Source organism: Arachis ipaensis, chromosome B7 (assembly GCF_059453495.1).
Source record: "Arachis ipaensis isolate K30076 ecotype BB chromosome B7, ASM5945349v1, whole genome shotgun sequence".
NCBI lineage: Eukaryota > Viridiplantae > Streptophyta > Magnoliopsida > Fabales > Fabaceae > Arachis > Arachis ipaensis.
The window spans coordinates 84228709-84300797 of NC_142442.1; the positions used below are offsets into that span (position 1 = coordinate 84228709).

General features: G+C 38.2%; 2 non-coding genes across 2 annotated transcripts; one reads left to right on the forward strand and one right to left on the reverse strand.

The window, feature by feature from the left end:
- Positions 1-27792: 27792 nt before the first annotated feature.
- On the forward strand, positions 27793-27900 carry LOC148553199 (small nucleolar RNA R71). Its single transcript, XR_015892734.1, has one exon. It is a non-coding gene; the product is annotated as a small nucleolar RNA R71 (small nucleolar RNA).
- A 14085-nt stretch (positions 27901-41985) lies between these two features.
- On the reverse strand, positions 41986-42093 carry LOC148553200 (small nucleolar RNA R71). The gene has a single exon (XR_015892543.1). It is a non-coding gene; the product is annotated as a small nucleolar RNA R71 (small nucleolar RNA).
- Positions 42094-72089: the final 29996 nt, after the last annotated feature.

A 72089-nucleotide genomic window follows, 5' to 3' on the forward strand; every position in this document is an offset into this window, starting at 1 on the left:
CATTCCCTATTGATTTTTACATTTTGGAGATGCCCCCTAATGACTCAGGAAGACCATCATCCCTCCTGCTTGGAAGGCCATTTCTGAAGACTTCAAAGTTCAAACTAGATGCCTTCTCAGGGACCTACTCTTTTGAGATAAATGACAGAACAATGAGCTTCAATCTGAATGAAGCTATGAAGTACCCACCGGAGGATCACTCTATCTTCTAGTGTGATATTATTGATGCAAGCGTGGCTGAAGTTCATCAAGAAAAAGTAGAAGAGATGCACATGGAGCAAGGTGCAAGTGTGGGATGCCCTCAGAACCTACTGAAGATGTCGTGCCACCACAAATAGCTCCAAATGATCAAGTGCCTAGCCAGGAGCAGAAAACAGAACTAAAGCCCCTTTCACCCCACCTCAAGTATGCTTACCTTGAGGATAATCAGAAGCTCCCAGTCATCATCGCATGGGAACTCACTTCCCAACAGGAGGAGCAGCTGCTTAATGTGCTAAGAAGACACATGAAAGCAATTGGGTGGAGTTTGGCGGATATAGTGGGCATCAGCCCTCAAGTTTGTGAGCACCGCATATTTCTAGAAGAGGGAACAAGGCCTGTCCGTCAACCTCAAAGGAGGCTGAACCCCACCATCCTGGAGGTTGTCAAGAAGGAAGTGACCAGACTGCTTGAAGCTGACATCATCTATCCAATCTCGGACAGTGAATGGGTCAGCCCAGTACAGGTGGTACCAAAGAAGTCCGGTGTCACCACAGTGAAGAATGAGAATGGGGAACTCATTACAACTAGAGTGCAGAACTCTTGGAGGGTATGCATTGATTATAGGTGCCTCAACCAAGCTACTCATAAGGATCACTATCCACTTACTTTCATTGATCAAATGCTTGATCGCTTGTCAGGTAAATCACACTACTGTTTTCTAGATGGTTACACTGGATATTTTCAAATTCATATAGCTCCTGAGGATCAGGAGAAGACTACTTTTACATGTCCTTTTGGAACGTATGCATATAAGAGAATGCTTTTTGGCTTATGTAATGCACCGGCTACGTTCCAAAGATGCATGATGAGCATTTTCTCAGATCTTCTTGAAGAATGTATGGAAGTTTTTATGGATGATTTTAGTGTGTATGGTGATTCCTTCACCCTTTGCTTGGATAGTTTAGCTAGAGTATTAGACAGATGTGTCAGCTCAAACCTTGTGTTAAATTTTGAAAAATGTCATTTTATGGTTAAACAAGGTATTGTTCTAGGAGATGTTGTTTCTAATACTGGTATCTCTGTAGATCCAGCAAAGGTAAATGTCATTTCTACTTTACCTTACCCCTCCTCCGTGAGGGAAGTCTGTTCGTTCCTTGGCCATGCAGATTTTTACCGGAGGTTTATCAAGGACTTCAGAAAGGTAGCTTTGCTTTTATGCAGACTACTGCCGAAGGATGTTGAGTTCGGGCTGAGTGAGGACTGTAATGAAGCAATTGATAAGCTGAAGATAGCCTTGACTCAAGCTCCGATTGTGAGAGGACCAGACTGGAGCCAGCCTTTTGAGATTATGTGTGATGCCTCCAACCATGCAGTAGGAGCAGCGCTGGCTCAGTGATGAGCAAAAAATTGATGGTATAGAATTTCACTAATAAAATCTCGTTGCAAGTAGAGTTTCTAAACCAACAATAATCCTTTCATAAAAAAATTTTGTTTGTCACAAGTATAAACCCCTAATAATCCTAATAACCGAAGTATTTAAACCTCGGGTCATCTCTCAAAGGAATTGCAGGGTAGTATTTTTGTTATTGGTTATGGACATGTATATTTTGGGGTTTTGGATTAAGAGACATGAAAAGTAAAGTGCAAAGGAAATCAAATAACAAAAATGTCTTGGCAAGGTTTGGTGGTCAAGGTTTGGGGTTTTGGATTAAGAGACATTAATGGGATTGATCCTTGCCAATTCTCAAGTTATGGTTAGTGATAAGTATAGAGATCCTTGACCACCAAACCTTGCCAAGACCTTTTTGTTATTTGATTTCCTTTGCACTTTACTTTTCATGTCTCTTAATCCAAAACCCCAAAATATACATGTCCATAACCAATAACAAGAACACTACCCTGTAATTCCTTTGAGAGACGACCCGAGGTTTAAATACTTCGGTTATTAGGATTATTAGGGGTTTGTACTTGTGACAAACAAAATTTTTGTATGAAAGGATTATTTTTGGTTTAGAAACTATACTTGCAACGAGATTTCATTAGTGAAATTCTACACCATCAATTTTTCGATCATCAGCATGCAAAGAAGAGCAAGGTAGACGGGTTGAAACTACTGAAGAGCTTTCTGCAAAAAGTTGTGCAGATGACTTGTTTGTTGCCCCATTTTACAAGCTTGTCCTTTCTCCCTTCTTGGTGGCCAACCTAAATGGAAAGAAAAGGAAAGAAAAATTAAGCCTATGACAAAGATATCAAAGGAAATAGAACATAGGCGGGGGCTAATGCCAAATAAGCGTATGGTTCTCTACTACATGGTAGCTACAACATGTAGATGAGAAAGCAATATAGGCAAAGGCATATCATTAAACTTGATGCAAGAGTAAAGTCAAAGCATGAAGAGCATATTGAGCATCAAGATCAAATAAGAATTGACACAAACAAGATTAGTGATAAGTATGAAAGCATTTGGTCCCATCCTAACTCATTGATGATGAAGCATAAAAACAAAGGATAATGCGTTAGGAAGGACTAAAGCACTAATCTCGTGTGTAGAACAAACATTACAATTAATGCAACAAGTCACGAAGCACTCAAAACAATGCAAGAAATTCTCAACAATTGAGTATAAGAATTCAACACCATTATTACAATAAAGAAAAATTAGAAAAGAAAATAGGAACACACTATAAAAACAAAATTAAAATGCAAAGAACAAAAGTATGCAAATGCAATAGACAAAAGAAAATGGAAGAGGAGAAAAAAAACTCTTTTTTTTTACCGACGCGGACGCGTCATGCACGCCCATGCGTCGATGCGCAGAATGACAGAGTGACACGTACACGCTAGGTGCAGGGCACAATGTCAGCCCAGAATTTGCCTAACTCTCTGGAAAATGTACTAGAGATGCAGGTGGCACAATCGATGCGCGCGAAGGATCCTTTTGTAATTGCTTATGCTTCTAAGACATTAGACACTGCTCAGTCTAATTACACTACCACTTAAAAAGAGCTTCTGGCTATTACTTTTGCTCTGGATAAATTCCGAGCCTACTTACTTGGTACTAAGGTGGTAGTGTACTCAGACCACGCAGCTCTAAAATATTTATTAGCTAAAAAAGAGTCCAAACCAAGGTTGATACGTTGGATACTGTTGCTGCAAGAATTTGATTTAGAAATTAAAGATAGGAGTGGTTCCCAGAATTTAGTGGTGGACCACTTGAGTCGCCTTGATCATATCAAGGATGACTCCACTCCTATCAATGATGCTTTTCCATTTGATAGCTTGCATGCAATATCTAAAGTAGTCCTATGGTATGCACCTATAGCTAATTATTTGGTTAGTCATACCTCCCCTCCTAATTTCACTAAGCACCAGAAAGACAAGCTTAAGAGCGAGTCCAAATATTACATATGGGATGACTCATATTTATGGAGATGTGGTGCTGACCAAATAATTAGAAGGTGTGTGCCCCAATCAGAATTTCGGTCAATCTTAGAGGCCTGCTACTCTTCAGAGAGTGGTGGACATTTTGGTCCTCAAAGAACAGCTAGAAAAATTTTAGACTGTGGATTCTGGTGGCCCACACTATTTAAGGATGCCACTGTTTTTTGTGAATCTTGCCCTCCCTGCCAGAGGTTTGGGAATATATCCAAGAGGGATGTGATGCCCCCAACAACTTATGTTGTTCTGTGAAATTTTTGATGTTTGGGGAATTGACTTCATGGGTCCATTTCCAAACTCTAATGGCTTCTTATATGTACTGTTAGCTGTTGATTATGTTTCCAAATGGGTGGAAGCCATTCCCACCCGTACTGATGATGCTAACACTGTTGTTTCCTTTGTTCAAAATAATATTATCTGTCGCTTTGGATCACGACGAGCACTCGTGAGTGATCAAGGCACTCACTTCTGCAACAGGAGATTAACAGGTCTACTGAAGAAGCATGGGATTGTTCACAAGGTGGCTACAACTTACCACCCCTAGACCAATGGACAAGCCGAGGTGTCTAACAGAGAGATAAAGCGTATGTTGGAGAAGGTAGTCAAGCCTCATCGAAAGGACTTGAGTTCTAGCCTTACAGATGTGCTCTGGGCTTACCAGACAGCGTACAAGACACCAATCGGAATGAGCCCCTTCCGCCTAGTTTATAGGAAGGCTTGACACCTCCCAGTGGAGATGGAGCACAAAACTTTCTGGGCGGTACGGGAATGCAACCTAGGTTTGGCAAGAGTAGGAGCTGAAAGGAAGCTGTAACTACAAGAACTGGAGTGCCTTCACCTAGAAGCTTATGAGAACTCTAGGCTATACAAAGAAAAGGTGAGAGCTGTTCATGACAAGAATATCAAGCGGCGAGAGTTCCACCCTGGTGACTTGGTTTTACTCTACAACTCAAGGTTGCGTCTCATGCAAGGCAAGTTGAGATCTAGATGGGAAGGCCCCTACAGAGTGGAAAAGGCTGAACCGTACGTCGTTTTCCACTTGAGCCACCCTTCTAACCCCAATGTCCTCAAGGTCAATGGTCACTACTTGAAGCTCTACCACGGTAAGAAGATGAAGGACAACAAGGAGCTGGAGATCTTCCTCTTGGAAGATCCGCCAATAGTAACGGACTGAGCTTATGGACCATCTAACTTAAGGACGTAAAAGCAAAGTGCTTGGTGGGAGACAACCCACCATGGTATGATCGTTCCTCTTCATTCCGAATTCTATTTTATTTTGTTTTTCCTAGTACTCATTCATAATTTCTGTATATTCATCTGCATTCTGCAAAAAAAAAAAGGGGTTCGACGCGCAAGCGTCACTGACGCGTACGCATCATGCGTGAATTCGTAACACCAAGGAAGTAAACAGAGGGTTGGGTAGGAGTAGCACTGGAAGTGTGCTTTGCGTGCAAGCAAGCCCACGTGTACGCGTACCTTACGCGTGCGCATCACTTGCGCTTTCAGCAGACTACGCGTTAGCGTCCCTGACGCGTACGCGTGACCTAGTAAATTGGCATCAATAGCATGTTGAACAGAGAGTTGTGCGTGAGCAAGACGGCCTTCGCGCGATTCGCTTAACTCAGGCCACGCGTGCGCGTGCCAGATGCTTACGCGTCACTTGGATTTTACGCGACCCACGCGTACGCGTACCGTACGCGTACTCGTCGCATGCGACGCACAATTAAAACAGTCCACCGCCAGATTTCAATTACCCTTGCCCCAATCCTAACTCTCTCTCCTTCCTAATTTCCTTCTTCTTCCTTCTTCCTTCTTTCTTCTTCTTTCTTCTTCTTCTTCTTCTCCTCTTACTTCTTTCCCACTCACATCCTCCATTACCTCTCTCTTTTCATCTTCTTCTCAAGGTTCCTTCTTCCTATCTTCTTTCTTTCCTTCTTACTATTTATCTATTTTTTTTTGCATTCTCTTAATTGGTGTTAGATATTTAACTGGTTGATTGTTTTCTTCTATATTTGCTTGTGGATATATTAGGGAGTGATTTGACAATTAATATTAAATTTTGGGTTGCATGCATGTTTAGCTTTCATACTTTCCCTAACATATTTTACATGCATACCAAGTGTTTGTGAAAAGCCCGTATGGCATTGTGAATTCTTAATTATTCTATTCTTCTACTCTACTGCCTGTTTTTTTCTCACAAAACCCTTGTAATATTTTATTAATTAAATATAATTGTCAATACAAACGTGATTGTTAGTTTGTTACATTTGATAATCAAATTGAGCTATTAATGCTTGATCTATGCTACTCATGCCTTTGCCGGCATGCTGATAAACATCTTGCATCTAATTGCCTTAATATATTATGCTATATTTCCATTGATGTCCTAATTACATGGAGTCGCGACCATGTGTTTACGATATTCTTCTTTACCTTGGCATTGATTATCAATTGTATTTTCCTCCTCCCAGTTCTAGCTATTTGATTTCATGTCCCTTTATTTTCTCCCTTTTTAGGATGGCCACCAGGAAGGGTGCAGAGAAAGCCTCTAACAAGCCACCGGCGAGGATAGGAATGAAAAGAGCACCAACTGCAGAACCATCCTCAACATCAGTCAAGCCATCCATAAAGCGGGTCAAGAGGATCATCAAGGTCAATGAAACCGAGAAAGCCTTTCCAGCAACGGACACTGTGCGGTTCACTAACTGCTACTGTGAGCAGATGTTCCCCATCCTGGCTGAGCGGAACTACAACAATGAGCACCTGCTCATCCTCCCTACCCATATTGTTGATTTTGTAGTGCCCCACATTAAGCGCAGACAATGGAATTCTTACGGAGGCAGCCACGGCAGGTCAACCTCTCATGGGTAGTTGAATTCTACTCCAATTTTCACATGCCAGCCCTGCAGTCTGTCTATGTCCGTCAGAAGCAAGTCCCTATATCTAAAGGGGCCATTCAGCAAGCTTTAGATCTCCCCCTGCTCCAGAAGGATTGGACGTATACCAAGAAGCCTCTTTCAAGCGCCAGACATACCAGTTTGACTGGGACAACATCCTCAGAATTATACCACAACCTGGCAGCTAATGGATCTATGGATACCATCGATCCCGACCTAAGGGCATATTAGCTTCAGCACTTACCTTGGAGGCTCGCGTGTGGGCACAAATAATGTCTCACTCTGTCTTTTGGAGCACTCACGAGTCCTCTTTCACTGCGGACATGGTTGTTCTCTTCTGGTGTATCCTTACAGACCAGCCTCTCTACTTACCGAGACACCTCCGGCGAGCCATGGGACACGTATATATTGCAGGCAACCTACCCTTTCCCGCCTTGGTTTCAGATCTAGTCTTGGCAGCCAGAGTCTCCTACAGACCTAGGGACACCAAGGCCATGATTTCGCGGAATGATCAGTATGTCCCCAACGGAAAGTACGTCAGCCCCCAGCAGCCACTACCAGCCGAACTGCAGACCCAGCCGGAGATATTCCTTCTCCTTTCACATCACAAGCACCCTCAACAAATCAGCTGCTCCTTCAGATACTTCAGAGGTTGGACCGGCTAGACCAGCAGGCAAAGTGACTGGAGCGCCGTAACAAGCGCAGATTTACATACCTCAAGGAGCTGATTGTTGGCAACCACCCAATTGAAGAAGAACCAGACACTCCGAACTCCACTTCACCTACCAGCACCGGGAGCCATGACGACCCCGACTGTGGAGATGCTATTACCAGCCCCCTTTTATTCCTGACTGATGGCACCGAGGACGGTGCCAAGCTTTAAGTGTGGAGAGGTCAGTCAGTACCTGACTTCCGGAGATAATTGCTTTTTCTTAACACCAATAGATTATTTTTATTTTGTTAGATATGATAGATTGTATAGTAATAAGTGTTTGCATGTATGTTCTACTTGGTTGAAAAATAATAAGTTTCTTTTCAAGACCTTATTTTTGGAAATTTCACTAATTCAAATTAAAATTCCATGTTAAACTTGTTTGAAGATTGTAATTTGGAACATGGTTTAGAGCTAGAACACACAACCTAATGAGATTTTGAGCCTAATTGTATGGTTACATGATTTAACCATTATTTTTATTCTTGTGTGTTTTCTCTCCTCTATGATTGCAATCTATGGTTTGTTCTATTCTATATGTCCATTGCTTAATGTATTCATGCATATGTATGATTGAGGCCATCATTTGTTATTAGCTCACTATCCCAAATGGCCTACCATTCTAATTACCTTCGTTCGCCACTTTGAGCCTTCTCTATTCCCTTTTGTTCATTATGTTACCACATCACTAGCCTTAAGCAAAAAACAATGAACTACCCCAATTGAATCTTTGGCCAGCTTAAGATAAAGATTGTGTGTCAAATTAAGTGAGGGAAACTATGGGAACTATGGTTAATAAGAATGTGTGTTGCTTAATTGATAAATATTAAGAATTTGAATGCTACTCATGTGAAATTATGAAAACCAAATGCATTGATGTTATAATGCTTTAAAAAAAAAATCCAAATTTAGGGGAATGAAAGCACCCCAATGTTAAGTTCGATAAAAAGATCAATGCATATGAGATAAAATAGAAGAACATTTAAATACATGAGTAGGTGAAAAACACAAAAGTGAGAATGTGGGTAGTTAGGCATGATTTTAGAAGCATAGGGAATGTGTGTGCGTTAGGTGAGAACTTAGGTTAATCAAGGATTCAATTCTTAGCTCACTTGGCCATACATGTATCCTCACCCTTACCTAAGCCCCATTACAACCTTGAAAAAGGCCTCATGATGTTTGCATGTGTGCACTAAATATTTGTTTATTAGTTAGATGAAGAACAAATTTTAGAACGCATGAATAGAGGAGACTAGAGTGGATTACCCTATACACTTGAGTGATTAGAGTGCATATACACTTCCAGTGAGGGTTCAATGCTTGACTCTATGTTCCCAGCTCTCATGAGCTATCTTCTCACAAGTTTACTTATCTTTCATTGTGTGATTTGAGTTAGTGGAATCTGAATTTTATTTGTCTTGGAGAACTTGTTCATTTCCTTAAACCAAGTAGGTATAGACATTTCATCATATAGTTGTATTCATATGTATAGGTTGCATTGCATTGCATGAATCCTATTGTCCCTATTCATTCTTTTTGGTTTCCTTGAGCTTAGCATGAGGACATGCTAATGTGTAAATGTGGGGAGGTTGATAAACCACTATTTTATGGTTTATCCTGTGTCGAATTGAGTGGTTTTTATCAGATTCTTCCTACACTTATTCATGTGAATTGCATGTTTTACAATTGCCTTCCTAATTCTATACTGTGATTAAAAACTTGCTTCCTAAGCCCCTAAATTATTAATTTTTAATTCCCCCTCTATTCTATTCGATGCCGTGATCTGGGCGTTAAGTGTTTTCAGGCTATATAGGGCAGGAATGGCTTAGAGGATAGAAAGAAAGCTTGCATAAATGGAAGGAGAACAAGAGTTAAAGGAGATAACCAGTGAGGAGCGACGCGTGCGCGTACCTGACGCGTGCGCGTGGTTTGGAGATTTGCATAGCAACGCGTGCACGTACCTGATGCGTACGCCTGACACGCGAAGAAGACCATCGACGCATACACGTGACTGACGTGTACGCGTGACATGCGCCACGTGCAGAAAACGAAAAAATGCTGGGGGCAATTTTGGGCCGAGTTTTGACTCAGTTTTCGGTCCAGAAACACAGACTAGAGCCAGAGGACAGCGGGGACTCTATAGACATTCACACATTCTTAGTTTTAGTTTTGAATCTGGGAGAAAGACTACTACCTCCTTCAGGGTTCTTCATAGTCACATAGTTCTAGTACTACATTTTGGATTGGATAATTGCGAAGAGTTATTACCTCTGTTGAAGATCTTTCACTAGTATAGTTTGTTTTCCTTTTTCCTTACTCTTTCATATCCTTAATCTATGTTCAGAGTTACAATTGGATTGCTTTTATGAATTATTAATGCAAAGAATACCTTTCCAATTAAATTTATTATTTGTTTAATTATTTCCAATTTAATTTTAATTACCATGTCTCCTTCCTATTCCTTTATTATGTTTACGAGAATGGCATTGATGTTAACCGAGTAGATCCCAACTTGACTTGGGGTTTGATTAATAGGAGACCCTTGAGTTGAGAAACTCAAGAGTTAATCTATAATTGGAAGTTGTTGGATGGCTCTCTAGTCACTAACGCTAATCCTTCCCAAGGGAGAGGATTAGGACTTGTGAATAGAAGTTGGTTCACGTACTTGACTTTCCTTTATTCGTTAAAGGTTAGCTAAGTAATAACAGCAACCTTTTACCATTACTCTTGAGAAATTCCAACAAGGATAGAACTTCCCCCGGTCAAGACCTTTTTATTCTAATTAAATAAATTTCTCATTCATTTTCCTTGCTTCAATTTTATTCTCCAACTCTAAAACCTCTCAGAAACCCCTTAATCAATAAATAGCACTCTCTTAGCAACTCATTGGGAGACGACCTAGGATTTCTATTCCCAGTATTTTATTCTTAAATTGTGACGCAGAATCTTGTTGGTTGAGAACTATACTCGCAACGTCAGTTCATTGTAATTTCTTAATCAACAATTTTCCGCACGTCACTGGCGTTTTAACGTCAGGCCCTGTAATCCATTCGGGGCATTAAACGCCAGCTCCATTGTTACTCTCCAAGGTGTTATTTCTCCTCCAGAGTCCTCCTGTCCCTATTCTATACACTTTGCATGACCAAAAATATCATAAAACCAATGAAAACTATGAATAAATTAAATAAAGAAATCAAATATAAAGAAAACAAACTAAAGGATACTTAGTGTTGTGTTGCCTCCAAGCAAGTGCTTCTTTAATGTCATTAGCTTGACACTTGATTGTCAAATTTTCTTCTTCTTCTTCCAGTTAGTTGAAAGAAATGACTCCAAGGGAAGAGAGGAGAAAATTAGTGCCCCTGGATTGGAATTCCTCCTAACAAGCTTTCTTTTATTGTTAGTAGCTTGATTCACCTTGCTTATTAGGGTACGGGTTGGATTGTTTTTTGTTCACCTTTTCTTTTTCATGGATTTTGTCTCTTTTTTCTTAGTCACAATCTCCTTTTCAGTGCTTTTCTTGATTGCCTTCATCTCTCTGATTTCAGGACTTGGATGTTATATGATGGGTGGAGTGTACCCTTCATCAAAACTTTTTGAATTAGTGGTTCAAAAAACTCACCGTCTATGCCACTTTATGCTTCATTGGAGTGTAAATTTCTATAATTGTTTTCCTCCTTTAAAACCTCTTTCTTCATCGGGGTTTCACTTGGTACAGGGGCCCCTTTTTCTTACTCTTGAACTTCTAACTCTTCTTTTTTTTCGGGGTTTGAGTGTTGTGCAGTGTTTGGAAAGACCCCTTCATCAAGAACTTCTTGGATTGATGGTTCAATTAAATCAGCCCCCATGTAGCTCCCTGACTCGCTGGAGGATAGACTCCTTTGAATGATTCCCTCACATTCTTTTGTAGGAATTTGCATTGCTTCTCTTAGGAGGGAGTTTGCTTGTTCCTTTGCCCTATGCTTCGTGATCAACTCCACATGTCTCTATTTTTGACACTCATTCTCATATCATGTATGTAACTTTGAGTAGCATTCCTTAATTCTTTCATGGTAAGCTCTAAAGATGATAGTTCTTGATATGAATAAGGAGATGATGATTCTTGATATGAGTAAGGAGATAGTGGCTCTTGATATGGGTACAAGGAGGATGGTTCTTGGTATGAATAAGGAGCTGGTGGCTCTTGATAGATAGGATCTGGAAATTGAAATCATTTTTCTCTTAACCTTGCCAACCAAAATCTGGATCGTTCCTCCATCAACAATAATATGAATCACTACTTGGGTGTAAGTAGTAACCCATGTGAGCTCTCTATATTATTTTTCTTAGCAAAAAACACCAAACAGAATTAAACGCACCATGTGGTAAACAGGAAAGCAAAGAAGAGAGAACAAAAAGAATTTTATTTTTATTATGATCATTATTTTTTTGAAAAGAAAAAAATATAGAAAAATAAAATAAAAATAATTTGAAAATAAATGAAAAGAGGTAAACTAATAATTTTGAGAATTAAACAAAGAAAAATACTAGTATTTCGAAAAATATTTTAAAAAAAATTACTATGGGGACACTAAACTTAATTTCAAAAATTAAGAAAATTTTTTTAGCTAAATTAAAACTCAAATTTGTCAAAATTAAAAGGTAAAACAAAAATAAAATGGAATCAAAAACTAAAAACGCCTAATCTAAGCAATCAAACAATGGTTAGTTGTCAATCACTGTCAGTCCTCGGCAACGACACCAAAAACTTTGTGTGGATTTTCGGAATATCCACAACTGAACCGGCAAGCGCACTGGGTCGTCCAAGTAATACCTTAGGTGAGCGAGCAACAATGGTCAAATGACTGGCTTAGTCAGGCAAGCAAAAAAGATTGTTTGATGGTTTTCAAAAGCATTAAACAATAAATCAAGAGTAAAGAAAGCAAATAATGAGTTTGGTGTAAAAATCAATGAGAGAAATAGTTAAGGTATCAGAGATGTTTACTTTTCCGGATTAAGGTTTCTTACCAACTATCTTATTCATGCAAGATTCATTTTATGACAAACTATAATTGACTAAACCCTAATCTTTTAGTGATTTAGTCTCTTCTAACCTTCATTAATCGCCAATCTCCTGGTCATCACTTAATTTCGATTAGAGGGTTAATTTCAAATCTAGTTTATGGCCACAAAAACCCTAATTACCTAAGGCTAAACAGATTATATGTTACGTATCTAGATTAGTTCAAGTAATTAGGAACTTAGGAGGAATTTACTTTCAAGCTGTGTTCAGGTGAGAGACCTCTCCCGAGGGTCACATAAATGCATCTAGAATAAGGGTCATACTCTCGTTCCACCCAGATTCATGAAATTAAAAACAAAAGTAATCCTTGAAACTGAATCATTACATTAATTAAAATAGAAAAGTAATAGTCTTAATCCATAGAAATAAACAAAGCTCCTAACCTTAACAAGGAGGTTTAGTGACTCATGACTTACAAAGAAAACAAGGGTTCTGAAAATGCGGAAGAGAGAAGATCTCCCTCCAGGAGAACTGATCCTAAGGGTTGAATCTTTTCTCTTTTATAACTAACCTAATTTGATTTGAAACTAAAATAAAATATTAAATTCTAAATCTAAAATATTTTGTTTGTAAATAAAAATAAGTAAAATAAGATAAAAGATAATAAAAGCTAAATTCCGCCAAAGATGCTCTTTTGGGTGAGGTTGGCCCGCACTTCTAGCGTTAAGCGCCAAAACTGGCAGTGGCTTGGGCACTGGTTCTGTCTTCCTGTGTGCTAAACGGTAGGATCGACACTTAGCACCCTTCCTGGCAGTGATTCCAGACGGAAAATATAAACTATTATATATCGTTGGAATGTTCTAGAAGTTAGCTTTTCAATGCCATTAGAACCGCCTCAATTGGATCTCTGTAGCTCATGTTATGCTCGTTGGAGTGCAAGGAGGTTAAGGTTGACAACATCCACTTTCTTCCTCTTTTTTGTTTTGCATAAAACTCTGCCAAATTAGCCCAAATTTCACCTAAAATAATAAAAACATCAAAACAACTCAAAATAGCATCCAAAGAGGATTTTAACACTAAAATATAATTAAACTTACTAAATTTTAATGAAATTTAACTAGAAAATAGGCAGAAAAAGAGTATGAGATGCTCACGCATCACATGACAGAATCATAGTAGAAGAAAAAGAAAGATTGATAATGTAAATATACCCATGCATTAACATAACAATGACACATCTGTATATATATATCCATTTCCTTGATAAATATTAAGACACATAACCCACCTTTTTAATTAATCATCACAATCTTCTTTACTCTCTTGGTACCGAACCTTTGAGAAAAAGAAAAGAATGGGAGCCAAGAGAGAGAAAGACCGTAACCCCATGAGCCTCCAATCTTCGGTGTTTGATTTCTTGAGATCCGTAACTCCAAACAAAAATCTAATCCAGTAACAGTGTTCGTATCTTTTTCTTCTAGGTGTTAGTGTCACTTTTGTTTGGTGGAAGTTGACGGTGATGTAGTTTCCCTTTCTCTTGAGTTTGGCCAATTGGAGTTCTAGGAAGCATAGATGATTTCTGGCATTTTTCTCTTTAGTAGCTCAGTTAGAAAGCTTTTTCGGAGTTTTCGTTGTTTTGATTTCATATTGAGTTTAACTGAGTTTTATGTTGAATTTGGTTGAATTATTGTTATTTTTGAGATTATGGTTTGGCCTTGGTGGATTCAGCCCAAAACTAAACTGTTTTGAGTGAATTTTGGGTCTGGTTTATGTGAAAATACTGAAAAATATTGATAAGGTCTGATGGCCGAGAGATTAAATTAAAAGTTATGAAAAGTCGATAACCATAAAGCTAAAAAATGGACTTAAAAATGAAGCAAAAACTTGAAGAATTTCGGGAATGGGGTTCGGTTTGTTGGTAAAAGTATAATCATGGAAATAAAATTTATTTTTGAGGTTGGAACAGTAGTTTAATAAAAACCGAAGTTAGATTTGTAACTATATAAGTTTTGGGATATTTTGAATAAAAAGTAAGTTTAGGGGAAAAATGATTATTTTATAAAAGATACAAGGATACTTTGGTGATTATAATATATGTAAAGATATTTTAGTAATTTGTAAAAATGTGTTGGGGTAAAATATAAATATTTCAAAAGCTCTGAGTTAAAGAATAATTTATAAAAGCTTAAATTAATATGTTTAAGTAATAAGATCATTTGAAGTTTAAATTAATAAGTTTTGAATAATAAAATAATAATACTATTGCTTCTTTATTATTAATACTAGCTTACTTGTATCAATATAATATATTAGTATTTTATTTAAAAGATATTATTTTATTTATCATATACTAAAAGGGTAAGAAGAGAACTATCCTAAAAGCTTTAGAAAGACAAATCTAAATTAAGAATCTTTGATTCTCTTTCCATAAGACACTTAAGGAAAGGCGAGGGAATAATACAAAGATAATTTATATTGTGGAAAGATAAGAAAGAGAAGAAAGAAAGAACGAAAAGAAAATGAGATAAGCAGAGATATGGTGGTGAGTCTATCGAGATTTGCTTTATAGAGATACATCGGTCAATACAAGGGATGATCACACCTGTAAGACAGAGGTTGCTTACAGAGGTTATTAATACATACATTGGCTAGAGAAGGCCTCACCTGTAAGACCGAGGTTGCTTACAGAGGTTATGTTTGCATACATCGGCTTAAGAGAGTCGCACCTGTAAGACAAAAGTTGCTTACAGAGGTTAAGGCACTGGAAGTCAAACTCAGACAAAGGTTGCTGAGTTAAGTCGGAATATAATTCAATAAATAATAGAGTAATCTTAAAAGTTTTAGAAAACACCAACTTTATTAAAGAATCTTATGATTCTTTTTCATAAGATATTTAGTAAAGGATGAGAGAATAGTACGAAGATAATTTGATTTATTTATGTTGATAATCAAAAGACTGGAGAAAAGATAAATCGGCACGTGTGATTATGGGTAGGTCACGAGAGGGTGATGATAGTATGGTTATGATGTCGACGGATAAATGTTAATAAGCCGTGGGCTTTGTATGTGAATAATTGTGTGGGGACGCCCGTAAATATGGAATAGCTTCCAGGAGAAGGGGTCACATGCTTTAGCTGGAGAATCAGTGCCTGCAAGTACTTGCAGAGGTCATGTTCGACATACTTCAGCTGGAGAATCAGCTCCTGCAAGAAGTAGAAACTTGCAGAGGTTATGTCGCTGGAATGCTTTATCCGACTTGCGAGTTGGATTACGTCGGGTGCGGGTTGAAACCGACAAATAAGCTTATTACATGCTCCAGGGATAGACATACATCATACTTGTTTGCGCATTTTTTTTGTGAGTGTGTTTTCTGTGACTGTGAGTGTACTAAATGACTGTTTGAATTCTGTGTTTTTTTAATTGTTGAATTGGATGGTACCTTGTTGACCGTTATTGCTGACCAAGTATATATAAAATGAACTTAACTTTTAACCCCGACCCTACTAAGAACTCCCCAGTTCTTACCCCCTATTTCCACCGTTTTCAGCTACAGGTGCAAAGGTTTAGTGCGGAGCTACAGAAGCATAGAAGATTATGTTTATGAGTTGAGTTGAGTTGTTAGATTTTATTTTTTCCTTGTTATTTATTGTTTTGGATTTTAGAGGGGTAGGACTTGTAGTTGAAGATCTTTGATTAAGTTTATGCATATAATGCTATGTGGATATATATATATATATATATATATATATGTGTGTGTGATTAAGTAATTAAAAGTAAAAACTATTTCGTTTTTTAATTAAAGTTTTGGTTCCTATTCGCGAGTGTTCAATATTAAATAAATATAGTATAAAATAAAAAAGTTTAGAGGTAAGTAACGCCTGAACTTTTAATACGATCATGAGGTGCTAAAAGTTAGGGTGTTACAACGGAGGGTTAACAATGTCTCAATTATACAAACCAAATAGACTTTTAATTCATTATTCTCAATGTCATTATGATTCATCAATTCATTTCTCATTAAATCTCAAATTCATCATTATTCTCATTATCACTATTATCACCTAATTCATTATAATCTCAATATTTACTTATCTCAACTTTAATAATAATTCTCAACAAACTCATCAACAATTCTGCCAAAACCCTACTCCACCCTTCTATCACTCACTGGGTGAGGCTTGGGCTATTAGGGCTTTAAATACGACACCTTAGACTCAAGGCCAAAGCTGTATACTAACTCAAAATAAAATATAATCTTTCATGGTAAAAAACAATCTAACTCAAACACGTCATAACCTATTCAATTTTATTAAATCATTTCTCTAATTAGTCACTTTATAGATTGATAAGCCAAAATTCTTTAAGACCTCAATTTCAGTATAATACTCCCAAAGTCCGTAACCATTATCACAATAATTCTTATAAACCAAAACTCAACAACATCCTTCTCCAAGTATCTCGTTTTACTTCAAGTCCATAACTAACTCTATTAATAGTGTTTCCTCTCATACTTCCTAAATTCGAACTCGTGGTTTGATAAAGTAATTTTCCTTTTAAAACTTCAACTAATTAAATAAATCACTTTTCGTCGTTATTTAAAATCAAGTAAGTTAAATCATAAACCATTTTCATAAATTGAAATCAGAAAACTCATTTCTCGTTTAAACCAATTTTCAAAACTCTTTAAATTTATATAAAAATTTTGGCAGAACCTCTCCTAAAAACCAGAGATTTCCACCCTTCACGGGTTCCCTCTATTCAATCTCAACCCAACAAAATTAGCATTTCAAAATAAAATTTACAAATCCGTCATTTAGAAACAATCAGTACCAATTTCAATAAAAGGTTCAGAGACGTCATATTCAATAAGAAAATCAGCTACAACTTCAATCACAGTAAAAGAAATAATTTAAATCATAAGAATTCATTCATTTGCATTAATTCACTAAACTCATCAGGTATTCAAGCCGAAAATAGTTTTAATTTTTAAAACAATGCCCTACCTCGATATCGCAATTAAAAGAAACTGGAGTCAGAATTGCAGCAGGATAGTTGGCTGGACCACTACTACTCATGCAACCATTTTAATCAAGATAACAGTAGCAACGTTAGCTCTCATAGCAGTGACGATGGTTGAAGAAAAATAGAACATTCTAATTAAATGGAATCGAAAGCAAAAATGGCTCTGGAAATTCAAAACAGAGTAAAGGCTATAGTCAAATTAAAATAGGAACAAGCATATTGATAAGATATTGGCAGAATAAAGCATGCAAGTAGAGAAGAAATAAGGGAAGAAGGCTAACCCAGAGCAATGGATATTGAACCTAATTGGAACGGGAATAGGGCAGCAGCGATTCCCAATAATCCTCTGCGGTGGTTCTGGCAGCATCAACACCCCATTAATTGCTCCAATCCATAGTAACTCCAACAAACACCATATAGCCCAGAATATTAGAGATAGAAATAGGGTTATTACAGAGTAAATAGGTTTTAGAGATGGTGATTATGGTAGCTAGGCACGACTAACTCACCATGAATGACGGTGGCGACAAGGAATTTTGGCAACAACGGCGGTAGTAGAACCGACTTCTCCCCTCTCGCGCGCCTCGCTCTCCTTTATTGGTCTGTCTCTCTCTTTGCAAACTCTCTTTGCTAGCCTATCTTTGGCGATGACAAGGCTCCAGGGGAAATGGAGGTGAGCAGCGACGACCCACTACGGTGACTTTGATGAGGCTTGTGGCTTCACACGGTAGCGACGTGCATGGAACTGACAGCGAGACAGCGTCATCATCCTCCCTTCTCAACATCGTGGTTCCCTTCACGTCTCCCTCTCTCGTCTCAGTTCTGATTCACGACGGCCTTTCCCTCTCTCTCTCCTCTAGATTTAGGCTCGACGGCAACTGCGGCACAAGCGACAGCGGTGCGCGACGGTGGCAGCGAACTCAACAGCACCGGCCGGCTCCTTCCTCTCTTCTCTTTCCTTCTTTTCTGTTCCCCCCTCACTTCTCTTTTCTTTTTTCTTTTTTTTTCTTTCTTTGGTTTTCAGGTGCTGTTGAGTTTGGGAAAAGAGGTAAGGTGAGTAGCGGTGAGGCAGTGGCTAGGTTAGGTTAGGGTTAGTGGGTTCTAACCATCGAGATTTAGGGTTAATAGATTAAGGTAATTTTAATAAAATTAGGGTATATTGTGTTGATTTGAAATCTAATTGAATCCCTTAGAATTATTTTAAAAATATTATTTAATTATCAATTTTCTAATTGGCTTTTAATCAACTATTCTAAATTAAAATTAGAGATAATATAATTTATTTTCTTTGTTTATAAAATTAAGGCATTAAATCCTAAAATCTCAATTATTTAAACTAAATCATATAAAATTCTTATTCTTTTACAGCTGCTAAGTTTTATAATTTAAATATAGAAAATTATTCAATAATTATAAGATTAAGTAAAATTTTTAATTTAATTATCAAAACCTGATTTAATTAATTTTAATAAAATAATTTCTAAAAATAAAATATTTAATAAATAAATAAATTAAAATTAACTCATAATAAGATTTTTCCTAAAATTTTGGGTCTTACAGTTAGCAATAGAATACTATCACAGAGCCATTCTTGAAAATATTGGAAACATTATGGGGAAGACCTTAAAAGTAGACAACAATATTGTAGAAGTCTCAGGAGGAAAGTTTGCTAGGATCTGTATGGAGATGGAGTTGACAAAGCTGTTGGTTGCTCAATATTAGATATATAGGAACAGTCATCAAGTGGAATATGAGGGGATTCACCAAGTTTGTTTTCAATGTGGGATGATAGGACATGACAAGTCTAGCTATCTAGAAAAACAAAATATAGAAACTATACAGAAAGAAATTCAACAAACACCCTAGGAGGTTGAAGATATGGGTAAAACAAAAAAATATTTCAAAAGACAAAGGCAAAAGTGTCATGGGGGAGAGCATAGAGAACTTCGGCCCTTGGATGTTGGTCCAGAGGATTCCACGTGGAAAGAAAAAAGGGGGAGAAGTTACAAGTAGTAGAGGTATTACAAAAGGAAAGGAAAAAATTGCAGAAGTGGAGAGACAAACCTCTCGCTTTGCAGTGTTGGCTAATACAAAGATAGTATAGAGTGAGGATGATGCTCAGGATGATACATATTCTTGTAAAAGTCTGTTATAGCAATCTTGATTTTGGCTTGGTTCCTTACCAACTAGTGCGGAATTTGAATGTACACAAACTAACCAGCAAGTACACCAAGTCGTACAAAGTAATACTTCAGATGAGTGAAGGTCAACTCCACGAGGATTGATGGACTAAGCAACAATAATTGAGTGATTTATTTGGTTAGACAAGCAGAAAAGAGTGTTTTAGTGTTGTAATGCATAAAACAGTAATTCAGAAAAATAAAAGCAAACAGTAAATTGATGTGAAGAATATATAAGAAAACCGTTAAGGTTTTAGAGTTGTTTATCTTCTGGATTTCTATTTCTTACTAACTATTTTAATCATGCATGATTCAATTCATGGCAAACTATAAGTTACTAAACCCTAATTCCTTAGTAATTTAGTCTCCTTTAATATAGTTAATCGCTAATTCCTTAGTCACTTAATTTCAATTAGAGGGTGAGGTTCAGTTCTAGTTTATTAGCCACAAAAATCCTAATTATCTAAATATAAGAGGATTATATGTCACGTATCCCGTTAAGTCCAGATAAATTAGTGATTTAGGAGAAATTATTTTCAAGTTGTTGTTCAAGTAAATTGCTTTTCCAAGGTTTACAAGAACTCAATTAGAATAAGGTTTATGCTTCCAATCTACCCGAATCCTTTAGATGAAGAATGAAAACAAATTCTTAAGATTGAAATCAATACATTAATTAAAATAGAAAAGTAACAATATTAAAACATAGAATAAATAGAGCTCCTAGCCTTAACAGTGGAGGTAACCTCATTGCTCAAAGAGAAAACTAGGATTTAGAAAAATGGTAAACTGTAGAATGAGGTGCGTAAAAGAAAAGATTCAACCCTTCAAACAAGCAGAAAATAGTGTTTTTGAGAGTTCAATGGAATTAAACAATAGATTCAGAGAATTAAAGACAAACACTAGAATTGATATAAAGAATATGGGAGAAAACAGTTAAGGTTTTGGATTTTGTTTATCTTCCGGATTTTTATTTCTTACCAACTATTTTAATCATGCAAGATTCAACTCATGGAAAATTATATTTGACTAAACTCGAATTCCTTAGTAATTTAGTCTCTTCTAACCTAGTTAACCACCAATTCCTTGGTCACTTAATGTCAATTAGAGGTTTAAGTCCAATCCTAGTTTATTAGCCACAAAAATCCTAATTACCCAAAGCTAACATGATTATATGTCACGTATCCCAATTAGTTCATATAATTAGCAACTTAGGAGGAATTTACTTTCAAGCTATGTTCAGGTGAGAGACATCTTCCAAGGGTCACAAGAACACATCTAGAATAAGGGTCATACTTCCGTTCCACCCTGATTCATAAAATTAAGTACGAAAGTAATCCTTAAAACCGAATCAATACATTAATTAAAATAGAAAAGCAATAATTTCAATCCATTGAAATAAACAGAGCTCCTAACCTTAACAGTGGAGGTTTAGTTGCTCATGGCTTAGAGAGAAAACTAAGATTCAAAAAAACTGTAAAGTGCCTCCTAGAGAGAAGAGATCCCGAAGGGCTAAATCTTTTCCCCTTTATATCTAATCCTAATTGATATAAAATATATTTTCTAAAACTAAATAATATCTTTTCCTATTTGAAAATAAAATAGCATTTTAATCAAAATAAATAATAAATCTTCGAAGGCTAATATTTGATGGATGCAGGGACCACTGTTGTGCTTTGTACTAGCGCCTAAAGTGTATAAATGAAAGTGTGTATGATTGATTCCCCCACTCTGCAGCCTTTAATCTGTGTTTTCGGGCTTGAAACTAGGACCAAAGCAGCCTAGAAATTGCCCCCAGCATTTTCTGTAGATTGCAGCACGTGACGCTCGTCACGCGTACGCGTTAGCCACGCATACGCATAGCTTGAACATATTCCTGGTCACGCGTGCGCATCGTATATCTGCTGCACCAGTCACGCATACGCGTCGTCCACGCGTGTGCGCCGCCGCCAGCTTCTCAAAACTTTATTTTCTTGTGTTCCTTCCACTTTTGTATGCTTCTTTTCCATCCTTTAAGCCATTCCTGCCCTAGAAAACCTGAAATCACTTAACACACATATCACGACATTGAATGAAAATAAGAGAGGATTAAAATTAGCAAATTTAAGGTCAAAGAAACGTGTTTTCAATCATAGCACAAAATTAGGAAGGAAAATGTAAAACATGCGAATTATATGCATAAGTGTGAGAATAATGGATAAAATCCACTCAATTTAGTACAAAATAAACCGTAAAATAGCGGTTTATCAATCTCCCCACACTTAAACATTAGCATGTCCTCATGCTAAGCTCAAGAGAAGCTATAAAGGAGGTGAAGAGGAATTGTAGAATGTATGAAATGCGACCTATCTATATGAATGCAACTAAAGGTGAAATGCTTCTACCTACTTGGTTAAAAGTAAATAAATCTTTTAAGAACGAATATGAACTGGATTCCACTAATTCAAATCATAAAATAAAGTATAAATAGATTTTCAAGAAGAAAGCTCATGAAAGCTGGGAACAAAGAATTGAGCATCGAACCCTCACCGGAAGTGTATACACTCTAATCACTCAAGTGTTTAAGGTTCGATTCTCTCAATTCTCTACTAAGCATGCTTTCTAAGGCTTGCTCTTCTTCTACCAATCAACAAAAATTTAATGCACAAATACACATATCAAGAGGTTTTTTTAAAGGTTGTAATGGGGTTAGGGTTGGTGCACAAAATTGTGATCTCTGGTAATGGCTCCAAAAACTTGGTGCTCTAATCTCAATTCATAATTTGTCACTACCTCGATACAACTGACCAGCAAGTGCACTGGGTCGTCCAAGTAATACCTTACGTGAGTAAGGGTCGAATCCCACGGAGATTGTTGGTATGAAGCAAGCTATGGTCATCTTGTAAATCTCAGTTAGGCAGATATAAAATAGTTATGAAGTTTTCGAAAATAAATAATAAACTAAGAATAGAAACACTTATGTAATTCATTGGTGAGAATTTCAGATAAGCGTGTAGAGATGCTTTCGTTCCTCTGAATCTCTGCTTTCCTGCTGTCTTCATCCAATCAGTCTTACTCCTTTCCATGGCTGGCTTTATGCAAGGGCATCACCATTGTCAGTGGCTACATCCCCTCCTCTTGTGAAAATGGTCCAAATACTCTGTCACAGCACGGCTAATCATCTGAGGTTCCCGATCATGCTGGAATAGGATTCACCCTCCTTTTGCGTCTGTCACTACGCCCAGCAATCGCGAGTTTGAAGCTCATCACAGTCATTCAATCCCAGAATCCTACTCGGAATACCACGGACAAGGTTTAGACTTTCCGGACTCTCATGAATGCCGTCATCAATCTAGCTTATACCACGAAGATTCTGATTAAGAGATCTAAGAGATACTCATTCAATCTAATGTAGAACGGAAGTGGTTGTCAGGCACGCGTTCATAGGGAATGATGATGATTGTCATGTTCATCACATTCAGGTTGGACTGTGAATGAATATTTTAGAAGCGAAATAAGATGAATTGAATAGAAAACAGTAGTACTTTGCATTAATCTTTGAGGAACAGCAGAGCTCCACACCTTAATCTATGGAGTGCAGAAACTCTACCGTTGAAAATACATAAGTAATGAAGGTCCAGGCATGGCCGAATGGCCAGCCCCCAAAACGAGATCACAGGATCAAAAATACAATCTAGGATGATCCAAAGATGTCTAATACAATAGTAAAAGGTCCTATTTATAATAAACTAGCTACTAGGGTTTACAGAAGTAAGTAATTGATGCATAAATCCACTTCCGGGGCCCACTTGGTGTGTGCTTGGACTGAGCTTGAAGTCTACACGTGGAGATGTCATTCTTCGAGTTGAACGCCAGCTTTTGTGCCAGTTTGGGCGTTGAACTCCACTTTGCAACTTGTTTCTGGCGCTGGACGCCAGAATTGGGCAGAGAGCTGGCATTGAACGCCAGTTTGCGTCATCTAAACTTGAGCAAAGTATAAACTATTATATATTGCTGGAAAGCCCTGGATGTCTACTTTCCAACGCAATTAGAAGCGCGCCATTTTGAGTTCTGTAGCTCCAGGAAATCTATTTTGAATGCAGGGAGGTCAGAATCCAACAGCATCAGCAGTCCTTCTTCAACCTCTGAATCTGAATTTTGCTCAAGTCCCTCAATTTCAGCCAGAAAATACCTGAAATCACAGAAAAACATACAAACTCATAGTAAAGTCCAGAAATGTGAATTTAACATAAAAACTAATGAAAACATCCCTAAAAGTAACCAGATTCTACTAAAAACATACTAAAAACAATGCCAAAAAGCGTATAAATTATCCGCTCATCACAACACCAAACTTAAATTGTTGCTTGTACCCAAGCAACTGAAAATCAAATAGGATAAAAAGAAGAGAATATACTATAAATTCCAAACTATCAATGAAACATAGCTCCAATTAAATGAGCGGGACTTATAGCTTTTTGCCTCTTGAATAGTTTTGGCATCCCACTTTATCCATTGAAGTTCAGAATGATTGGCATCTATAGGAACTCAGAGTTCAGATAGTGTTACTGATTCTCCTAGTTCAGTATGATGATTCTTGAACACAACTATTTTATGAGTCTTGGCGGTGGCCCTAAGCACTTTGTTTTCCAGTATTACCACCGGATACATAAATGCCACAGACACATAATTGGGTGAACCTTTTTAGATTGTGACTCAGCTTTGCTAAAGTCCCCAATTAGAGGTGTCCAGGGTTCTTAAGCACACTCTTTTTTTGCTTTGGACCTTGACTTTAACCGCTCAGTCTCAAGTTTTCACTTGACACCTACACGCCACAAGCATATGGTTAGGGACAGCTTGGTTTAGCCGCTTAGGCCAGGATTTCATTCCTTTAGGCCCTCCTATCCACTGATGCTCAAAGCCTTGGGATCCTTTTTATTTGCCCTTGCCTTTTGGTTTTAAGGGTTACTGGCTTTTTGCTCTTGCCTCTTGGTTTTAAGAGCTTTTGGCTTTTTTTGCTTGCTTTTTCTTTTTCTTTCTATTTTTTTTGCCTATTTTTTTTTCTGCAAGATTTGTTCTTTGCTACTTTTTCTTGCTTCAAGAATCATTTTTATGATTTTTCAGATTATCAAATAACATGTCTCCTTATCATCATTCTTTCAAGAGCCAACATATTTAACATTCTTAAACAACAACTTCAAAAGACATATGCACTATTCAAGCATTCATTCAGAAAACATGAAGCATTGTCACCACATCAATATAATTAAACTAAGTTCAAGGATAAATTCGAAACTCATGTACTTCTTGTTCTTTTGAATTAAAACAGTTTTTATTTAAGAGAGGTGATGGATTCATAGGACATTCATAACTTTAAGACATAGTTACTAACTACTAATGATCATGTAATGAAGACACAAACACAGATAAGCACTTAACATAGAAAAAACGAAAAACAGAGAAAGTAAGAACAAGGAATGAGTCCACCTTAGTGATGGTGGCGTTTCCTTCTTGAGGAACCATTGATGTCCTTGAGCTCTTCTATGTCTCTTCCTTGTCTTTGTTGCTCCTCCCTCATTGCTTTTTGATCTTCTCTTATTTCATGAAGGATGATGGAGTGCTCTTGATGTTCCACCCTTAATTGTCCCATGTTGGAACTTAATTCTCCTAGGGAGGTGTTGATTTACTCCCAATAGTTTTGTGGAGGAAAGTGCATCCCTTGAGGTATCTCAGGGGTTTCTTGGTGATGAGCTTCTTCATGTGCCTGTTGAGATCCATGAATGTGCTCTCTTGTTTGCTCCATCCTTTTTTTAGTGATGGGCTTGTGAGATGAATCTTTTCATCTCCCATGGCTCAGAGGTGGAAGCAATTATCTTCCCTTTCCTCTTTTTTGAGGTTTCCCTGGCCTTAGGTGCCATTAATGGTTAATGGAAAAACAAAAAGCTTATGCTTTTACCACACCAAACTTAGAATATTGCTCGCCCTTGAGCAAGAAAAGAGAGAATAGAAGAAGAAGAAGATATGGATGAGATAGAGGGATGTGTGTATAGATGTGAATGGTGAATGGAAAACAGAAGGGATGACCATGAATGGAGAGAAAGAGGGTGAGGTGGGTGGGGATCCTGTGAGATTCACAGATCCTGAGATGATCCTGTGGTGTCCACAGATCTTGAGGTGTCAAGGATTTACATCCCTGCACCAAATTAGGCATGCAAAATGCCCTTGCACACAACTCTAGGCGTTCAGCGCCAGATTGGTGCTTGTTCTGGGCGTTGAACGCCCATTTGTGGCCCATTTCTGGCGTTGAACGCCAGAACCATGCTTGTTCTGGGCGTTCAGCACCAGCTTTTCTCCAGGGTGCATTTCTGGCGTTCAAACGCCCAGATGCTGCCCATTTCTGGCGTTCAGCGCCAGAACCATGCTCTGTTCTGGCGTTGAACGCCCAAAACATGCTTCTTACTGGCGTTTAAACGCCAGTAAGGTCTTCCTCCAGGGTGTGATTTTTCTTCTGCTATTTTTGATTCCGTTTTCAATTTTTATATTTATTTTGTGACTCCACATGATCATGAACCTATAAAGACATATAACTAATAAAAATATAATTAAATAAAAATTGGGTTGCCTCCCAACAAGCGCTTCTTTAATGTCAATAGCTTGACAGTGGGCTCTCATGGAGCCTCACAGATGTGCAGAGCTTTGTTGAGACTCTCCAACACCAAACTTAGAGTTTGGATATGGGAGTTCAACACCAAACTTAGAGTTTGGTTGTGGCCTCCCAACACCAAACTTAGAGTTTGACTGTGGGGGCTTTGGTTGACTCTGCTTTGAGAGAAGCTTTTTCTGCTTCCTCTCCATGGATGCAGAGAGAGATCATTGAGTTGTAAACACACGGTTGTCCTCATTTATTTGAAGGATCAATTCTCCTCTGTCCACATCAATCACAGCCCTTGCTGTTGCCAGGAAAGGTCTTCCTAGGATGATGGATTCATCCTCATCCTTCCCAGTATCTAGGACTATGAAATCTGTAGGGATATAAAGGCCTTCAACCTTTACTAACACGTCCTCTACTTGTCCATAAGCCTGTTTTCTTGAATTATCTACCATCTCTAATAAGATTTTAGCAGCTTGCACCCCATAGATTCCCAGTTTCTCTATTACAGAGAGGGGCATGAGGTTTATCCCTGAACCAAGGTCACACAGAGCCTTAAAGATCATGGTGCCTATGGTACAAGGTATTATGAACTTTCCAGGATCCTGTTTCTTCTGAGGCAATGTCAGTTGATCCAGATCACTTAGTTCATTGGTGAACAAGGGAGGTTCATCTTCCCAAGTCTCAATACCAAATAATTTGGCATTTAGCTTCATGATTGCACCAAGGAACTTGGCAGCTTACTCTTCAATAACATCCTCATTCTCTTCAGAAGAGGAATACTCATCAGAGCTCATGAATGGCATAAGGAGGTTCAATGAAATCTCTATGGTCTCTAGATGAGCCTCAGAGTCCTTTGGTTCCTCAGAGGGAAGCTTTTTATTGATCACTGGACGTCCCAGGAGGTCTTCTTCCTTGGGATTCACGTACTCTCCTTCCCTTACAGGTTCGGCCATGGTGCTTATGTCAATGGCCTTGCACTCTCCTTTTGGATTCTCTTCTGTATTGCTTGGGAGGGTACTAGGAGGGATTTCAGTGATCCTTTTACTCAGCTGGCCCACTTGTGCTTCCAAATTTCTAATGGAAGACCTTGTTTCATTCATGAAACTTACAGTGGCCTTGGATAGATCAAAGACTAAGTTTGCTAAATTAGAAGTATTTTGTTCAGAGTTCTCTGTCAGTTGCTGAGTGGATGATGGAAAAGGTTTACTATTGTTAAACCTGTATCTTCCACCATTATTAAAGCCTTGTTGAGGCTTTTGTTGATCCTTCCATGAGAGATTTAGATGATTTCTCCATGATGGATTATAGGTGTTTCCATATGGTTCACCCATGTAATTTACCTCTGCTATTGCAGGGTTCTCAGGATCATAAGCTTCTTCTTCATAAGAAGCCTCTTGAGTACTGTTGGATGCAGCTTGCATTCCAGTCAAACTCTGAGAAATCATATTGACTTGCTGAGTCAATATTTTATTCTGAGCTAGTATGGCATTCAGAGTATCAATTTCAAAAACTCCCTTCTTTATAGGCGTCCCATTACTCACAGGATTCCTCTCAGAAGTGTACATGAACTGGTTATTAGCAACCATGTCAATGAGTTCTTGAGCTTCTGCAGGCATTTTCTTTAGGTGAATGGATCCACCTGCAGAAGTATCCAATGACATCTTTGATAGCTCAGATAAACCATCATAGAATATATCCAGGATGGTCCATTCTGAAAGCATGTCAGAAGGACACTTTTTGGTCAACTGTTTGTATCTTTCCCAAGCTTCATAGAGGGATTCACCATCTTTTTGTTTGAAGGTTTGAATATCCACTCTAAGCTTGCTCAGCTTTTGAGGAGGAAAGAACTTGGCTAAGAAAGCCGTGACTAGCTTATCCCAAGAGTTCAGGCTGTCTTTGGGTTGAGAGTCCAACCATATTCTAGCTTTGTCTCTTACAGCAAAAGGGAAAAGCATGAGCCTGTAGACTTCAGGATCTACTCCATTAGTCTTAACAGTATCACAGATCTGTAAGAATTCAGTTAAAAACTGAAAAGGATCTTCAGATGAAAGTCCATGAAACTTGCAGTTCTGCTGCATCAGAGAAACTAGCTGAGGTTTCAGCTCAAAATTGTTTGCTCCAATGGTAGGAATGGAGATGTTTCTTCCATGTAAATTAGAATTAGGTGCAGTAATGTCACCAAGCATTCTCCTTGCATTATTGTTGTTGGATTCGGCTGCCATCTCCCTTACTTGTTCGAAATTTTCAATAAGGTTGTCTCTGGATTGTTGTAATTTAGCTTCTCTTAGTTTTCTCTTCAGAGTCCTTTCAGGTTCTGGATCAGCTTCAACAAGAATGTCTTTTTCTTTGTCCCTGCTCATAAGAAAGAGAAGAGAAAAAGAAAAGAAGAGGAATCCTCTATGTCACAGTAAAGAGGTTCCTTATTGTTAGTAGAAGAAGAAAAGAAGAAAAAATTCGAACACAGATAGAAGAGGGGGTTCGAATTTGGTGAGTGATGTGAGGAAGAGATGTTAGTAGATGAATAGATAAATAGAATAAGATGAGAGAGGGAGAGGATTTTCGAAAATAATTTTTGAAAAAGAGTTAGTAATTTTCGAAAATAGTTTTTTTTTTTAAAAAGGTTAGTAATTTTCGAAAATTAAAATCAAAAATAAAAATAATTATTTAATTAAAAAGAAATTTTGAAAAAGAGGGAAGATATTTTCGAAAATTAGAGAGAGAGAGTTAGTTAAGTAGTTTTGAAAAAGATAAGAAACAAACAAAAAGTTAGTTAGTCAGTTAAAACAAATTTTGAAAAGATAAGAAGATAGGAAGTTAGAAAAGATATTTTAAAATCATGTTTTGAAAAAGATAAGATAAGGAAGATATTTTTGAAAAGCTATGATTGAGATTAGTTTTGAAAAAGATTTGATTTTTAAAATCACAATTAATGACTTGATTCACAAGAAATCACAAGATATGATTCTAGAACTTAAAGTTTGAATCTTTCTTAACAAGTAAGTAACAAACTTGAAATTTTTGAATCAAAACATTAATTGTTATTGTTATTTTCGAAAATATGATGTAAAATTAAGAAAAAGATTTTTGAAAAATATTTTTGAAATTTTCGAAAATAACTAAAAAAAATTTGAAAAAAAAAGATTTGATTTTTGAAAAAGATTTTGAAAAAGATAAGATTTTTAAATTGAAAATTTGATTTGACTCATAAAAACAACTATATTTTTTTAAAAAATTTTGAAAAAGTCAAATCTAATTTTCGAAATTTTAAGAGAGAAAAAGGGAAAGATATTTTTTTTATTTTTGAATTTTTAATGATGAGAGAGAGAAACATGAAAATGATGCAATGCATGAGAATTTTAGATCAAAACATGTGATGCATGCAAGAATGCTATGAATGTCAAGATGAACACCAAGAACACTATGAAGATCATGATGAACATCAAGAACATATTTTTAAAAAATTTTTAATGCAAAGAAAATATGCAAGACACCAAACTTAGAAATCTTTAATGCTTAGGCACTAAGAATTCAAGAATGCATATGAAAAACAAGAAAAGACACAAAACATGCAAATGCAAAGATCAAACAAGAAGACTTACCAAGAACAACTTGAAGATCATGAAGAACACTATGAATGCATGATTTTTTTTTTTCGAAAAATGCAAGATGCACATGCAATTGACACCAAACTTATAGCATGACTCAAGACTCAAACAAGAAACACAAAAAATATTTTTGATTTTTATGATTTTATGAAATTTTTTTTATTTTTTCGAAAATTATTATGAAAAATAAAAATAAGGATTCCAAAATTTTTAATATGAATTCCAGGAATCTTATGCTCTTTAGTCTAAAGCTCCAATCAAAGGGTCAGGCATGGCTTAATAGCCAACCAAGCTTTAGTATGTATTGATACTTTTCATGTATAGAGCAACTAAGTCTGTGAGAATCTCTTCATTTGTGATGGTAAGTTGAAACCCCAGTCCAAAAAATTAGACATGGCTTACAGCCAGCCAGGATTTAACAAATCATCATGAAACACTAGAATTCATTCTTAAAAATTCTGAAGAAAAATATATTTTTGAAAACATTTATTTTAAAATTTTTTTCGAAAACAGATGAGAAATTTTTGAAAGGTTTTTGAAAACATTTTGAAAATAAAACAAAAAGAAAATTACCTAATCTAAGCAACAAGATGAACCGTCAGTTGTCCAAACTCGAACAATCCCCGGTAACAGCGCCAAAAACTTGGTGCACGAAATTGTGATCTCTGGTAATGGCTCCAAAAACTTGGTGCTCTAATCTCAATTCATAATTTGTCACAACCTCGATACAACTAACCAGCAAGTGCACTGGGTCGTCCAAGTAATACCTTAAGTGAGTAAGGGTCGAATCCCACAGAGATTGTTGGTATGAAGCAAGCTATGGTCATCTTGTAAATCTCAGTTAGGCAGATATAAAATAGTTATGGAGTTTTCGAAAATAAATAATAAACTAAGGATAGAAACACTTATGTAATTCATTGGTGAGAATTTCAGATAAGCGTGTAGAGATGCTTTCGTTCCTCTGAATCTCTGCTTTCCTACTGTCTTCATCCAATCAGTCTTACTCCTTTCCATGGCTGGCTTTATGCAAGGGCATCACCGTTGTCAGTGGCTACATCCCCTCCTCTTGTGAAAATGGTCCAAATGCTCTGTCACAGCACGGCTAATCATCTGAGGTTCCCGATCATGCTGGAATAGGATTCACCCTCCTTTTGCGTCTGTCACTACGCCCAGCAATCGCAAGTTTGAAGCTCGTCACAGTCATTCAATCCCAGAATCCTACTCGGAATACCACGGACAAGGTTTAGACTTTCCAGACTCTCATGAATGCCGCCATCAATCTAGCTTATACCACGAAGATTCTGATTAAGAGATCTAAGAGATACTCATTCAATCTAATGTAGAACGGAAGTGGTTGTCAGGCACGCGTTCATAGGGAATGATGATGATTGTCACGTTCATCACATTCAGGTTGGAGTGCGAATGAATATTTTAGAAGTGAAATAAGATGAATTGAATAGAAAACAATATTACTTTGCATTAATCTTTGAGGAACAGCAGAGCTCCACACCTTAATCTATGGAGTGCAGAAACTCTACCGTTGAAAATACATAAGTAATGAAGGTCCAGGCATGGCCGAATGGCCAGCCCCCAAAACGAGATCACAGGATCAAAAATACAATCCAGGATGATCCAAAGATGTCTAATACAATAGTAAAAGGTCCTATTTATAATAAACTAGCTACTAGGGTTTACAGAAGTAAGTAATTGATGCATAAATCCACTTCCGGGGCCCACTTGGTGTGTGCTTGGACTGAGCTTGAAGTCTACACGTGGAGAGGTCATTCTTGGAGTTGAACGCCAGCTTTTGTGCCAGTTTGGGCGTTGAACTCCACTTTGCAACTTGTTTCTGGCGCTGGACGCCAGAATTGGGCAGAGAGCTGGCGTTGAACGCCAGTTTGCATCGTCTAAACTTGGGCAAAGTATGGACTATTATATATTACTGGAAAGCCCTGGATGTCTACTTTCCAACGCAATTGGAAGCGCACCATTTTGAGTTCTGTAGCTCCAGAAAATCCATTTTGAGTGCAGGGAGGTCAGAATCCAACAGCATCAGCAGTCCTTCTTCAACCTCTGAATCTGATTTTTGCTCAAGTCCCTCAATTTCCGCCAGAAAATACCAGAAATAAAAGAAAAACACACAAACTCATAGTAAAGTCCAGAAATGTGAATTTAACATAAAAACTAATGAAAACATCCCTAAAAGTAACCAGGTTCTACTAAAAACATACTAAAAACAATGCCAAAAAGCGTATAAATTATCCGCTCATCAAGGGTCAAGATAGGATTGTATTTGGTTAAGTGGACTAAAATTTGAATCTTTGATTAACCTAAACATCCCACCTAACTTAAGACAATTCATGTAATCAGAATATAAAATCTAACTACCCATTAGCTATGTTTACCACATATTCATGCATTCGATTTTGAGTATAGTACATATGCATTACTATCACCATTTACTTTGGGGCATTTTGTCCCCTTTTTATTATTTGCTCTTTTTTTTACTTTTTCTCTTTTTTTTTTCTTTTGTTTTTCTCAATGCATATGATTAAGGTATTGAATGCAAGAATATGTGCTTAACTATCTTTTTCACAAATTCACCAAAAATATACAACACCTAATTCCCAAACTAAATGTTTCCAAACCCAATTTCCCCACACTTAAATCATGAACACTCTCACTAGTCTAAACTAACCAAGGATTCAAATTAAGGACATTATTGTTTTCCGCTTAGGGTGAATGATGTGCTAAAGTAAAGAACAAATGGGGTAAAATAGGCTCAACATTGATTTGCAAAGGATAATGAAAAGGTAAGGCCATATGGGTATGTAAGCTCAGTGAAACAAAGGCCTCAATTATGTAAGTGCATGCATACATTAAACAATGGAAATAGAGAATCAAGTAAGACAAAGATCACAATTTTAGAGAGAACAACACACACCAAAATAAAACATTGGTTGATAAGATGCAACCAATCAATTAGGCTCAAAATCTCACAAGGCTGTGTGTTCGAGCTCTAAACCATGTTCCAAAATAAATTTCTTCAAACAAGTTTAACAAAAATTTTAATTCAAATTAAGACAGTTTCTTGAAATAGAAATTATTACTTCAACCAAGTAGTGGTAAAATATGTACAAGTGGACGAGGGTTGCTACAACTGATGAACTTTCTTTAAAAGATTGTGCAGCGTAACTTGTTTGTTGTCCCATTCAGAAGTTTAATTTTTCCTTATCCCTCCTCGGTGGCCATCCTGAAAGAAGAAGAGAAAAAAGAAGAAGAATAACCCACAAACAAGGATATGAAAACAAATAAGATATAGGTGGGCTAATGCCAAATAATAATGAGGTTCTCAACTACATGGTAGCTACAACATGCAAGTGAGAAAACAACATAAGCGCATGGTATATCAATTGACACTAGATGCAAGAGGAAAGTCAAAGTTTAAGTAAATGAAAAGAATACTTGGAAGCATCAAGTTCAAACAAGAATTGACACAAACAAGATTAGTGATAAGCATTAGCGCATTTGGTCCCATCTTAACTCAATGATAATGAAGCACAAAAATAATGAATAAAGAGTTAGAAAGGACTAAAGTACTAATCTTGGCCAAAGCTCTTGCCAAGAGCCGAGCTTTCCCCTGGGAGGTGCACCATGGGCCAAAATTCATCAAAAATCCAAATTAATTCATTTCTTCACCAAATTTTAGAGCCCACCCAAATTCTTAGATCCAAATTAGGAAGTGTATAATTAGGTGTTAGTTTGATTTAGAAAATACCCTTTTTCTTTTTTAGAATTTTCACTTGTAATTTTGAGATTTTTTACTTTGATTTTGGATCTTGGAGAATTGGGAGGAGAATTGAGCTCTCTTCCTCTCTGGGTTTTCTTGTTTTCTTTTTTGCAAAGCTTGCTTGAGTCTTAAGTGTGGAGAATTGAGGAAATTCTATCTCAATCTCACCTTGAGATCTTCTTGTTCCTTTCTCTGCATAATTCAGAATTTAGTGATTTGAATTCTAAGTTTCTTTACTGTTTTGAACTTTAATTTGTTTGCAATTACTCTTTGAATTGGATCAAGGAAGGCAGTGAGATCTAGACTTGGTTTTCTAGTCTCTTGACTCCTGAGATCTTGCATTTTCCTTTTAGTTCATCTGCTAAATGCTTCTTGAAGCTGATTCACTTTTCTGTTTGAAATCTATCTCAATTCAATTCTTCTTCTACTCTTCTGTTTGTTAAAATTTATTTTCTCTTGTTTAATTTCTGCAATCCCAATTCCCAAATCCTTTTATGATTCAAGCCATTTACATTTTTTGCACTTTAAGATTCAGCTATTTACATCTCTTGAAATTTAAGTTTCTGCAATTTACATTACTTGCACTTTAAGATTCAGCACTTTTACTTTCTGTTCTCTTTAATTTACTGTAATTCTCTCACTCCCTTTACAATTCATGCAATTTAGCTTCCGTCAATTACAAATCACTTAAATCAACTCTTGTTTGCTTGACTAAATCAACCACTAAACTAAAATTGCTCAATCCTTCAATCCCTGTGGGATCGACCTCACTCACGTGAGTTATTATTACTTGATGCGACCCGGTCCACTTTCCGGTGAGTTTTGTGTTGGATCGTTTTCCACACATCAAGTTTTTGACGCCGTTGCCGGGGATTGATTAGATTGACAATGATTAAGTAAGGTGGTGGTCTAGATTAAGCACTTTTTTTCTTTTTCTTTTTACTAAGCATACTAACTGTTTGAATTTTTACTTAAGCTAACACTAACTTCACTCTAGCAATAGAGTGTTTAATTTTGGTTTCTAGTTCTGTGTTTGTGTCAGGAGGAAGAAACAATGAATCCACACCTTTTGATCTTGAAACACTTTGGAGGTTGAGAGGAGAACCAAGAAATGGAGGAAAATCCAACAAATCCACCAGTGGGAGTGGCCAACAACAATGGTCAGCCTCAAAAGAGAGTCTTGGCTTTTTACACGTTTTCTAATCCTAGGCATTGTGGGAGTAGCATCCTTACCCCAAATGTCAATGCAAACAACTTCGAATTGAAACCTCAACTCATCACCTTGGTGCAGAATAACTGTTCTTATGGAGGAGGCCCCTTGGAAGATCCAAATTAGCACTTATCCACCTTTCTAAGGATATGTGACACAGTAAAGATCAATGGTGTGCATCCCGACACTTACAAGCTGCTGATATTTCCATTTTCCCTGAGAGACACAGCTACCCAATGGTTGGAGGCATTTCCAAGAGAAGGCATCAACAATTGGGAGGATCTAGTGAACAAGTTCCTAGCCAAGTTCTATCCTCCCCAAAGGATCATCAAGCTGAAAATAGAAGTGCAAACATTCATTCAATTGGATGGAGAGTCATTGTATGATACCTGGGAGAGATACAAAGGTTTAATTAGGAAGTGCCCACCAGAAATGTTTAGTGAATGGGATAGACTCCAAAACTTCTATGAAGGATTGACACAGAGAGCTCAAGAAGCTTTAGATTATTCAGCAGGAGGTTCATTGTAACTTATGAAGACAGCTGAAGAAGCCCAAAACCTCATAGACACAGTGGCAAATAATCAATATTTCTATGCTCATCAAAGACAACGCCAACCAGCCCAGAGAAGGGGTGTATTGGAGCTGGAAGGTGTGGATACCATCTTCAAAGTGATGCATCAACAAATTTAGCAACAATTTGAGCAGATGGCTAAGAAAATTGATGGACTGCAAATAGCTGCAGTAAATACACAAAGCCAATCTCAAACCTCACATGGGTGGAAGCAATCCAAGAAAGTTTTGGGACATTCAATTATGAGCAACAAAGCCCTGAGCAGGTGCAATGCATGAATAACACTTCAAGTTCATTTCAACACAATTTTCGTGGTGATGCACACAAGACACCCTAGAAGACTCATTCTAATTCAAGGTGGCGTGAGCATCAGAATCAAGGACAAAGGGACTTCAACTCTAGCAGCCTCAGCAACACAAACAACCATAACCATTCATCCAATAATACTAACCAATTCAAAAATTCACAAAACCACCAGAATAACTTGTCCACATCTACATTCCACCCACAAAATACCCTCACAAATGGTTCAAACAATTTCCAACAACAACCATTTCATTTTACACAACCACAACCAAATCCAGACTCCCAAAGAATCTCTAGTCTGGAGATGATGATGGAAAAACTCATGAAAAATCAAGAGATAGCAAGCAAAAACCAAGAAGCTTCAATCAGAAATCTTGAGAGGCATATGGAACAAATGGCTAAGCAAATTTTAGAAATGGATGAGAAGAGAGCAATTACCTTCCCCAATGTCACTGAAAGAGACAAAGGAAAAGCTAAAAAGTGGGAGGAGTGCAAAGCAATCATAGTGGAAAGTGAGGAGACTAGGGAGAAGGAAGCCATCAATCAAGAAGAACACAATAGAGAAGTTCCACAAGAAGACACAGAAGAGAAAATTGAAGAGGATAGAAAGACCAAGAATGCAAAAAGCTCAAAGAGAGACAAAAACATCCTTGAGTCACAGCTACAAGAGAAGAAGGAAGGGGTGAAGTCATATGTCCCCAAACTTCCATACCCTCAAAGGTTTCAGAGAGAAAACGAGGATAAGCAATACTCAAAATTCCTGGATATATTCAAGACTCTCAGCATCAATATTCCTTTCTTAGAAGCACTTGAACAGATGCCATTATATGCCAAATTTATGAAAGAAGTACTCACAAAGAAAAGATCCCTGAAGGAAGGACAGATTGTTGAGATGACAAAGGAATGTAGTGCTATCCTCCAAAGAGAGTTACCAGAGAAGAAAGATGATCCTGGGAGTTTTTACATACCTTGCACCATAGGAAACATAACAATTGAGAAGTCATTCTGTGACCTCAGTGTAAGCATAAACTTGATGCTTTGTCTCTAATGAGGAAACTTCAAATTTCTGAGCTGAAGTCCACACGAATAGTTCTCCAAATGGCTAACAAATCCATTAAGCAAGCACTGGGAGTTGTGGAGAATGTGTTGATAAAAGTGGGAAAATTCTTTCTCCCTGCTGACTTTGTTATCTCAGATATAGAAGAGGACCCTAACACTCCCATCATCCTGGGGAGGCCTTTCCTAGCTATGGGCAGAGCATTGATAGATGTTGAAAAAGGGGAATTGTTGCTGAGAGTGCATGATGAGCACCTAGCATTCCATGTTTTTAAAACCTTGCATGAGCCCATTCAGGAAGAAGATTTTATGAAGGATAAGGCCAGAGATCAAAGCCTGAAAGAGGCAGTCAATGAGTTAACTACAAGACTTCTAAATCCATGCTTGAAAGAAGTAGAAATGGTGCAACAGACCAAAGAAATCAAGGAGGAACTAGATCCAAAACCCCCAGATGAGAAATTCAACACCCCAGATAAAGAGCCACCAAGGCATGAATTATTTTCTGAGAAAGAAAAGAAGAAAAGGCCAAAAGGGTGGAGAAACAAAAATATCCGCACTGAAGGCTTCTCACCAGGGGATAAAGTGATGTTAAACACCCAACCAATGAAGGTGTTTCCACAATTATCTGAGTGCTATACTGTGAACCGGATCCTTTCACTTGAACACCTAGAGATCATCAAAGAGGAGACCGGAAGGAAGTTCACAGTAAGAGGAGAAAAGCTGAGGCACTATGATTTTCAACCCCCATGATCAAAGGATGAGATGTCAAGCTAGTGACAATAAAGAAGCGCTTGTTGGGAGGCAACCCAACCTGAGGTAGTTCACTCTTCATAGCTATTTCAATAAAAGGGTTAATTAGACTTATCTATATTGCAAGGAGCTAAGTTTGGTGTTGCACACCAAAATAAATTAAGGGAGAATGAAGGATTCTAAGTTTGGTGTTCTACCAAAATCTCATTTAAAAGCACATTCTCACCTTCTGCATACATGGCTGCTAGCTCCGAGCAATCAGATGAACCGATTAACCAATTGTTTACTTTTTAGTTTTTCCAGTTTTTATTGCCTTTAGCAAAGATAAAAGGATTTCACATATGGTTAACCTGTTGCATCAGAGGCGTTGGCAAGGAATTAAGTTTGGTGTTCCCACACCAAAATAAGTTTGAAAGCCACCTTAAATTTATGCATATTAACCATCTACTTAAGGGCTTGAGAAGCAAGCCACTTTTGAGAATTATGCAGGAAAGAAGCCAACATTTGGAGACAGTCTGCATTATGACTCAAAAAGGATACAACAGGAGGAAGAATGAAAAGCTGCAACCCGAAAGGTTGTGTCTACACTTAATCTTTGTTGTTGAAGAAGTACTTTAAATTGGGAATTCTTGTATGTCTTACTAAAGTGTTCAGTTGGTTGCAAGTAGAATTGTTTGTCAAGAATGTTGATCTGCATAATGCTTGTTGCCCATTACTTAGCTTGAGTTTTGTTTTGTTTCCCATATACTTGAATAAAAGAGAAATGTTTGAATTAGGAAGTAAATATCCAATGTTGCATAAGTTAGAATGAAAGTTAGTGGTGGTATTTGTTGATTTAATGCATGGCTCATGAAATAAATGCTGCATAATTGATGAGCGGATAATTTATACGCTTTTTGGCATTATTTTTACAAGTTCTCAGTATAATTTAGTTAGTTTTTAGTATATTTTTATTAGTTTTTAAATAAAAATCACATTTCTGGACTTTACTATGAGTTTGTGTATTTTTCTGTGATTTCAGGTAATTTCTGGTTGAAATTGAGGGACTTGAGCAAAAATCAGATTTAGAGGTTGAAGAAGGACTGCAGATGCTGTTGGAATTTGACCTCCCTGCACTCAAAGTGGATTTTCTGGAGCTACAGAACTCCAAATGGCACGATCTCAATTGCGTTGGAAAGTAGACATCCAGGACTTTCTAGAAATATATAATAGTCTATACTTTGCCCGAGTTTAGATGACACAAACTGGCGTTCAACGCCAGTTCCATGCTGCATTCTGGAGTTAAACGCCAGAAACAGGTTGCAAAGTGGAGTTAAACGCCAGAAACAGGTTACAAACTAGCGTTCAACTCCAAGAGAAGCCTCTACACGTGTAAAGGTCAATGCTCAGCCCAAGCACACACCAAGTGGGCCCCGGAAGTGGATTTCTGCATCATTTACTTATCTCTGTAAACTCTAGTAACTAGTTTAGTATAAATAGGACTTTTTACTATTGTATTTACAATCTTTAGTTTCATCTTTAGATCACGTTTGGGGGCTGGCCTCTCGGTCATGCCTGGACCTTCATCACTTATGTATTTTCAACGGTAGAGTTTCTACACACCATAGATTAAGGTGTGGAGCTCTGCTGTTCCACATGGATTAATGCAAAGTACTACTGTTTTTCTATTCAATACAAACTTATTCCTCTTCTAAGATATTCCTTCGCACTTCAATGTGAATGTGATGATCGTGACAATCATCATCATTCCCAACTTATGAACACGTGCCTGACAACCACCTCCGTTCTACCTTAGATTGAATGGGTATCTCTTGGATATCTAATACAGGGGACCGAGTCCGAGATATTAGAATCTTCGTGGTATAAGTTAGAACCCATGGATGGCCATTCCTGAGATCCGAAAAGTCTAAACCTTGTCTGTGGTATTTCGAGTAGGATCTGGGAAGGGATGACTGTGACGAGCTTCAAACTCGCGAGTGCTGGGCGTAGTGACAGACGCAAAAGGATCAATGGATCCTATTCCAGTATGATCGAGAACCGACAGATGAATAGCCATGCTGTGACAGAGCATCTTGGACCATTTTTACTGAGGGGACGGGAAGTAGCCATTGACAACGGTGATGCCCAACATACAGCTTGCCATGGAAAGGAGTAGGAATGGTTGGATGAAGACAGCAGGAAAGCAGAGGTTCAGAGGAACGAAAGCATCTCTATACGCTTATCTGAAATTCTCACTAATGAATTACATAAGTATCTCTATCCTAGTTTATGTTTTATTTATCTTTTAATTATTAAAACTCTATATCCATTTGAATCTGCCTGACTGAGATTTACAAGGTGACCATAGCTTGCTTCAAGCTGACAATCTCCGTGGGATCGACCCTTACTCACGTAAGGTTTATTACTTGGACGACCCAGTGCACTTGCTGGTTAGTTGTGCGAAGTTGTGACAAAGAATTAATATTATAAATGTGCGTATTGAGTTTTTAGCGCCGTTACCAAGGAATGAAACCGTCACGATTTCTACGTACCAAGTTTTTGGCGCCGTTGCCGGGGATTGTTCGAGTTTGGATAACTGACGGTTCATCTTGTTGCTCAGATTACGTAATTTTATTTTAATTTTAAGTCTTTGCTTTTATTCTTTTTATTTTCGAAAACTTTTCAAAAAAAAAAATACTTCTTCTTTTTCATTTTTCCCAAAATAATTTTCGAAAAAACCAAAAAAAAAATAATAACAAAATCATAAAATCAAAAATATTTTTGTGTTTCTTGTTTGAGTCTAGAGTCAAGTTTTAAGTTTAGTGTCAATTGCATCTTTTTGATTTTCTAAAAAAAAAAATTATTTTTGAAAATTTCATGCATTGCATTCTTCATGATCTTCAAGTTGTTCTTGGCCAGTCTTCTTGTTTGATCTTCATATTTTCTTGTTTTGTGTCTTTTCTTGTTTTTCATATGCATTCTTGAAACATTAATGTCTAAAGAATAAAAATTTTTAAGTTTGGTGTCCTGCATATTTTCTTTTCTTGAAAATTTTTCAAAAATAAGTTCTTAGTGTTCATCTTGACATTCAAAGTGTTCTTGGTGTTCATCTTGACATTCATAGTGTTCTTGCATGCATCACATGTTTTGATCCAAAATTCTCATGCATTGAGTCTTTTTGATGTTTTTCTCTTTCTTTATTAAAATTCAAAAATCAAAAAAATATCTTTCCCTTTTTCACTCATAAATTTTCGAAAATTTGAGTTGACTTTTTCAAAACTCTTTAAAATTTAGTTGTTTCTTATGAGTCAAATCAAATTTTCAATTTAAAAATTCTATCTTTTTCAATTCTTTTTCAAAAATCAAATCTTTTTCAATTTTTCTTTCATATTTTCAAAAATTTCAAATTAATTTTCAAAATCTTTTTCTTATTTTTATTCCATATTTTCGAATTCAATGCTAACAATTAATGTGATTGATTCAAAAATATTAAGTTGTTACTTGCCTAATAAGAAAGGTTCAATCTTTAAATTTTAAAATAAAATCTTTTTGTTTCTTGTTAGTCAAGTAATCAACTTTAATTTTCAAAATCAAATCTTTTTTAAATTTTTTTTTCAAATTTTTTTCAAAATAAATTTCAATCACATCTTTTTCAAAATCAATTTCAAAATCTTTTCTAACTTCTTATCTTTTCAAATTTAATTTTCAAATCTTTTTCAATTAATCCTATCTCTTTGTTTCAATCATATCTTTTTCAAAACTACCTAACTAATTCTCTCTCTAATTTTCAAAAATTCCTTCCCTCTTTTTCGAAAAAAAATTCTTTTTTAATTAATTAATTGTTTTAAAAATCTAATTTAATTTAATTTTAAATATTTTTATTCTAATTTAATTAATTTTTGAAAATTCTTCTCTCTCACCTCCTTCTAATTATTTATTTATCTACTAACACTTCTCTTTTTCTTAAAAATTCGAACCCTCTCCCTCTCTTTGTGTTCGAATTTTTCCTCTTCTCCTTCTTACATTCTTCTCTTCTTATACTTGCATAAGGAATCTCTATACTGTGACATAGAGGATTTCATATTTTTTTTGTGTTCTCTTCTTTTTCATATGAGTAGGAACAAGGATAAGAACATTCTTGTTGAAGCCGATCCTGAACCTGAAAGGACTCTGAAGAGGAAGCTAAGGGAAGCTAAAGCACAACTCTCTAGAGAAAATCTGACAGAAATTTTCGAAAAAGAAGGAGACATGGCCGAAAATAATAACAATGCAAGGAAGATTCTTGGTGACTTCACTGCACCAAATTCCAATTTACATGGAAGAAGCATCTCAATCCCTGCCATTGGAGCAAACAACTTTGAGCTGAAACCTCAATTAGTTTCTCTGATGCAACAGAAATGCAAGTTTTATGGACTTCCATCAGAAGATTCTTTTCAGTTCTTAACTGAATTCTTGCAGATCTGTGATACTGTTAAGACCAATGGGGTTGATCCCGAGGTCTACAGGCTTATGCTTTTCCCGTTTGCTGTAAGAGACAGAGCTAGAGTATGGTTGGACTCTCAACCTAAAGACAACCTGAACTCTTGGGATAAGCTGGTCACGGCTTTCTTAGCCAAGTTCTTTCCTCCTCAAAAGCTTATCAAGCTTAGAGTGGATATTCAAACCTTCAGACAGAAAGAAGGAGAATCCCTCTATGAAGCTTGGGAGAGATACAAGGAACTGACCAAAAAGTGTCCTTCTGACATGCTTTCAGAATGGACCATCCTGGATATATTCTATGATGGTCTGTCTGAGTTATCAAAGATGTCATTGGACCATTCTGCAGGTGGATCCATCCACCTAAAGAAAATGCCTGCAGAAGCTCAAGAACTCATTGACATGGTTGCAAATAACCAGTTTATGTACACTTCTGAAAGGAATCCTGTGAGTAATGGGACGCCTATGATGAAGGGAGTTCTTGAAATTGATACTCTGAATGCCATATTGGCTCAGAATAAAATATTAACTCAGCAAGTCAATATGATCTCTCAGAGTCTGAATGGATTGAAGGAATCATCCAACAGTACTAAAGAGGCCTCTTCTGAAGAAGAAGCTTATGATCCTGAGAACCCTGCAATAGCAGAAGTGAATTACATGGGTGAACCCTATCGAAATACCTATACTCCCTCATGGAGAAATCATCCAAATTTCTCATGGAAGGATCAACAAAAGCCTCAACAAGGCTTTAACAATGGTGGAAGAAACAGGTTTAGCAATAGCAAGCCTTTTCCATCATCCACTCAGCAAAAGACAGAGAGTCCTGAGCAGGATCTATCTAGCTTAGAAAATATAGTCTCTGATCTATCTAAGGCCACTTTAAGTTTCATGAATGAAATAAGGTCCTCCATTTGAAATCTGGAGGCACAAGTGGGCCAGCTGAGTAAAAGGGTCACTGAAACCCCTCCTAGTACTCTCCCAAGCAATACAGAAGAGAATCCAAAAAGAGAGTGCAAGGTTATTGAATCAACCAACATTGCCGAACCTACAAGGGAGGGAGAGGATGTGAATCCCAGTGAGGAAGACCTCCTGGGACGTCCAGTGATCAACAAGGAGTTTCTCTCTGAGGAACCAAAGGAATCTGAGACTCATCTAGAGACCATAGAGATTCCATTGAACCTCCGTATGCCATTCATGAGCTCTGATGAGTATTCTTCTTCTGAAGAGAATGAAGATGTTACTGAAGAGCAAGTTGCCAAGTACCTTGGTGCAATCATAAAGCTGAATGCCAAATTATTTGGTAATGAGACTTGGGAAGATGAACCGCCCTTGCTCATCAATGAACTAAGTAATCTGGATCAACTGAGATTGCCTCAGAAGAAACAGGATCCTGGAAAGTTCTTAATACCTTGTACCATAGGCACCATGACCTTTGAGAAGGCTCTATGTGACCTTGGATCAGGGATAAACCTCATGCCACTCTCTGTAATGGAGAAACTGGGAATCTTTGAGGTGCAAGCTGCCAGAATCTCATTAGAGATGGCAAACAACTCCAGAAAATAGGCTTATGGACAAGTAGAGGACGTGCTAGTAAAGGTTGAAGGCCTTTACATCCCTGCTGATTTCATAATCCTGGATACTGGGAAGGATGAGGATGAATCCATCATCCTTGGAAGACCTTTCCTAGCCATAGCAAGAGCTGTTATTGATGTAGACAGAGGAGAGTTAGTCCTTCAACTGAATGAGGACAACCTTGTGTTTAAAACTCAAGGATCTCCTTCTGTAACCATGGAGAGGAAGCATGAAAAGCTTCTCTCACTGTAGAGTCAACCAAAGCCCCCAAAGTCAAACTCTAAGTTTGGTGTTGGGAGGCCACAACCAAACTCTAAGTTTGGTGTTGAACCCCCACATTCAAACTCTAAGTTTGGTGTTGGGAGGTTCCAACCTTGCTCTGAACATCTGTGAGGCTCCATGAGAGCTCACTGTCAAGCTATTGACATTAAAGAAGCGCTTGTTGGGAGGCAACCCAATGTTATCTAATTATATTTATTTATTTTTTTATTGTTATTTTATGTTTTCTTTAGGTTGATGATCATGTGAAGTCACAAAAACTACTAAAAAATCAAGAATAAAATGAAAAATAGAATAAAAAACAGCACACCCTGGAGGAAGAGCAGTCTGGCGTTAAACGCCAGAAACAAGCATATGTCTGGCGTTTAATGCCAGAAACAAGCATCTGCCTGGCGTTAAACGCCAGAAACAAGCTACATTTGGGCGTGTAACGCCAGAAACAAGCAGCAGTCTGGCGTTAAACACCAGGATTGCACAGCAAGGGCGTTTTACACGCCTAATTGGAGCAGGAATGTTAAGTCCTTGACCCCACTTGATCTGTGGACCCCACAGGATTCCCTCAGGATCTGTGGACCCCACAGGATCCCCTCAGGATCTGTGGACCCCACAGGATCCCTACCTTTTCTTCTCTTCTCTTCACACCTTTTCATAACCCTCTTCCCCAAATACCCTTCACCAATCACCTCAATCACTGTTTCCCATCACCCCCTCACCACTCACATCCATCTTCTCTTCCCCATAAACCCCACCTACCTCTAAAATTCAAATTCTTTTCCCTCCCAAACCCAACCCTAATGGCCGAACCCTAAACCCCTCCCCACTTCTATATAAACCCCTCATTCCTTCTTCTATTTCACACAACACAACCCTCTCTTCTTCCACTTGGCCGAAACCTACTCTCTCTCCCTCTCCTCTATTTCTCTTCTTCTTCTACTTCTTTCTTTCTTCTTTTGCTCAGGGACGAGCAAACATTTTAAGTTTGGTGTGGTAAAAGCATAGCTTTTTGTTTTTCCATAACCATTTATGGCACCTAAGACCAGAGAAACCTCTAGAAAGAGGAAAGGGAAGGCAATTGCTTCCACCTCTGAGTCATGGGAGATGGAGAGATTCATCTCAAAGGTCCATCAAGACCACTTCTATGAAGTTGTAGCCAAGAAGAAAGTGATCCTTGAGGTTCCTTTCAAGCTCAAGAAGAATGAGTATCCGGAGATCCGACTTGAAATCCAAAAAAGAGGTTGGGAAGTTCTCACCAACCCTATTCAACAAGTCAGGATCCTAATGGTTCAAGAGTTCTATGCAAATGCATGGATCACTAGGAACCATGATCAAAGTGTGAACCCGAATCCAAAGCATTGGCTTACCATGGTTCGGGGGAAATACTTAGATTTCAGTTCGGAAAATGTAAGGCTGGCGTTCAACTTGCCAATGATGGAAGAGAACGCACACCCCTACACAAGAAGGGTTAACTTTGATCATAGGTTGGACCAAGTCCTCATAGACATATGTGAGGAAGGAGCTCAATGGAAAATTGACTCAAGAGGCAAGCCAGTTCAATTAAGAAGGCATGAACTCAAACCAGTGGCTAGGGGATGGCTAGAGTTCATTCAACGCTCAATTATTCCTACTAGCAACCGATCTGAAGTTACTATAGACCGGGCCATCATGATCCATAGTATCATGATTGGAGAAGAGGTGGAAGTTCATGAGATTATACCTCAAGAACTCTACAAGGTGGCTGACAAGTCCTCCACTTGGGCAAGGTTAGCCTTTTCTCACCTTATATGCCACCTCTGCAATTCGGCTGGAATTGACATAGAGGGAGACATCCTCATTGAAGAGGACAAGCCCATCACTAAGAAAAGGATGGAGCAAATAAGAGATTATGGACCTCAACATGAGCATGCGGAAATTCCTCACCATGAAATCCCTGAGATGCCTCAGGGGATGCACTTTCCTCCACAGAATTATTGGAAACAAATCAACACTTCCCTACGAGAATTAAGTTCCAACATGGGACAACTAAGGGTGGAGCACCAAGAGCACTCCATCATCCTCCATGAAATTAGAGAAGATCAAAGAGCTATGAGGGAGGAGCAAGAAAGACAAGGAAGAGACATAGAGGAGCTCAAGAGCACCATTGGTTCTTCAAGAAGAGGAAGACGCCACCCTCACTAAGGTGGACTCATTCCTTAATCTCCTTGTCTATTTATTTTCTGTTTTTTTATTTTTGAGCTTTATGTTTATTTATATTTGTGTCTTATTACATGATCATTAGTGTCTAAGTGTCTATGCCTTAAAGTTATGAATATGAATCCATCACCTCTCTTGAATGAAAAATGTTTTAATTATAAAAGAACAAGAAGTACATGGTTTCGAATTCATCCTTGAAACTAGTTTAATTATTTTGATGTGGTGGCAACACTTTTTGTTTTCTGAATGAATGCTTGAACAGTGCATATGTCTGTTGAAGTTGTTGTTTATGAATGTTAAATATGTTGTCTCTTGAAAGAATGATGAAAAGGAGAAATGTTATTTGATAAATCCAAAAAATCATAAAAATGATTCTTGAAGCAAGAAAAAGCAGTGAATACAAAAGCTTGCAGAAAAAAAAATGTGAAAAAAAAGAGAGAAAAAGAAAAAGAAAAAGCAAGCAGAAAAAGCCAGAAGCTCTTTAAACCAAAAGGCAAGAGCAAAAAGCCAATAGCCCTTAAAACCAAAAGGCAAAGGTAAATAAAAAGGATCCAAGGCTTTGAGCATCAGTGGATAGGAGGGCCTAAAGGAATAAAATCCTGGCCTAAGCGGCTAAACCAAGCTGTCCCTAACCATGTGCTTGTGGCGTGAAGGTGTCAAGTGAAAACTTGAGACTGAGCGGTTAAAGTCAAGGTCCAAAGCAAAAAGAAGAGTGTGCTTAAGAACCCTGGACACCTCTAATTGGGGACTTTAGCAAAGCTGAGTCACAATTTGAAAAGGTTCACCCAATTATGTGTTTGTGGCATTTATGTATCCGGTGGTAATACTGGAAAACAAAGTGCTTAGGGCAACAGCCAAGACTCATAAAGTAGCTGTGTTCAAGAATCAACATACTGAACTAGGAGAATCAATAACACTATCTGAACTCTGAGTTCCTATAGATGCCAATCATTCTGAACTTCAATGGATAAAGTGAGATGCCAAAACTATTTAAGAGGCAAAAAGCTACAAGTTCTGCTCATCTGATTGGAGCTAAGTTTCATTGATATTTTGGAATTTATAGTATATTCTCTTCTTTTTATCCTATTTGATTTTCAGTTGCTTGGGGACAAGCAACAATTTAAGTTTGGTGTTGTGATGAACGGATAATTTATACGCTTTTTGGCATTGTTTTTACATAGTTTTCAGTATAATTTAGTTAGTTTTTAGTATTTTTTATTAGTTTTTAAATAAAAATCACATTTCTAGACTTTACTATGAGTTTGTGTGTTTTTCTGTGATTTCAGGTAATTTCTGGCTGAAATTGAGGGACTTGAGCAAAAATCAGATTTAGAGGTTGAAGAAGGACTGCAGATGTTGTTGGAATCTGACCTCCCTGCACTCAAAGTGGATTTTCTGGAGCTACAGAACTCCAAATGGCACGCTCTCAATTGCGTTGGAAAGTAGACATCCAGGGATTTCTAGAAATATATAATAGTCTATACTTTGCCCGAGTTTAGATGATGCAAACTGGCGTTCAACGCCAGTTCCATGCTGCATTCTGGAGTTAAACGCCAGAAACAGGTTGCAAAGTGGAGTTAAACGCCAGAAACAGGTTACAAACTGGCGTTCAACTCCAAGAGAAGCCTCTACACGTGTAAAGCTCAATGCTCAGCCCAAGCACACACCAAGTGGGCCCCGGAAGTGGATTTCTGCATCATTTACTTATCTCTGTAAACCCTAGTAACTAGTTTAGTATAAATATGACTTTTTATATTGTATTTACAATCTTTAGTTTCATCTTTAGATCACGTTTGGGGGCTGGCCTCTTGGCCATGCCTGGATCTTCATCACTTATGTATTTTCAAAGGTAGAGTTTCTTCACACCATAGATTAAGGTGTAGAGCTCTGCTATTCCTCATGGATTAATGCAAAGTACTACTGTTTTTCTATTCAATACAAACTTATTCCGCTTCTAAGATATTCATTCTCACTTCAATGAGAATGTGATGGTCGTGACAATCATCATCATTCCCAACTTATGAATGCGTGCCTCACAACCACCTCCATTCTACCTTAGATTGAATGGGTATCTCTTGGATATCTAATACAGGGGACCGAGTCCAAGATATTAGAATCTTTGTGGTATAAGTTAGAACCCCTGGATGGCCATTCCTGAGATCCGGAAAGTTTAAACCTTGTCTGTGGTATTCCGAGTAGGATCTGGGAAGGGATGGATGTGACGAGCTTCAAACTCGTGAGTGCTGGGCGTAGTGACAGACGCAAAAGGATCAATGGATCCTATTCCAGTATGATCGAGAACCGACAGATGAATAGCCGTGCTATGACAGAGCATCTTGGACCATTTTCACTGAGAGGACGGGAAGTAGCCATTGACAACGGTGATGCCCAATATACAGCTTGCCATGGAAAGGAGTAGGAATGGTTGGATGAAGACAGCAGGAAAGCAGAGGTTCAGAGGAACGAAAGCATCTCTATACACTTATCTGAAATTCTCACTAATGAATTACATAAGTATCTCTATCCTAGTTTATGTTTTATTTATCTTTTAATTATTAAAACTCTATATCCATTTGAATCCGCCTGACTGAGATTTACAAGGTGACCATATCTTGCTTCAAGCCGACAATCTCCGTAGGATCGACCCTTACTCACGTAAGGTTTATTACTTGGACGACCCAGTACACTTGCTGGTTAGTTGTGCGAAGTTGTGACAAAGAATTAAGATTATGAATGTGCGTATTGAGTTTTTAGCACCGTTACCAAGGAATGGAACCGTCACGATTTTTGAGCACCAATAATGATATGTTCTTTGAAGAAGGAACTAGTTTGCTGTTATAAATGCTTGTATCATTAAAGATCCCTTGAGAATGAAATAAAACAGAAATAAAAAGAAAAAGAAAAAGCCAAGAATGGCAAAGAAAATAAATAATAAGGCTAGGCACCAATAGCTTGGACCCTAGGACACATGCCTGTGGTGTTTTTGTGCTAGGATATGCTTGGACAAGTAAGTTCTAAGGAGTATTTCAAAACTTGGCCACTTAGATCAACTGATTTGGGATTGCCAACTGAAAGTCCACAATAAAGAGCAACCTAGCTACAAAACACTTAGTTATCCAAAGAGATGCTGGGCATCAATGATCCTAGGAAGAAAAGGGTGAGCCATGTGTCTGTGGTGAAGGAATGTTGAGCAAAGTTAAGCCAAAGGCTACTGCAACATTTGCCACCAAGCCTTCAAAGAACAATAAGCTCTCTGAGCAAAACAAAGAAGGAAAAGTTAGCAAGGGAACAAGCAAAAGTAAAGCCTTATAGTAGCAAACTTAGTGATCCTTTAAGGAAGCATCTCTTATGTAACAGCAAGCAATAAATGAGCCATCATTGTCTGCATAAAAACCCCATGAACCAAGTTCAACTATATGCCTAATAAGGATATGCACACTTCTCTGTTTCATTTCTTTTACTCTTATGTTTGATGCTTGCTTGGGGACAAGCAAGATTTAAGTTTGGTGTTGTGATGACAAGTCATCATATGCAAATTTTGCAAGCATTTTTCACTTGTTTCATTAGTTTTTATGCACTTTATTGCATTGTAAGTTAGTAATTTGGAGTGGAATTGCATGGTTTCTTTGAATCAATCAACCACCCTTTAATTGACACAAAATCATGAAGTTTAAGCTAAAATTAATTGGTTTTAAATGAATTTTAAGCTTTGTGAAATTTGTGATACTTTGATTGGTTGTTTTGATTACTTGTAGGTGAAGAAAAGAAAAAAAATAAGGAAAGCGTAGCCTAAGGAGCATGATCTAAGGAAATAAAGAAAGCGTGCACAAGGAAGAGAAGCGTGGCCCAAGGAAAGAAAAAGCGTGGTTCACACAAAGAGTGAGAGCACAAAGCTCTTGCCAAGAGCTTAGAGCTCTTATGGAGAGCTTTACTTCAAAAATCAAAGGCCAAGCAAGGAGCAAGAGCACAAAGCTCTTGCCAAGAGCCTAGAGCTCTTGCCAAGAGCTTAACCAAACGCTACAAGGAATAAGGAAGCAAGGCAAACTCAAAGCTTAGCTCTTGCCAAGAGCTTTGCCAAGAGCTTTTTCAGGCTTGCTTTGAAGAAAATCAAGGAAGAAAAGCTCACCAATGCACTCACCAAGGTTTGAACTCAAGACCAAACGTGGAGAGTGTAGCGCTACCTTACAAGGAAAACAAGCAAAAATTGGCTTGTTTTCACTCTAGGAGATTCGAACCCAAGGCATGAGGGAAGGGGGTAGGGGTGTGCAAAAAAACTGGTTTCACTGAACTGAATTGAAACTGAACTGAAATTGTTTTAAATAAACCAGTTTTTTTAAATAAAAAACTGAACTGAAACCATAGTTTTTATGAAAAACCAGTTTATTAAAAACCAGTTTTTATGGTTCAGTTTAGTTTTAAACCAAATTAAAACTGGTTTTATTTAAACTCTAAAATTAGTTTTTACATACTCTTTATCTCTCTCTCCCTTCACTCTCTCTCTCTCCCCTTCCTCCCTCTCTCCTTTTTCTCCCCCTCCTCTCTCTCTCTCTCTCTCCCCCTCCTTCTCTCTCCCCCTCCCTTCCTCTCTCTCTCTCCATTCTCTCTCTCTCTCTCTCTCTCTCTCTCTCTCTCTCTCTCTTCTTTCCCTCGCTCTCTCTCTCTCTCCCTCTCCCTTCCCGTCTCTCTTCCTCTCTCTCTCTCTCCTCCTCTTTCTCCCTCTCCTCTCTCTTTCCCTCCTTTTCATCTCTCTTCTCCTTTCCCTCCTCTCCCTCTCCCTCCCCCTTCCTTCCTCTCTCTCCCTCCTTTTCCTCGCTCTCCTTTTTCTCTCTCTCTCCTCTCCATTCTCTCTCTCTCTCTCTCTCTCTCTCTTCCCCTCCTTTTTGTCTCCCTCCTTCTCTCTCCCCCTCCCTTCCTGTCTCTCTCCCCTTCTCTCTCTCTCTCTCTCTCTTCTCTCTCTCTCTCTCCTTTTCCTCTCTCCCCCTTCTCTTTCTTCTTTCCCTCGCGCTCTCTCTCTCTCTCTCTCCCTCTCCCTTCCCGTCTCTCTTCCTCTCTCTCTCTCTCTCTCTCTCTCTCTCTCTCTATCCTCCTCTTTCTCCCTCTCCCCTCTCTTTCCCTCCTTTTCCTTTCTCCTCTCCCTCCTTTCTCTTCCCATTCCATCTCTCTCTCTCTCTCTCCTTTCCCTCCTCTCCCTCTCTCTCCCCCTTCCTTCCTCTCTCTCTCCCCCCTCTTTCTTCCTCTCTCTCTCCTTCTCCTCTTTCTTCCCCTCCTCCTCCTCTCTCTCCTTTTCCTCTCGCTCTCTCTCCCTCCCTTTCCTTTTTCTCCCATCTCCCTCGCTCCCCCTCCCTTCCCCCTTCTCTCTCTCTCTCTCTCCCTCTTTTTCCTCTCTCTCCCCTTTTGTTTCTCTCTCTCCTCTCCCTCCTCTCTCTCTCTCCCTCCCTTCTCTCTTCCTCTTTCTCTCTCTCTTTTTTCCCTTTTCTCTCTTACTCTCTCTCCCTTCTCTTCTTTCTCTGTCATTTTCCCTCTCTTTCTTCTCCCTCCTCTCTCTCTTTCTCTTCTTTCTTCCCTTTCTTTCTCTCTTTTCTGTTTCTCTCTCAACCTTCTCTCACTCTATATCCCTCTTCTCTCTCTCTCCCCCCTCTTTTCTCCAAAATAAGAGAGAAAAGGAGGGAGAGAGAAAAGAAGAAAAAAGAGGGGAGAAAGAGAGATAGAAAAAAGATAGAGAGGAGGAGGAGAGAGAGAATGAGAGAGAAGGGAGGGGAGAAAGAGCACGAGAGAGAGAGAGGAAGAGAGAGTAGAAGAGAAAGTGAGAGAGACAGAGAGAAAGAGAGAGGGAGAGAGAGAGGAGGGGAAGAGGGAAGGAGAGAGAGGGAGAGAGAGAGATAGAGAGAAAGAGGGATAGGGGAGAGAGAATGAGAGAAAGGGATAGAGGGAGAAAAGGGAGAGAAAGAAAGGGGAGGAGGAGAAAGAGGGGCAGGAGAGAGAGAGAGGAGGGGAAGAGAGAGGGGAGAGAGAGAAAAGAAAAAGGGGGGAGAGAAGAAGACAAAGAGAGGAAAAGGAGAGAGAGAGGGAGAGAGAAGAGGAAGAGTGAGAGAGAGAAAGAGAGAGAGAGAGAGAGAAAGGGAGAGAAGAAGAGAGAGAGAAAGGAGGGGGAGAGAGGGAAAGAAGAAAGGAAGAGGGGAAGAAAAGAGAAAAAGGAAGAGAAGGGAGAGAGAGAGAGAGGGAGAGAAGGAGAGAGAGAGAGAGGGTAAGAAAGAGAATGTAAAATCTAATTTTATATATGTTAAGAGAAAGAGGGAGTGAGAGAGAGATAGAGAGGGAGAGGGAGAGAAAGATAGATAGGAAGGGGAGAGAAAAGGAGAAAAGGGATAGAGAGAAAGAGAGAGAAAGAGGGATATGGGAGAGAGAGAATGAGAGGAAGGAATAGAGAGGGAGAGAGAAAAAAGGAAAATAGAGGGAGGAGGGAGAGAGAGGGAGAGAAGAAGAGAGAGAGGAAGAGGGGAAGGAGAGAGAGGGAGAGAATGGAGAGAGAGAGGAAGTGGGGAAGGAGAGAGAGGGAGAGAAGGAGAGAGAGAAAGGAAGGCGAGAGAGGGAGAGAAGAAGAGAGAGGGGAGAAGGGAAGGAGAGAGAGAGAGGGCAGGGGGAGTGAGAGAGAGGGAGAGAAGGAGAGAGAGGGGGAGAGAGAGAGAAAGGAAGGGGGAGATAGAGAAAGGAAAGGGAGAGAAAGAGGAGGGAGAGAGGGGAAGGGGAGAGAGAGAGAGAGAGAGGAGAGAGAGTGTGGGAAAGGGAGGAGAGAGAGAGAGAGAGAGAGAGAGAGAGAGAGAAGGGAGAGAGAGTGGAAAAGGGGGGAGAGAGAGAAAAAGGAAGGGGGACAAAGAAAAGGGAGAGAGAGAGGGGAAAGGGAGAGAGGGGAAGGGGAGAGAGAGAGGAGAGAGAGTGGGAAAGGGAGAGAAAAGGGGAGAGAGAGTGTGGAAGGAGAGAGAGAGAAAGAGAGAGAGGAAAGGGAGAGAGGGAGAGAGAGAGAGGGTGTGAAAACTAGTTTTAGCCTATAAACCAGTTTAAACTGATTTTTTTGAGGGAGAAAGAGGGTGTGAAAACTAGTTTTAGCCTATAAACCAGTTTAAACTGGTTTTTTTTTTAATTAAAACCAGTTTTTTTTATGAACTGGTTTAAACTGGTGCACTGTATTATAAACTGGTTTAAAACTAGTTTCTTATGTGACAAAGCAGTTTGGTTCAGTTTCTAAACCATTTAAAATGGTTTAGTGCAGCTTCAGTTCAGTTTAGGGAAAAACTGAACTATGCACACCCCTAGAAGGGGGCAGCGCTACTCACAAAGGAAAATAAGCCAAAATTGGCCAAAATGCATCCCCCAAGACTTGGACCTTGCACTTGAAGGATAACAAGAAGGCACTGCTCCAAGGGGGCAAGGGCGCTCAGTTACTCTACTTAACTGAGCGCTACTTTATATTGCTAGGCATAAAGAAAATTAGCTCCACAAAATGCATTCACTGGGAATCGAAGTGGGAGCCTCACTCAAACAACAAGGAGCGCTGCACTCTTCATGAACTTGCAACCAATTTTGCTTTACCCGAGGCTTGAACCAGGGACCTCAAGGATAAGCAAAGCTCTTGCAAAGAGCTTTATTTTCTTGTCACAAGGAAGGAACGTGCGCACACTTTGGCAAGGAAGGGAACCAAAGCTCTTGGCCAAAGCTCTTGCCAAGAGCCGAGCTTTCCCCTGGGAGGTGCACCATGGGCCAAAATTCATCAAAAATCCAAATTAATTCATTTCTTCACCAAATTTTAGAGCCCACCCAAATTCTTAGATCCAAATTAGGAAGTGTATAAATAGGTGTTAGTTTGATTTAGAAAATACCCTTTTTCTTCTTTTAGAATTTTCACTTGTAATTTTAAGAATTTTTACTTTGATTTTGGATCTTGGAGAATTGGGAGGAGAATTGAGCTCTCTTCCTCTCTGGGTTTTCTTGTTTTCTTTTCTGCAAAGCTTGCTTGAGTCTTAAGTGTGGAGAATTGAGGAAATTCTGTCTCAATCTCACCTTGAGATCTTCTTGTTCCTTTCTCTGCATAATTCAGAATTTAGTGATTTGAATTCTAAGTTTCTTTACTGTTTTGAACTTTAATTTGTTTGCAATTACTCTTTGAATTGGATCAAGGAAGGCAGTGAGATCTAGACTTGGTTTTCTAGTCTCTTGACTCCTGAGATCTTGCATTTTCCTTTTAGTTCATCTGCTAAATGCTTCTTGAAGCTGATTCACTTTTCTGTTTGAAATCTATCTCAATTCAATTCATCTTCTACTCTTCTGTTTGTTGAAATTTATTTTCTCTTATTTAATTTCTGCAATCCCAATGCCCAAATCCTTTTATGATTCAAGCCATTTACATTTTTTGCACTTTAAGATTCAGCTATTTACATTTCTTGAAATTTAAGTTTCTGCAATTTACATTACTTGCACTTTAAGATTCAGCACTTTTACTTTCTGTTCTCTTTAATTTACTGCAATTCTCCCGCTCCCTTTACAATTCATGCAATTTAGCTTTCGTTAATTACAAATCACTCAAATCAACTCTTGTTTGCTTGACTAAATCAACCACTAAACTAAAATTGCTCAATCCTTCAATCCCTGTGGGATCGACCACACTCACGTGAGTTATTATTACTTGATGCGACCCGATCCACTTGCCGGTGAGTTTTGTGTTGGATCGTTTTCCACACATCAGTTATAATAGAGAGCAAAATTGACGTCGATGCATACACGCGTCAGTCACGCGTACACGTAACGTCCTCTTTTAAGATTCTTTTATCTGAAAAGCGAGTCTTGATTTCGGGTTAATTAAATGATTTCTTTTACAAAGGTTTTGAATTTTTGATGGTTAAACCACTGATTTTCAAAGGACTTAGAAACTTGCAAACGGACATTATAAATGAACTTAACTAATAACCCCGACCTTAATAAGAACTCCCCAATTCTTACCCCTTCTCTCTCCCTTCTCCCTTCAAATGGAAGTATGGGTACCCTTCCATAGTTCGTTGATGATTGATGAGCGGATAATTTATACGCTTTTTGGCATTATTTTTAGGTAGTCTTTAGTATGATTTAGTTAGTTTTTACTATATTTTTATTAGTTTTTATGCAAAAATCACCTTTTTGGACTTTACTATGAGTTTATGTGTTTTTCTGTGATTTTAGATATTCTCTGGCTGAAATTGAGAGATCTGAGCAAAAATCTAATTCAGGCTGAAAAAAAGACTGCTGATGCTGTTGGATTCTGACCCCCTGACACTCGAAATGGATTTTCTGGAGCTACAGGAGTCCAACTAGCGCTCTCTCAACTGCGTTAGAAATTAGACATCCAGGGCTTTCTAGAAATATATAATAGTCTATACTTTTCTCAAAGATAAATGATGTAAACAGGCATTTAACGCCAGTTCCATGTTCCATTCTGGCGTTAAATGCCAGAAACAGGTTACAAGTTGGAGTTAAACGCCCAAAATAGGTTACAACCTAGCGTTTAACTCCAGAAATAGCCTAGGCACATGTAAAGCTCAAGTCTCAGCCCCATCACACACCAAGTGGGCCCCGGAAGTGGATTTCTGCACTATCTATCGTAGTTTACTCATTTTCTGTAAACCTAGGTTACTAGTTTAGTATTTAAACAACTTTTAGAGATTTATTTTGTATCTCATGACATTTTACACGTTTCATATTGTATTTCTGATGGCATGAGTCTCTAAACCCATGGTTGGGGGTGAGGAGCTCTGCTGTCTCTCGATGAATTAATGCAATTACTTCTGTTTTCTATTCAATCACGCTTGTTTCTGTTCTAAGATACTCGCTTGCACTTAACCGTGATGAATGTGATGATCCGTGACACTCATCACCATTCTCAACCTATGAACGCGTGCCTGACAACCACATCCGTTCTACCTTAGATTGAGTGTGTATCTCTTAGCCTCTTGGTTCATGATCAGAGTCTTCGTGGTATAGGCTAAGATTTTTGGTGGCCATTCCTGTGATCCGGAAAGTCTAAACCTTGTATGTGGTATTCTGAGTAGGATCTGGGATGGGATGACTGTGACGAGCTTCAAACTCACGAGTGCTGGGCGTAGTGACAGACGCAAATAGGATCAATGGATCCTATTCCAACATGAGTGAGAACCGACAGATGATTAGCCGTGCGGTGACAGCGCATTTGGACCATTTTCATTGAGAGGACGGATGCTAGCCATTGAAAACGGTGATCCACCAACATACAGCTTGCCATGGATAGAGCCTTGCGTGCGTGAAGAAGAAGACAGTAGGAAAGCAGAGATTCGAAAGACAGAGCATCTCCAAATCCTCAATCTATTCTCCATTACTGCATAACAAGTATTATTTATTTTATGCTATTTACTCTTCATAAATATAATCACTCTTCTCATTGATTTCCTGACTAAGAATTACAAAATAGCCATAGCTTGCTTCAAGCCAAGAATCTCCGTGGGATCGACCCTTACTCACGTAAGGTATTACTTGGACGACCCAGTGCACTTGCTGGTTAGTGGTACGAGTTTGTGAAAAGTGTGATTTACAATTCGTGCACCACGTTTTTGGTGCCGTTGCCGGGGATTGTTCGAGTTTGGACAACTGACGGTTTATTTTGTTGCTTAGATTAGGAAAAATTTATCTTTTCTGTTTAGAGTCACTAAAATTGCGTCTTCTATTATTTTTTTTATTGAAACTTTTTTTTTTCAGAATCCTTATTTTCTTTTTCATTTTTTTCGAATTATTAGTGCTCAGAATATAAAAATTTTAAGTTTGGTGTCCTTTGTGTTTCTGTTTTCTTAAAATTTTTTCAGAAGTTGTTCTTAGCGTTCATCGTGATATTCAAAGTTTTCCTGTTTGTTTCCTTTGTTTTGATCTAAAAATTTAAGTTTGGTGTCATTTTTACTGTTTTTCTCTTTCTTCATTAAATTCAAAAATATCTTTTCTCTATATTTTAATTAATTTTCGAATTTTCCTTTAAAAATTCAGATTTTTATTTTAAAACTTTCTATTCTATCTTATCTTAGTTTTGAAATTTCAAAATTCAAAATCTTTTTCAAAAATCATATCCAAAGTTTTTCAAATCTTCTTAATTAAGTAATTATTTTCGGTTTCAAATTTATTTATCTTATTATTTTTATTTATTCTTAATAATTCGGTTTGTTTCTACTTAAATAAAATAAAAACAAAAATATATTTTGTTTGCAATTCATATCAATTTCATTTTATCTATCATGGACCTAAATAGAAATGAACAGTCCAGAAGGACTCTGGGGTCATATGCTAACCCCATTACTGCTGTATATGGGAGTAGCATCTGTATACCTCCCATCAAAGCAAGCAGTTTTGAGCTAAATCCTCAGCTCATTGTCATGGTGCAGTAAAATTTCCAGTATTCCAGTCTTCCACAGGAAGAACCTACTGAGTTTCTGGCGCAGTTCTTGCAAATTGCTGACACAGTGTGTGACAAGGAGGTAGATCAGGATGTATACAGGCTGTTACTATTTCCATTTGCTGTAAAAGATCAAGCTAAGAGGTGGTTAAATAACCAACCTACAGCATGCATAAGAACATGGAAACAGTTATCAGACAAATTCCTGAATCAATATTTCCCTCCAAAAAGGATGACACAGCTAAGGCTGGACATCCAAGGCTTTAAACAAGAGGATGATGAATCCCTTTATTACGCCTGGGAGAGGTACAGAGGGATACTAAGGAAATGCCCCTCGGAAATGTTTTCAGAGTGGGTGCAATTAGACATCTTCTACTATGGGCTTACAGAAAGAGCTCAGATATCTCTAGACCACTTAGCTGGTGGATCTATACACATGAGAAAAACTATTGAAGAGGCTCAAGAGCTTATTGATATAGTTGCTAGAAATCAGCACCTGTACATAAGTAGTGGGTCCTCCATAAAAGAAGAAGCCAAAGTAGTGTCTACTGAACTTGGTCCTCCAAAACAAGTTGCTGAACTCAATCAATAATTGTGTTTTCTAACAAAACAGCTAGCAGAATTCAAGGAGATGCTACAATACACTAAAAATGCTAATAAAAGTATGGAAGCACAATTGAATCAGACAAAACAGTAGTTATCAAAGCAGATAACAGAAGAGTGCCAGGCAGTTCAATTAAGAAGTGGGAAAACATTAAATACCTCACTTCAAAGCAGCAGAAAGCCAAGAAAAGAACAACTGACAGAGGATGAGCAAAATATTATCCAAAATCCCTCTGAGGACAGTAAGAGCCCAGAGAGGAATAACTCTGGCGTTCAAACACCAGAAAAGAATGCAAAGTTGGCGTTAAATTCCCAACCCACGCGCAGTTCTGGCGTTCAAATGCCAGAAACAGGCAAGGAGCTGGCGTCAAACGCCCAATAGAAGCTCAGTTCTGGCATTCAAACGCCAGAAATAGGTAAGAAGTTGGCGTCCAACGCCAATCCAGCTTCTAACCCTGGCATTCAAACGCCAGTGAGGGATCAGACACACACAAGTGCTGATAGCAGCCCCTTTAAAAAGGCTTCTCCAACCACCTCTGTACGAAATAAACCTGCAGCAACTAAGGTTGAGGAATACAAAGCCAAGATGCCTTATCCTCAAAAACTCCGCCAAGAGGAGCAGGATAAGCAATTTGCCCGCTTTGCAGACTATCTCAGGACTCTTGAAATAAAGATTCCGTTTGCAGAGGCACTTGAGCAAATACCCTCTTATGCCAAGTTCATGAAAGAGATCTTGAGTCATAAGAAGGATTGGAAAGAAACTGAAAGAGTTCTCCTCACTGAAGAATGCAGTGCAGTCATTCTAAAAAGCTTCCCAGAAAAGCTTAAAGATCCCAGGAGCTTTATGATACCATGCATATTAGAGGGTAATTCCACCAAGACAGCTTTATGTGATCTTGGGATAAGCATCAACCTAATACCTGCATCCACTATCAGAAAGCTTGGTTTAACTGAAGAAGTCAAACCAACCCGGATATGTCTCCAACTTGCTGATGGCTCCATTAAATACCCATCAGGCGTGATTGAAAACATGATTGTTAGGGTTGGGCCATTCGCCTTTCCCACTGACTTTGTAGTGCTGGAAATGGAGGAGCACAAGAGTGCTACTCTCATTCTAGGAAGACCTTTCCTAGCAACTGGACGAACTCTCATTGATGTCCAAAAGGGGGAAGTAACCCTGAAAGTCAACGAGGATGAGTTTAAGTTAAATGCTGTCAAAGCCATGTAGCATCTAGACACACCAAAAGACTGCATGAAAGTTGATCTTATTGACTCTTTGGTAGAGGAGATCAACATGGCTGAGAGTCTCGAATTAGAGCTGGAAGACATCTTTAAAGATGTTCAGCCTGATCTGGAGGATTTAGAGGAATTGAAAGAGCCTCTGAAACTTCTTCAGGAAGAGGAAAAACCTCCTAAACCCGAGCTCAAACCACTACCACCATCCCTGAAATATGCATTTCTGTGAGAAGGTGACACTTTTTCGGTGATCATAAGCTCTGCTTTAAATCCACTGGAAGAGGAACCACTACTTCAAGTGCTAAGGACACACAAGACAGCTCTTGGATAGTCCATAAGTGATCTTAAGGGCATCAGCCCAGCAAGATGCATGCACAAGATTCTATTGGAGGACAATGCTAAGCCAGTGGTTCAACCACAGAGGCGGCTAAATCCAGCCATGAAGGAAGTGGTGCAAAAAGAGGTCACCAAGTTACTGGAGGCTGGGATTATTTATCCTATTTCTGATAGCCCCTGGGTGAGCCCTGTCCAAGTTGTTCCCAAGAAGGGAGGCATGACATTGGTTCATAATGAAAAAAATGAACTGGTTCCTACAAGAACAGTTACAGGGTGGCGTATGTGTATTGACTACAGAAGGCTCAATACAGCCACCAAGAAGGATCACTTTCCTTTACCATTCATAGACCAGATGCTAGAGAGACTAGCAGGTCATGAATATTACTGCTTTTTAGATGGCTATTCAGGCTACAACCAAATTGCAGTAGATCCTCAGGACCAAGAGAAAACAGCATTCACATGTCCTTCAGGAGTGTTTGCCTACAGAAGGATGCCTTTTGGTCTGTGCAATTCACCTGCAACCTTTCAGAGGAGCATGCTCTCTATCTTCTCTGATATGGTAGAGAAATTCTTGGAAGTCTTCATGGATGACTTTTCAGTATTTGGAGACTCATTCAGCTCCTGCCTTGACCATTTAGCACTTGTTTTGAAAAGATGCCAAGAGACCAACCTGGTTTTAAACTGGGAAAAATGTCACTTTATGGTGATTGAAGGAATTGTCCTTGGGCATAAAATTTCAAACAAGGGAATAGAAGTGGATCAAGCTAAAGTGGAAGTGATTGAAAAACTACCACCACCTGCCAATGTTAAGGCAATTAGAAGCTTTCTGGGGCATGCAGGATTCTATAGGAGGTTTATAAAGGATTTTTCAAAAATTGTAAAACCTTTGAGCAATCTGCTAGCTGCTGACATGCCATTTGTGTTTGACACAGAGTGTCTGCAGGCATTTGAAACTCTGAAAGCTAAGCTGGTCACAGCACCAGTTATTTCTGCACCAGATTGGACACTACCATTCGAACTAATGTGTGATGCCAGTGACCATGCCATTGGTGCAGTATTGGGGCAGAGGCATGACAAGCTTCTGCATGTCATTTATTATGCTAGCCGTGTTTTAAATGATGCCCAAAAAAATTACACAACCACAGAAAAAGAATTGCTTGCAGTGGTTTATGCCATTGACAAGTTTAGATCATACTTAGTAGGATCAAAAGTGATTGTGTACACTGACCATGCTACTCTTAAATATCTACTTACAAAGCAAGATTCAAAACCCAGGCTCATAAGATGGGTGTTGCTTCTGCAAGAGTTTGATATAGAAATAAGAGACAGAAAAGGGACAAAAAACCAAGTGGCTAATCATCTGTCCCAGATAGAACCAGTAGAAGGGGAGTCCTTTCCCTCTATTGAGATCTCTGAAACCTTTCCAGATGAGCATTTGTTTGCCATTCAGGAAACACCATGGTTTGCAGACATTGCAAACTATAAAGCTGCAAGATTCATACCCAAGGAGTATAGCAGGCAACAAAAGAAAAAATTAATTACTGATGCAAAGTACTACTTGTGGGATGAACCCTATCTCTTTAAGAGATGTGCAGACGGAATAATCCGTAGGTGTGTGCCTAGAGAAGAAGCACAGAAGATCTTATGGCATTGCCATGGGTCACAATATGGAGGCCATTTCGGAGGTGAGCGAACATCCACCAAGGTCCTCCAATGTAACTTCTACTGGCCTACCCTCTATAGAGATTCCCGAGAGTTTGTACGTAACTGTGACAGTTGCCAGAGAGCTGGTAATCTGCCTCATGGTTACGCCATGCCTCAACAAGGAATCTTGGAGATTGAGTTGTTTGATGTATGGGGTATTGACTTCATGGGGCCTTTCCCACCATCATACTTAAATACTTATATTCTGGTGGCAGTCGACTATGTATCCAAATGGGTAGAGGCCATTGCCATACCCACTAATACTAAGACAGTGCTGAAGTTTCTCCAGAAATATATCTTCAGCAGGTTTGGTGTCCCTAGAGCACTAATCAGTGATGGGGGCACTCACTTCTGCAACAAATAGCTTTACTTTGCTATGGTTCGGTATGGAATTAGCCACAAGGTGGCAACTCCATATCATCCACAGACAAATGGACAAACTGAAGTTTCTAATAGAGAACTAAAAAGAATCCTGGAATGGACTGTAAGTACCCGTAGAAAAGATTGGGCAAGAAGCTTGGATGATGCTCTGTGGGCTTACAGAACAGCATTCAAGACTCCTATAGGGACCTCTCCATACCAGCTTGTGTATGGTAAGGCCTGTCATCTACCCGTGGAACTGGATCATAAGGCCTACTGGGCAACTAGATTCCTAAACTTTGATGCCAAATTAGCTGGAGAAAAAAGATTGCTCCAGCTGAATGAGCTAGAGGAATTCAGACTCACTGCTTTCGAAGATGCTAAGCTTTACAAAGAGAAAGCAAAAAGATGGCATGATAGAAAGTTGTCACCTAGAGTCTTTGAACTAGGACAGAAGGTTCTGCTATTTAACTCTAGGCTCAGATTATTCCCCGGGAAATTGAAATCCCGGTGGTGGGGACCATATGTGATTACAAGCGTGTCACCATATGGCTATGTGGAGCTTCAAGACATTGATTCTAATAAGAAGTTCATTGTTAATGGACAAAGAGTCAAGCATTATCTTGAAGGCAATGTTGAGCAAGAATGCTCAAAGCTAAGGCTAGATTAAGAGCTCAGCAAGGTCCAGCTAAAGACAATAAAGAAGCGCTTGCTGGGAGGCAACCCAGCCATTTGTAAAGCCTATTTGTTATTCAAATAATAACTATACGAGTTTAATATAAATGATCTTCAAGGTAAAGTATCAATTGCATAAGCTCACAGAGTTACAGAAGGATTCAGAGTACAAAATAGAGAAAAGGAGCTTACTAGCAAGAAAACGCCAGTAAGAGGTACAATTGGGCATTAAACGCCCAAAAGAAGCTTCTACTGGGCGTTTAACGCCAGTAATGATACCTTTCTAGGCGTTAAACGCCAAAATGGCTGGGCGTTTAACGCCAAACTTGCAGCATCCTGGGTGTTCAGAAAAATGCCCAGTGACAAAAGATTTCTGGCATTTAACGCCAGCCAGAAGCAACAGCTGGGCATTAAACGCCCAAAAGAGGCTACGGATGGGCGTTAAATGCCCAAAACAAGCAGCAGTTGGGGGTTTAATGCTAGGATTATGGAGGGGAGGAAGTTTTTGTTCCCAACTTGATTTTTTTTAAATTTTCATATTTCCATCCATACTTTCTTACATAAACATGTTCCCATACTTTCATTTTTCAAACTCTTTTCCAAAAATATTAAACATATCTTAATCCTAAAATTAAATTTTTATCAATTCTTCTTCAACCTCTTTTCAAATCTTATTCAAAACAAATCTATCTTTTTCAAATCTTTTCAACTCATCAATATCTTTTTCAAATCTTCACAATAATTTTTTTTAAACAAATCTATCTTTTTCAAATCTTTTCAACTCATCAATATCTTTTTCAAATCTTCACAATAATTTTTTTTAAACAAATCTATCTTTTTCAAATATCTTTCATATCTTTTCAATTTTAAATTACTTCTTTTTCCTATCATACTTATATTTTACAAATCGCATTTTCTATCATATCTCTTTCAAAAATTTTCGAAAACCCACCCCCTTCCCTTTAAATCCTCGTTCGGCCTCCCTCTTCTCCTCCACAATTCGAACTTGGCTCTCCCTATATCCCTCTCCTTTCCTTTCTTTTGCTTGAGGACAAGCAAACCTCTAAGTTTGGTGTGTTTATCCATGATCACTAAGCCAATACCTACCAAGATCATGGCTCCTAAGGGAAAACAAACCACCTTAAGAGGCAAGAAAGAGAATATTCCAAAACCACTTTGGAATCAAGGGAAGTTCTTAACCAAAGAACATTCAGACCATTACTACAAAATAATGGGTCTAAGGTCAGTGATCCCGGAAGTTAAATTCGATCTGAAAGAAGACGAATAGCCGAAGATCCAAGAGAAAATTCGAAACAGGAGCTGGGAAATCCTAGATAATCCTGAGACAAAGGTGGAAGGAAACATGGTTCAGGAATTCTACTCTAATCTGTGGCAGACAGACAGGCAGAGAATAGCTGGAACCGTATTCTATGACTATTGAACTCTGGTCAGAGGGAAGATTGTTCACCTCCACCCTGACAAAATAAGAGAGATCTTTAAGCTGCCTCAACTACAAGATGACCCGGACTCCTTTAATAGGTGAATGATGAGACCAAATAAGAGCTTGGACAAAATTCTAGAGGACATATGTCTCCCTGGAGCCAAATGGACAACCAACACAAAGGGCGTCCCAAACCAACTCAAGAGAGGAGATCTCAAACCAGTCGCTAGAGGCTGGCTGGACTTCATTGGGCATTCTATATTGCCCACTAGCAACCGCTCTGAAGTCACCATCAAAAGAGCGGTGATGATTCATTGCATTATGTTGGAAAAAGAAGTGGAAGTTCATCAGCTGATTTCTTGTGAGCTTTACACAATTGCAAACAAGAACTCCAAAGATGCCAAATTAGCTTATCCAAGCTTAATCTCTCTGCTATGTAAAGATGCTGGGGTAAAAATGGGAGTAGATGAGTATATCTCAGTTGAGCAACCAATCACCAAAAAGTCAATGGAAGGACAAGTGCCGAACGACCCCATCAAGAAGAGAGCGCAGGAGTTCCTCCCAGAAATTCCTCAATTTGAATACTGGGGGCGCCTAGAAGCATCTATCACCAAGTTGCAAGAAGCTATGGATCAACTGAAGGAAGAACAACAAAATCAAAATAGCATACTCTGCAAACTGCTTAGGGAACAAGAAGAGCAAGGGCATGAACTGAAGGAACTGAAGCGCCAGAAGCTATCGCTTGAAGGGCCAACCACCCTACAGACTAAAGAGGCATCTACCTCCCAAAATAAAGGTTGTTGAGTCCTAACTCTGTGATAACCTTTTATCCATTTTAAGAATACATGAGTATTAGAATTAGAGTCATTTGTCTTTATGTCTTTAATTTCCTTTCTTTTATTACTAATTGTCTATTTTTATGCCTATTTTATATTGTTTCTATTAAATAATAAATAAAGACTAGAGTCTATGCCTTAAAGTTATGAATGTCCTATGAATTCATCACCTTTCTTAAATGAAAAATGCTTTTAATCATAATAGAATAAGAAGTACATGATTTTGAATTATCCTTGAAATTAGTTTAATTATTCTGATGTGGTGACAATACTTTTTGTTTTCTGAATGAATGCTTGAACAGTGCATATATCTTTTGAATTTATTGTTTATGAATGTTAAAATTGTTGGCTCTTGAAAGAATGATGATAAGGAGAATATTATTGATGATCTAAAAAATCATAAATATGATTCTTGAAGCACGAAAAAGCAGTGAATAGAGAAAATCTTGCGAAAAAAATATAATTTGGCGAAAATAAAAGAAAAAGAAAGCAAGCAGAAAAAGCCAGTAACCCTTTAAACCAAAAGACAAGGGTAAAAAGGATCGAAGGCTTTGAGCATCAGTGGATAGGAGGGCCTAAAGGAATAAAATCCTGGCCTAAGTGGCTAAACCAAGTTGTCCTTAACCATGTGCTTGTGGCGTGAAGGTGTCAAGTGAAAACTTGAGACTGAGCGGTTAAAGTCGAGGTCCAAAGCAAAAAAAAAAAGGGGGATTGTGCTTAAGAACCCTGGACACCTCTAATTGGGGACTCTAGCAAAGCTGAGTCACAATCTGAAAAGGTTCACCCAGTTATGTGTCTGTGGCATTTATGTATCCGGTGGTAATACTGGAAAACAAAGTGCTTGGAGCCATGGCCAAGACTCATAAAGTAGCTGTGTTCAAGAATCACATGCTGAACTAGAAGAATCAATAACACTATCTAAATTCTGAGTTCCTATAGATGCCAATCATTCTGAATTTCAAAGGATGAAGTGAGATGCCAAAACTATTCAGAGGTAAAAAGCTGCTAGTCCCGTTCATCTGATTGGAGAGAAGTTTCATTGATGGTTTGGAATTTATAGTATATTCTCTTCTTTTTATCCTATTTGATTTTCAGTTGCCTGGGGACAAGCAACAATTTAAGTTTGGTGTTGTGATGAGTGGATAATTTATACACTTTTTGGCATTGTTTTTAGGTAGTCTTTAGTATGATTTAGTTAGTTTTTACTATATTTTTATTAGTTTTTATGCAAAAATCACATTTCTGGACTTTACTATGAGTTTGTGTGTTTTTCTGTGATTTCAGGTATTCTCTGGCTGAAATTGAGGGATCTGAGCAAAAATCTTATTCAGGCTGAAAAAAAGACTGCTGACGCTGTTGGATTCTGACCCCCTGACACTCGAAATGGATTTTTTGGAGCTACAGAAGTCTAACTGGTGCGTTCTTAATTGCGTTGGAAAGTAGACATCCAGGGCTTTCCAGCAATATATAATAGTCCATACTTTACTCAACGATAAACGACGTAAACTGGCGTTTAACGCCAGTTCCATGTTCTATTCTGGCGTTAAACGCCAGAAACAGGTTACAAGTTGGAGTTAAACGCCCAAAACAGGTTACAACCTGGCGTTTAACTCCAGAAACAGCCTAGGCACATGTAAAGCTCAAGTTTCAGCCCCAGCACACACCATGTGGGCTCCGGAAGTGGATTTCTCCACTATCTATCGTAGTTTACTCATTTTCTGTAAACCTAGGTTACTAGTTTAGTATTTAAACAACTTTTAGAGATTTATTTTGTATTTCATGACATTTTACATGTTTCATATTGTATTTCTGACGGCATGAGTCTCTAAACCCCATGGTTGGGGGTGAGGAGCTCTGCTGTGTCTCGATGAATTAATGCAATTACTTCTGTTTTCTATTCAATCACGCTTGTTTCTGTTCTAAGATACTCGCTTGCACTTAACGGTGATGAATGTGATGATCCGTGACACTCATCACCATTCTCAACCTATGAACGTGTGCCTGACAACCACTTCCGTTCTACCTTAGATTGAGTGTGTATCTCTTAGCCTCTTGGTTCATGATCAGAATCTTCGTGGTATAGGCTAGGATTATTGGTGGCCATTCCTGAGATCCGAAAAGTCTAAACCTTGTCTGTGGTATTCTGAGTAGGATCTGGGATGGGATGACTGTGACGAGCTTCAAACTCACGAGTGCTGGGCGTAGTGACAGACGCAAAAAGGATCAATGGATCCTATTCCAACATGAGTGAGAACTGACAGATGATTAGCCGTGCGGTGACAGCGCATTTGGACCATTTTCACTGAGAGGATGGATGGTAGCCATTGACAACAGTGATCCACCAACATACAGCTTGCCATGGATGGAGCCTTGCGTGCGTGAAGAAGAAGACAGTAGGAAAGCAAAGATTCGAAAGACAGAGCATCTCCAAATCCTCAATCTATTCTCCATTACTGCATAACAAGTATTATTTATTTTATGCTATTTACTCTTCATAATATAATCACTCTTCTCGTTGATATCCTGACTAAGAATTACAAAATAGCCATAGCTTGCTTCAAGCCGACAATCTCCGTGGGATCGACCCTTACTCACGTAAGGTATTACTTGGACGACCCAGTGTACTTGCTGGTTAGTGGTACGAGTTGTGAAAAGTGTGATTTACAATTCGTGCACCAATGATCATTCTGCAAAGAGGATTTCGCTCTAGATAGTCTTTGAGTCTAGAATGAACACCGTTATTTGTTTATATGTATATTCTGTGAGACCAGCCAACGTCTGCACCCCGTTTGTATGCGAACTTAACCTAAATCCTGTGTACGAGACTCCTGTTATGTGGCTACTTGATGAGGTACTAGAGAGACGTCATATGGCAATGTCTGATTGTGCAGAGGAGTAGTATATGATGTTCCACCTTCTGATGACGTTCCACCTGACTTGAGTTTTAAAGACTTTGAATGTACTTTCCCTCGCTTTAGTTGTTTAGAGGGACTAAGTGAGTATAGAGTCTAGGCTAGCCTGGGCACCAGCTTAGGGACTTCTTCAATAGGTCAGGGCCTGGGATGTTGTATGTATATATATATATATATATATATATATATATATATATATATATATATATATATATATATATATATATATATATATATATATATAGTATTATCTAGCTATATCTAGGAGTGTTCTAACTAAAGATCTTTACTCTAATAAAGGCTGGATAACTGAATGTTGTTAACTGTTTGAAATGTGTATAAGTGTGGTTGTTTATAACTGTTGTTTCTGTTATTATTTGAGAATTGATTGTGAATGATTCCGTTTATTAGTCCAAATGTTTTCAAAAAAAATTACCCCGTAAATTAACAATATTTTAACAACGAATCAAGCTCGTATAATAAGTAATAGATAATAATTAGGAAGATAAGTTGATAACGCTCAGTTTCTGGTATGATCTAGACATACTAAAAATTGGGTCGTTACACCAAGAGTGTTATCCATTGGAGGTTGGAGTGGATATGAGGGTTTATTACTTGGGAGGAAAGTTTCATGATAAGAGGGTGGTTCATCATGATAAGGATGTGGCAGTTCAACACTCTCCATATTTTCCACTTGTTACACAACACACTCCAGTCCCTTGTTATCAAGTTGAGATTTGTTAGCCACGAGAGCTTCGTGTGCTTTTCGGCTTTCCTCTCGCTCCATTTGATGGATAGTTGCTTGAAGTCAATCAATTGCTTTCTTAAAATGATCCCGCGGCTCTTGTTTTGCTTGGCTAACATAATTAGGATCATATTGCTCTTGGATTGATGGATATGGACAGTCCCCTATGGAGGGTTGTAGTGGAAAGGAAAATTCCTCTTGTGGTTGAAAGTTCTCATACATTGGAGGTAGTTCTTGGAGGTGTTGAGGTTGGAATGGTGGTGGTTCTATGTGTGGTTCATTTAGCTCATAAGGTGGTTGGTATGGTGGATATGGGTCATAAGATGGTGTTTGGTAAAATGGGACTTGTGAATATGGTGGTTGAGGCTATATTGAGGAGGGGGTTCATAGGTATATGGTGGTGGTTGTTGATTGTCACGAAGAGGTCCACCATAACTATTGTCTTGGTATACATCATAGAATGGTTGTTGCTCATAGCACATTGGAGGGGGTTGTTGCCAAGAGGGATAATCAAATCGTTGTGGCTCCTCCCATCTTTGATTGTCCCATCCTTAATGCAAGCCTTCATTGTAATCTCCACTTCCTACAACATAATTGTGACCACACTCATAGCCATAGGGGTGAGAAATCATAATAGCAAATAAAAACAAAAACTAATAAAAATAAGCAACAAAGTCCTAAAACTGACAAAAACTAACAGACAAGCAAAAGGTAAATATATACAATAACCAATAATAAGGCACACGGTTTGCAATTCCCCGGCAACGACGCCAAAAATTGACGGAGGAAAAATGTCGGTAAAGATTTTCACAAGAATATCACGTTGCAAGTATAGTTCTAAACCGACAATTAAACCTCAATCAATATTTAAATTGTTTGTCACTTAAGCGAACCCAATAAAATTAACCGAAGTATTAAACCTCGGGTCGTCTCTCAAGGAATAGCAGGGAAGTATACTTATAATTGGTTATGGAAAAGTATCTTTTTGGGTTTTGAGTGTAATAAGGAAGGAATGTAAATACAAGAAAATAAACTAACAACTAAGAAAAATCCGAGCAAGGGTTGAGAATCGGAATTCCTATCCTCATTATCAATGTCAATGTGGTGGTAATAGCAAATTGCTCTCACTTAGTTAACCTCTAACAATTGAAGGAAAGTCAAGTGAGCAAATCAACTTGAGTTCACAAGTCCTAATCAAAGACTAGAGTTAGTGAAGCTCAAGCCAACTAGCAACTTTCAATCACCAACCAACAAGAGAATTTGAAAATTGAAGAGTCTCCAAATTACTCAATCTATGCTAAGAATATAAAAATATAATTTAAAATCAATCTAAGCATTTTATCAAACACTTGGAAGGCACAAAATAAAAGCATAGAGAATTAATAAGAGATAATAAAATCCAAACAACTAATTGCAAGAGGAAACAATAACCACAAATTAAAGAAAGCAATCATAAACATGAAAACATAAATTGCATTAATATGAATAAAAGAAAACAAGAAGAATTCATAAACTAAATTAGTAGCATAAGGAAATCAACAAGAGACGTAGATAAACTAAAGCAATAGAACTAAAAAAAGTAGAAGAAACCTAAATTAAACCAAGGTAGAAATCTGAAATTGAGAAGAGATAAACCTAAAAACTCTAAAACCTAGAGAGAGGAAGAGAGAGCCTCTCTCTCTAAAAAACTACATCTAAACCCTAAAGTGTATGAATGAAAGTGTGTATGATTGATTCTCCCACTCTGCAACCTCTAATCTGTGTTTTCGGGCTTGAAACTGGGTCCAAAGCAGCCCAAAAATCGCCCCCAGTGTTTTCTGTAGATTGCAGCACGTGACGCTCGTCACGTGTATGCGTTAGCCATGCGTACGTGTCGCTTGAACACATTCCTGGTCACGCGTGCACCAGTCACGCGTACGCGTCGTTCACACGTGCGCGTCGCCGCCAGCTTCTCAAAACATCATTTTCTTGTGTTCCTTCCACTTTTGCATGCTTCTTTTCCATCCTCTATGCCATTCCTGTCCTAGAAAACCTGAAATCACTTAACACACATATCACGGCATCGAATAGAAATAAGAGAGGATTAAAATTAGCAAATTTAAGGCCAAAAAACATGTTTTCAATCATAGCACAAAATTAGGAAGGAAAATGTAAAACATGCGAATTATATACATAAGTGTGAGAATAATGGATAAAATCCACTCAATTCAGTACAAAATAAACCATAAAATAATGGCTTATCACTGGTGCCTAACTTCAAGAAATTGAAGTTAGGCGTGACCTTGGCATCACATCCTAGAGAGTAATTGCTTCATCTGGCGCCTATCTTGTAAAATCCCATGTTAGGCGCCAACATGGCCATACAGATTAGGAAAGAAGTGTATACTATTATATATCATTGGAAATATCTGGAAGTTAGCTTTCCAATGCCACTAGAACCGCGTTAATTGGACCTCTAGAGCTCAAGTTATGTCTATTAGAGTGCAAGGAGGTCAGGGCTGACAACATCATCCACTTTCTTCCTCTTCTTTCTAAACAAATCTTGTCAAATCCCTCCAAATGCTACCCGAAATAAAACAAATTACACACAACTCAAAGTAACATTCATAGTTGTTAAAAAGTATTTAAATCTTGATTAAACTTAGCAATTTAAATGCAAATTCACTAGGAAAAGATAGGGAAGATGCTCACGCATCACAACACCAAACTTGAATCGTTGCTTGTCCTCAAACAACCAAAACGAATGCAGACTTAGGGTGTGAATTTGCATGAGAAGTGAGTTCTCAATTAAGCTCCTGTCTTTTCTCAAAGTATGGTTTATCACACTAGAACTCTGAATAGTTTTGACATTTCACTATTCCTTGAATCTGAGGATTGTCACTGTCATTCGGAATTAGAATTCGGATAATATTATGAATTCTCTGACCTTTTTACTTCGGATTAATCCTTGAACACATCATTTTTCTTTTCTTTCTTTTTGGGTGCTTTACACCTTGAGCCTAGCCGTGACTCTAAGTGTTTTGTCCTTCAAGCTTAACCTGATACAACAACACCACAAGCACTTAACTGGGGAACTCTTTGAGTTCTTATTTGTTTCTTTTTATTCCTCCCAGACAGTGGTACTCAGAGCCTTTGGTATACTCTTTAATAGCAGTTGGTCATGACTTTAAGTATTTAGTCTCAAGGGTTACTTGACACTTTCCCACCACAAGCATTTGGTTAGGAAAACAACTCATTTGAGCTCTTAATCCTTTTGGACCGTCCTAACCATTGATGCTCAAAGAATTGGACCTTGCTTCTCTTTATTTTCTTTTTGCTGTTTCTTTTGCTTCAAGGATTAAGCTTTTATTTAATTTGGAGAATTCATAATAGTTCTCTAAATTCCCGTTCCTCATGCATCAACATCCTTTTATTCAAATTCAAATATGCACTATTCATATGTATTCAGAATCACAGATAATACCATCACATTCAAGTAAATAAGAGTACTCTTAAATATAACTCAATTTCTCATGCAATACATTACTTGTTCTTTTTCTTTTGATTTTTTTTAGTTTAGTGACCAACACATGAGGCATCTTTTTCAAGCTAAAACAGACAACAAAATTAAAATTCGAAGAATTAAACTAGAACCTAGGAATTGAAATTACTAGAAATCTTGTAGACATTCAAACAAAATAGTAGAAAACAGGAATATAACATAATAAGAATGGAAGGAAATAGAATGAAAGGAACTCAACCACCTCAGTTATTCTGGTGGCCATCTCATTCCTCAGGTTGTCCTCCTCCATGAAGATGATCCACCTCCCTTTATGTCACTAATGATAAGGTAAATGTAGAGCCCACTCTACAAATCCTAAACTTAAAAGTTTGCTAGTCCTCAAGCAAAGAAAAACTAAAAAAGGGGGATATAAAAAAACGTATGGAGGAGTAAAAATAAATATTA